Consider the following 63049-nt stretch of genomic DNA (forward strand, 5'->3'; position numbering starts at 1 on the left):
AGGACTTCTTTTTTTTTTTAAGATTTTACTTATTTATTTGACAGAGAGAGAAAGAGGACAAGCAGGGGGAGAGGGAAAAGCAGGCTCCCTGCGGAGCAGGGAGCTCAATGTTAGGCTCGATCCCAGGACCCTGGGATCATTACCTAAGCCGAAGGCAGATGCTTAACCGACTAAACTACCCAGGGACCCCCCCTTTTTTTTAAGTAGGCTCTATGCCCAGTGTGGAGCCCAATGTGGCACCTGAACTCATGACCCTGAGATCAAGACCTGAGCTGAGATCAGCAACCAACTCTTGATCTCAGGGTCGTGAGTTCAAGTTCTGAGCTGAGATCAAGAGTCAGTTGCTTAACCAACTGAGCCACCCAAGCGCCCCAGGAAGGACTTCTTAATCATAGCTCAAAGTGTCTGAAGATTTCACTATCACAGAGACTAAGACTTGGCCTCCAAAGGAGGAAGGTGCAATTTGTTTTTACTGCAGGCCCGTGCATTGGCAGGCAAAATGAACTGTTCTTCCTCCCATTCTTCTCCTTGTCCTCCTCTGCAGGGTCAGTCTTAACCCCAAACTCTTCGTTATTATCAGTTCCTCCACATTAAACAGATGTGTTTAGATGAAAGCTTTGAGTGTATGTGTGTGTATGGACAGACACACACACACACACACACACATAATTTTTTTACCAAGCAGAATTGACTATTTTTGAAGCTTTTCTACCTGTAGTGAGTTAAATATTACTGAATGTGTATCATGTGCAAAATACCATGTTAAATATGGTGGAAAGAGGGAAGAGTGGTTTACCAGGGTGAAAAACTAAAATATACTTCTTCTCCTTAAGATATTTTTATTTTTGTTCCTTTTACTTGAATTCAACCAGGCTTCAAATGTGCTTGGCATTGGAAGTTAAAGAGAAAATTAAGACACTCATCAAGTCCTCTGACTTTCAAGGATTCACACCTAACTTAATGTGTTTGTTGATCTGATGCAAGGGAATAGAATCTTAGCATATTGAAGTTGAGGACACATAGATAGGATAACATAGTGGTTTAAAGCTTTGGAATCAAATGCAGCCAGGTCCAATCCCAGATATGAACACTATGAATTTTAGTTTCCTCATTTATAAGCTAGGCAATGTTAAATATATCTCAATTATACGAGAAAATTTATTTCAAAGCATCTTGTATGGTTCCTAGCATATGGCAGATTTTTAAAAGACAGTGATTATTATTAAAATATATAGTCTAAATCTCTGATTTAATAGATAAAAACACCGAGACTACAAAAGACTATCTAAGGCTAGTAAGCAGATCTGCTATGTCTAAAACTAGTGACCAGACAAATTAGGACTAAACCCCAGAATGATTTAACTTTGAGAACCAGAATTTACTCTGAGAACTAAGCATTTCCAGAAACTGTGCTAAGTTTTCATTTTACAACAGTCTAAGCATTCAAAAATTTTAAGCAGATGATACTACTTTTACTAAATTAACAATAAGCCACAACTTTCTTTACTGCTTTTTCAAGAACTGCACAATTATAATTCTTTTCTTTGCTTTTCACTATAATATAGGTTTCGTATTTTTTGAAGCTAAACTTTATAGGAAAATACATCTGGTTCAATATGCTTTCAGTTGCATTTGATTTACTTCCTCTTTTGGCCTTTCTCTGCTTCTCTCTTCTGCTGTGCTTTACCACAATATAGGGACACAGTACGTTGCCCTGCTTTTGAGGACTTTCATTGCACTAACTTATATTCACCCTTCCCCTTGGCCCTTCTCTATTTCAGTATTGATGACTCACACTGGCAGTACTGTAACTCAACTATCGATTAAAGGGCCAGCCCCAGACTTTCATAGCACTCACAGGGGAACTACAGAGATTACTCAGAGGCCAGTCAGGCAGTGGAAGAGACACCTGAAGGGACAGCCACGTAGTCAAGATGTTGGGCCTCACTGGAGTGACTGATCCACCAGACTACTGTATTTCAGCCTGCAAATCTTAACTATGCTGCTCGCCATCCCTTCCTCACTGACCTCCAAAGCAGTGGGTGCTATGAAAGAAGCTTAAATTTTGGATTCTATTGAACTAAGTTCAAGTCTGGTTTCCACCACTTCCTAGCTTTGTGCCCTTGATTAAGGTCCTTAACCTTCCTAAATCTTAACACGCTCATCTATAAAAAGGGCCTTATCCCTATCATCGGGATTGTGGTAAGGGGTAGCTGATACAATGAACATAAAACTCAACTCACAGCAAAGCTCTTAGCAAGATTTTGATTTGACAGTTAGATGCTGATCTTTATTTTATCTGATCTGCTATTCTTTATTTTTTATTACATTAAAGACAGGTATTAAATTTATGATGAAGGTATATTGGAGAGAATATGATTGGGTTACTGATAAGTTATTTTTAGATAAGTGCCTTTCCATTAGGAAAAGAAATTATTTTAGATCCTACCACATAACATAAAATGTCAATTTGAAAAATAATGCATAACGTGTAATGGTATATACAGAGGTATTAGTAACTGAAGTGTTAAATAAAAAAATTTGCTTGGGTTAGTTCTAGAGACGTTTTCATTCTACATTATGGGTGTGTTGGGTTTTTGTTTTGTTTAGTAAATTTATATCCAGTGAAATACACAGATTTTACATGTAAAACTACATAGGTTTGACAAATATATACACCCATGTAATCCATGTAACCTACTACCAATTATGGTATCACCCCAGGAAGTTCCCTAGAGCACCTTTCCAGTCCAACCCTCACAAGCTCATATCACCAAAATAGATTTATTTTGCCTCTTTTAAAATTCCACATAAATGGGATCAAGCAGTATGTATTCCTTTGTGTCTGGCTTCTTTTGGTCAGTATGTTTCTGATATTCACCTATCTTGCTGTATGTACCAGCAGTTCATTTCTGAATTGCTTACAGTGTAGTATTCGATTGTATAACACAATTATAAAAATCCATTCTCCTTTTGACGGGCACTTGGGCTGTTTCCAGTGTGAGCTGTTATGAATAGAACTGCTACAACAATTCCTGTACAAGTCCTTTTGTGGGCATATGTATTCATTTCTCTTGGATAAATACTAGGAGCCGAATGGGTAGGTCATAGCATAACCACAAACAGGCCTCTAAAATCCCCGCACCACTTCACACTCTACTGGCAGCATAAGAGAATCCAGATGCTCCACATCATTGCCAACATTTGCTGATGTTAATCTTTTCACTTTTAGCCATTCTAATAGGTGTAAAGTGGAACCTCATTGTTAATATTAGTTTGCATTTCTCTAGTGACTAATGGCATTTATACCTTTTCCTGTGTTTACTAGTCATTAATAAATCTTGGGTGAAGTGTCATCCAAGGCATTTTTTTAAAATCGAGTTTTCTTATTTTTGAATAGTAGTGTGAAATAATAAGAAATATGTATATTGGTTACTGCCCCCAATTCCTGACACAGAGCTCCTAAAACCCTTGTAAAATAGGGATGCTAGGAGAATATTTTGTTCTAATATTTAGTCAAATTTGACTGGGCTTCCTGACACAGACCTCCTAAGACCTTTGTAGTTTCCTGAGTGACAGGGGCATCTAACACTGAGGTCCTAACTCCCTTGGAATTTCATGAGTGATGGGAACATCTTTTGTTCTAATGAGGTGACACTTGGTGGGCTCCTATGGGGGCTGGTCACTAGAAAGATAGCCATGATTAGAAGCTTGGAACATTCAGTCCTACCACCCTCATCTCTGGAGAGGAGGCAGGGGCTGGAAATGGAGTTAATAATCCATCATGTCTATGTGATGAAGCCTGCACAGAAATTCCAACAGGTCAGGGTTTGGAGAATTTTCAGGTTGGTGAACACATCTATGTGCCAGGAGAGTAGCACTCCCTCGTTCCACAGGGCAGAAGTTCTTGTGCTTGGGACCATTTCAGACCTAAACCTACGTATCTCATCATCTAGCTATTCATGTGTAACTTTTATCATGTCTTTCACTATACAACACACCAGTAAACATAAATGTTTCCCTGAATTCTGTGAGCTGTTCTAGCAGATGATTGAATCCAAGGAAGGAGTCATGGAAACCTTCAATTTGTAGCTAAACTGGACAGAAATTGTGAGTAACCTGGTATGATATTATGATTTATAACAAGAAATATATTTGGTCTTCATCCACTGCTCCTGGCACATAGCTCCTAAAACTTGTAATTTCCTATACAGTAGTTCACCCCTTATCCATGGTTTTACTTTCCATGGTTTCAGTTATCCATGGTCAACCTCTATCTGGAAGCAGATGATCCTTCTGACATACTGTCAGGTCAATAGTAGCCCAATGCTATAACACAGTGCCTATGTCATTCCTCACTTCATCTCATCCCCCAGGCATTTTATCATTTGATATCACAAGAAGGGTGAGCACAGTACAATAAGATATTTTGAGAGAGAGACCACATTCACATAACTTTTATTACAGTATATTGTTATAATTGTTCTATTATTGTTGTTGTTAGTCTCTTACTGTGCCTCATTTATAAATCAAACTTTACCATAGGTATGCATGTATAGGAAAAAACATACTACATATAAGGTTCAGTACTATCTGCAGTTTCAGGCATCCACTGGGGGTCTTGGAATGTAAGCCCTCCTGATAAGAGGGGGCGGGGAACTACTGTATAAGACCCACGGACATCTTTTGTTATACTATTTGCCCTTTAGTCATCAGTTCCTGAAATTCAAGCTCCAAAGCCATAAAGGTAAAAGGAGTGTCTTGTCATTCACAACAAGCCCCTTTCAATCACACCTGAGTTAATGTTTAGGAGCTAACTTTGTAAATCCAAAAGGATGAGGGCCACTTGCCAGGGGGACCAACCATGATTAGAGGGTTGGAACTTTCAATCCCATTCCCCAACCTCCAATCTCCAGAAAGGGGAGAGGGGCTGGAGGTTGAATCAGTCATAGCGGCCAGTGATTTTATCAATCATGCCTATGTAATGGAGCCTCCATAAAAACCCCAAAGTAGACACTTCAGAGAGTTCCCAGGTTGGTGAACACCTGGAGATGGTAAGAGGTAAGCCCAGACAACATGGAAGCTCTGTGTCTCTACCCTTGTATGTTGCCCTACGCATCACTTCCATCTGGCCATTCCTGAGCTATTACCTGTTATAATAAACCAATAATCTAGTAAGTGTAATGTTTTTCTGAGTTCTGTGAGCTGCTCTAGCAAAGCAATCTAACCCAAATACAGGGTGGTGGGAACTTATCTACGGTTACTTGGTCAGAAGCACAGGTAGTAACCTGGACTTGCAATTGACATGTGAAGTGGGGACAGTTTTCTGGGACTGAGCCCTTAATCTGGAGACCTGACACTATTTCCAGGTAGATAGTGTCAGAATGGAGTTAAATTGTAGGACACTCTGTCGATATCCACTGAGAACTGGAGAACTGCTTGATGTGGGGAAAAACATACATCATACCTGGGGACCTACTGCTTGTGATTGGCCTTTAAAGTGCTTGTGATTGGCCTACTGCTTGTGATTGGACTGAGCCCTTAACCTGTGGAATTTGTGCTAACTCTGATGTCAGAATTTAACTGAATTGTAGGACACGCAGCTGGTACTGGAGAACTGGTTGATGTGGGAAAATCCCACACATCTGATGATCAAGCCCCGCATTGGGCTCCCTGCTCTGCAGGAAGCCTGCTTCTCCCTCTCCCACTCCCCCTGCTTGTGTTCCCTCTCTCGCTGTGTCTCTGTCAAATAAATAAATAAAATCTTTAAAAAAAAAAGATACTCTTTGTGCCTTTTGTAAGAAATTATTTTCTTAAAACTGTTGATTCTTCAGTTTCAAAAAATTAACTGTTAACGAATAATATATTTCAACTTTAAAGATGGTAAAGGTCAGTAAAATATTGTCTTACAGTTTGCATTGTTTCATTGTTTTAAGATTTAAACACAAGTGGTCAGAACTGAAGGAATTTAAGTTCTATTTCTTTGCCTTTTTTATTTATTTTTAAATATTTATTCATTTAAGTAATCTCTACACCCAACGTGGGACTCAAACTCACAACCCTGAGATCAAGAGTCGCACACTCCTCCGAGTGAGCCAGCCAGGCGCCCTTTCTTTTGCCTTTAAATTACTGTCCTATCAATTATTTCAAATCCACTATTTTAACAAAAGACTATGCTGTCCCTCATGGGTTAGAGATACGAGCTACACCTGAACAAATCTCAAATGACTTCTAACCATTATGAATCCTGAACTTTTCTGTAAAGGGCCGGATAGTAAATACTTTGGAGGCCATGCATGGTCTCTACTGCAACTACTCAACTCACCTGTGCTACTGTGAAAACAACCACAGACACTACGTAAAGGAATAAGTGTGGCTGTATGCCAATAAAACTTCACTTTGGGACACTACAACTTGAATTTCACATATCATTTTCATGTCATGCAATATTGTTCTTCTCTTGACTTTTTTCAGCCATTTAAAAATGTAAAAACCATTCTTAGCTCACAGGCTGTACACAACAGGCAGCAGGCAGATTTAGGTATGTGGTTTACTGACCCCTAGTCAAGGGAATGTTTAATTTTTGTTAATATTCCTTGCTGTCCCCCTTTGTAGGACAGGTTTGCATGTAATTCACCCTTACATTGAAGGTATAACCCTTTGAGTAGAGCTCTCTTTACAACAGAGGTCTCTTACTAGGCTGGCCAACTTTGGTAGGCTGTAGATTGTCTCCCACCCTTGGTACCCTGTGTTGTGGAAACAGGGCTCAGGGTCTGAATGCTTTTGCACAAATCCCTGGGGCAAAAGGCAGCTTGAGTGCTACTTTAGCTCTCGGATTTCAGGATTCGCATTGCTTTTGGCCTTTGAATTTTTAAAATTTCTTGCCAGCTCAGTTAAACATTTTACCTATCATAGGTTGCAGTTTTGAGTAGGAGGGTTAGAGGATTTTGCTTCTGCAGAAAGAGATCCTCTAATCACAAATCATTTTTACTCACATTAGCTAAAAGCACTGTGTCATTTTACCCTCTTTCCTTACTTTATAATTTTTTTAAAGTTTTGGAAGCTGAAGTCTTAGGGAAACTTTTAGATTTCTTCCTAGGAGTTATACTTTACTCCAGGCTAACATCTCTTAATAAGAGTGTCAATATTGGTACAATAAATGTAATATTGTTTGACTAAGGTACCTGTAAATGTAGGCAGAAACTTTAACCAAAATTTAATTACTGTTTATAAACAAACCCTGAATCTATTATTAAGTGGCAAATAGAATTTTAAGTTAAATCGTTAAGGAATACCAAATGGAGAAAATATCATTTCTAAGTAATGTAGATTACCTTGTCTATTCAATCTAACTTAAAAGATATAGGACCCTAACGAAATTTTACAGGCCATCAGTTTTATAAGAGGGTTTATGCAAGTTTGATTGTTTATATGCTCTGAACTGTCCACATCAGTGCAATTGCTGAAATATATTCTCTAAATGAAGTTGGTGTAATCTAATTCAGAAGTATATCCTGATTCTGATAAAATTATTTTGTATGGATAGCCTCTAACAGACCTTGCCAAATGAAAATTTATGCTGTCAATTCAGTTTTTAAGTGTCATTCAATCTGTACATGAATTCCAAATTCCTTGCCCCTCTCCTTTTTTGGTGAGAACATTATAAAATTTATTGTCTTAGCAAATTTCTATTATACAATACAGTATTATTAACTATAGTCACCATGCTGTATATTAGATCCTTAGACTTTATCTTATACCTGAAAGTTTGTACCCTTCTATGTACTATTAGCCACCCCAATCCCCTGCCAACCCTGGGCAACCACTATTTTAGCATTTCTATGAGCTTGGCTTTTTTTTTTCTATTGAACACATGCAGTATTTGTCTTTCTGTTTAGCTTCTTTCACTTAGTACAACGGCCTCAAGCTCTATCCATGTCTTTGCAAATGGTAGATTTCCTTCCTTCTTGTGGCTGAACAACATTCCATCCCATATATATGTGTGTATATATATCACATCTTCTTTAACCATTTATCCATTGATGGACACTTGCGTTGTTTCCATATCTTGGCTTTTGGAAATAATGCTGCAATGGACATAGAAGTACAAGTACCTCTTCAATATCCTGTTTTCATTTCCTTTGGACCATGGCCCTTTCTTCATATGATTAAAACAAATTCTGGACTACCAACATAATTCACGTTTTGTACGCGCATCTGTTTTGGTATCCAGGCTTATTTTATTTTAGATGGCCTAAGGCTGTTGGATTAAGAATGTGGTTGGCCTTTGTCCCTGTCCTGTGAGGTAGCCTCTAAATCCTTGGAATTTCCCCAGTGATAGAAGTGTTGTTATCAGTTATGGTGGGCTCCAAGAGTTTCTGTTAGTGAGATCAATCAGGATAGGGGCTGGACAAGCCAGAAAGACCAGTCATGTGATTAGAAGGTTGGGACTTTTGAGCCACATAATATCAGCTCAACCACCAGGAAGGAGAGGTGGGGACAGAGACTGAATTGAACCTCATGGCCAATGATTCAATCATGCTTATGTAACGACATCCCAGTAAAAATTCTGGACACTGAGGCACAGATGAGCTCCCCTGGTTAGCGATATTCTATGCACTGGCATACATCAATGAGGGGTGAGGGGGAATGTTCTGACTACATGGGGAGAGGACATGGAAACTTCATATTTGGGGCCCTCCAGACTTCACTCTAAGTATCTCTTCTTTTGGCTGACATGAATCATTTTTTATATAATAAAACTATAATCTAAGTATAGTGCTTTCCTGAGTTCTGTGAGTTGTTCTAGTGAATGATCAAACCTGAGGGATCATGAAAACCTCCCAAATTTGTAACCAACTGATCAAAAGTGAGGGTAGCCCTAGGAATTCTCAAGTTTGCAGCTGGTATCTGAAACAAGGGTAGTCTTGTGAAGCACTGTATCCTTAACCTATGAAGTCTGGCCTAACTCCAGGTAGTTCGCATCAGAATTGCACTACAAAGGCTGGCTTTACTATATTTGCTGAGCTACTTTCTGTCTTTAAGTTCTTTGGTTCATATAGGAGTTGTGACCATTTTTAAAGAGTAAACCTATTTTGCATTATAATTTTTTTTAAAGCATTGTAATGGTAGATAGTAGTGAGTATTTCTGAAGTAATCAGAAATCAGACATATTTTTTATCCAGCAAATCTTTATTAAGTATATTCCATAGGTAAATTCTAGTTAGCAGGATTCAAAGATAAAATACATAATTTCTGCTGCCAGGGAGCTTACAGTCTAGGGAAGACTCAGACAAACCATTATAGTAGAAATAATCAGTGCTATAAAAGAAACATGAAATAACAAATATGGAATGCCAAATGAGTAGATGAAAAAGAGAAGCAAGAGGCTTGGAAGAAGTGACATCAAGGCTGAAGTATGAGAGCTGAGCAGGGAACAGCCAGGAGGAAGAAGCCAGAAGGGGAAAGACGGCAAGGAAGGTGGAGAGTGGAGTGCTCCCTGGGACTGAGACAAAGTTGAACTGCACATAGGAGGTGAGAGTTGTGGTTAGAGAGAAACACAGGGCCAGAACACAAGATGCCTATGCACACTGTGCTAAGAAGTTTGGCTTTTATCTTGAATTTGGTGGGGAAGCATTAAAGAATTTCGAGCAGGAGGGCACCTGGGTGGCTCAGTCGTTAAGCGTCTGCCTTCAGCTCAGGTCATGATCCCAGGGTCCTGGGATTGAGTCCCACATAGGGCTCCCTGCTCAGCAGGAAGCCTGCTTCTCCCTCTCCCACTCCCCCTGCTTGTATTCCTGTTCTCGCTGTCTCTCTCTGTCAAATAAAATCTTTAAAAAAAATAAAAAAAAGAATTTCGAGCAGGAGAATAAATTCATAAGAGATGTGTTTCAGAAAAAAAATTTTGGAGCATTGTTATGAATGGATTATATATCAGACGAGACTGGAATCAGTCTTAGGAAGTGATGAAGTAATTCTGAAGGAAAGCAGTAAGGCCTTGGAATTAGGACAGAAAAAAGGAATTAGAACCAAGAGACATAGGAAGATAAAATTGTACTCGATTCAACTGAATTTGTGGGGATAAACACTGGGGAGACATCAGGGTTTGGTTTCAATGGTGCTTCTCTTCACTAAAAGGAATTCCGGAAGAAAAGCATCTATGGTGGGAAAAAGCAGAGTTCAGTTCTGCACATTTTGAGATTCTGTGGAACAACTAAGTATAGCAGAAACGCAGCTGAAAGGAGAAGAAGGTAGCTCAGGAGGGAAACTGCAAATGAAAATACAGATAAGAGAGTCATAACTTTAAAAGTGATCTTGGAGCCATGGGAGCAAATAAGATCATTAAGTAGGAGTCTGTAAAGAAAGAGTAAGACCAAGAAAGGAATCCCGAGAACACCAGTATTTGAGGAATAGACAGAATTAGAATATATAGGAATTCAAGAGAAAATCATGTCGGCATCCAGTAGCCGACTGTCCCCTGGTTTAATAACATGCAGGTCATTAGAGACCACGGCAAGAATAGTTTCACTGAAATAGGGATGGAAGTCAGATAACATGGATTAAGAAAATAGAGGGGACGAGGAATCTGAGATGACCTCTGATAATATTTTCAATACGCTTGTGTGTGAAAGGAAGGAAAAGTATAGGGAAATAGCTAGATGGGGGCAACAATTAGAGGAAAGCTGTTCTGATTATTTTTAAGATGTATACATTCTCATAGGCTAAAGGGAAAAAGTCAGCAGGGAGAGAGAAGTTAAAATCATGAAAAAGGATAACAGACAAAGCAAGGTCTCTGTGAATGTGGGAGAAGAGATTCAAAGCAATTCAAACAAGGGGTAGAGTGATACATGTTTATCAAACAAGACGAGGAATACTTTATTCGGGGGGGGGGCGGTGAAGAAACAATGGTAGGGAAAGCACTACAAAGAGGAAACTTAAGTTACAACTCAAAGATAAACTATTTACAGCACAAGGAATTCAGGGACAATGGAATTCCAACGAAATAGCCTGCTAATCTTTGAAAATGATACACAAGTAACAATTTATGTACATTCTCTACAGAGGAGTACCATGCAAAGTATCAGGCCTAAAGAATAAGAAGTATTTCCATGCCATGTTTCCTTTTCCTGAGGATGCCAGGAATTAGCTATTGAAATGAATACCTAAGTGGAGATTCCTATTTCTGCTGAGTACACGCAAAGCATGGCCATACTGTGGAAGGGTATTTACAACATTTTAACTAGTAATTACTATTCATTTTTCTAGGAAAAGAGTTTCATAAAAACAGCCCACAAAAACTGAATTCATCCTCTAACCAAAATTTTACAATAGAACTTTGGCAGTTTGCATAAAGAAAAAAAAAAAGCCATACTGAAGTGATGATGTTAAGTAGCTGGCTAGAATCCTCACAAGGTGAGTGACTCATTCCTGCACACCAACCCCACTGGGCACCTGATTCACATTTATGCCTCTGCAAAGTACATATTACTTCATGTGATGGACCATTAAGATAGCTTGCAAATTAGAAAATCAAATCCAGAATATCAAGTATCTATTTCATTCATTTAATAAGGAAATCATTTTGTCCCGGTTGCAAAAATGAAGAGAACATGGCCTCCGCCTTCCAGGAGTACAAACTCTACTGAAGGACCTGAAAACAATGAATTACTGTAACAGGTTATATGCTACTAGGCGTAGGAATGAGAACACAAAAAAGGCAGTGCTTTAGATCTGAGAGTATAGGAAGGGTTTCCTGGAATACAGAATATATAAACTGACTCTTGACAATGAAGTGGAGTCTACCTGGAGGATGGCTGTAGGGGTTCTCCAGAGAGTGGGAATAGCAGCAAAATGGTGACGGCAAGAAAAACCTGACTTCTAGAAAGTGGGTTTAGCATGGCTGCAGTAAAGGATATATAAAACAGGAGAATGGAATAGGATTGGAAAAATAGGGAAAATCTAAATTAGAAAGTCTATATATTATTCTAAGGAATTTGGACTTTTCTATGTAGATATGGCAGAAGGATTGAGCAATTTTAAAGAGATTACTATGAAATTTCTTTTTAGAGAGCACACTATTGCAGTATAAAAGATGGGTTGGGGCAATACTTGAGATAGGGAGTCCAGTTAGGAGGCTACTCCATGTGCAGGTGAGAAATAACAAAAGCTAGCATTAAAGTTTGAGTAGTGGACATGGAGAGTACTGGAAAGATATATGAGTTACTTAGCAGCCAAAACTAACAAGACATGAAGAGCAATTAATTAGGGAGTAAGAGCATTCTTAGTGTTAGTCTATTGCTAAGAAACTGGCATTCTGGGTAACCTGGAAACTCCAGTCTGTAAGGCTGAAGTCCACCTGCAATGCTGTCCCATCTGCAATAAGCTGGGATTCCCTGGACGATACCCCATCAAAACAGTACCCCAAACTGTGACATAAATAAACTGTGGTTATCTGGTGAGCATTCAAACATCCAAAAAGAGCTTCAATGTATTACCTAAATATTGTAAAAAGAACAACATTAGACCAAGCTATTAGAGCAGTAACCAGTATAATTACTCTCCCCTGCCCCGTTCTCCCTCTGTACTACTTATACCTCTATTATAGTATGTATCACTGTATATTATCAACTTGTCCCTATGGAGCACAGCTATTTACGCTGTTTTCCCCACTTGAATATAATCTCTAGAGGGTACAGATAGTAACTTACACTTCTCTTTATCCTCGAGAGTACAGAACACATAGCCTTATGCATGAGAGGCATGTAAATATTTTTTGTATTAGAACAGGCACAATTACGGCCAATTAGGTATTACAGGGCTTCAAATTAGTTCTGGAAGTAATTAAGCTCAATCTTTGCATATGATCAACACTCATGCGTGCAGGAATCTGTCAAAAATATGATCCTCTAGAAATAAGTCTAACTCTCAGGAGGCTTTCTGGGAGGGGGTGTAAAAACATTGCCCAAAGATCTGCAGAAATGAGGAATAACCTCAGCTCCCTCCATGCCTATTCATTCCTGTGTCCAGCTGGTTACAAGAGGGGAGAAAAATCCCCGACTCATTCTAGTTCTGTTGAAATCTCACCATAAAACAGGGTTTTTGTTTGTAATAATCCAGTGTGACGAATCTACAGTCTAACTAGAAAAATAACCTAAGAAATTAAAAGAAATCAAAGGAAGAAGGAAAAAAATTGCAGATTAGGTGAGGTGGGAAGATACCATAGATGATGGGCTTCTAAACCACAATGCAAAGCGTAAGATTCCTATGGGATAAAGTAGGAAAGGAATATTCCAGGTGAAGACAACAACACTGAATAGTGGGCGGCCATTAAAGTTGAGACATGGTATCAAATAATTAAAGAAGACTATAAACACTGGGGTATGAATCTCAGCACATGTTGTCCAGTGAATACCATTCTTTAAAGTGCTATTTCAGCATGTAATGATATGGCATGTATCACTTAAAACAAAAAGTCAAGTAACATCAGATTCAGGGTATCTATCCAAGCAGAAACACGGCAGGTGAAAAAGTTTAAGAAATAGGCAATTGGTTACTGGGCCACCATGATCAGTTGAGCAGGCTGTATGGAGTCCATGTGAATGGCACTTCCTCAAGTTGCTAAGTGCCCAACCTGTTCAAAAGTACTCACTGACCCTGACAGTTTCAGACAGGTAAGTACTTAGGTTTTTGGAGGTCTTGCTTTGCAAAAGGAACTCATTTAAGGTGAGATGGAGCTGAGGGCAAGAAATCAAGTCTCTCTCAGAAGACTGAAATCAGTTATACAGTTTGACCTCCTGAAATAACAAGACAGAGATGCATGTAGTGATGAACTAATTACAAGATAAGGAACGCTATCACCGAGAAACACAGGGAGGCCAGACAGAAACACAGATGAACAGAAAGTGAATAAAACACGTTGAGCGATGCCAGTATCAAGATTAGTGTGAATCTGAGTGTACTTTCTATGGCCCCAGAGTATTAAAAAGCCATGCCCCCAAAACCACCAATCTACCAATGGAGTTTAACTGACCATACAACAGAAACTAAAAAATATCCTCACATCATTATTCAAGAAAAAAATGTTCAAAACTTAGTTTTAAGTTATTAATACCACTTTCTTCTTCCATTACAAATAACATTTCAGCTACATTATAATTTTTAAGGGCTTCAAGCATTATCCTGGAAATCTATGTTTTCTGAGTACCAAATATTCTAACTGCAAATTCACTTTTTTTTTATGGGGAGGGAGAATGGTTCTGAAGTGTAATTTTACCTGAACACATGGAAATTGTGTAAAACCAACTGACCAGAGAAAATCTTTGTTCGGTAGTAATATTAACCAATGTTAATTGGTTACTAAATTGCAGGCCTTTTGACATACACTTTACTCATATATTATATTAATTCCTCACAAAAACCTAAAGACAGGAATATTTATAATGGTAGCTAACCTTTACTGAGTGACTACTGAGTACAAGACACTGTTAAACATACTTTATATGGACTATTTCTTCATTTAATCCACATGACAGTCCTATGAGATAAGAACCTTTATTATCTACATTTTACATATAATGTAACTGAAAATTTGGGAACTTCCCTAAGGTCACTAGTGATAGTAAGAGAAGCCAGAATTCAAACCCTACAGTCTGTCTCCAAAGCCCAGGCCCTTGACCACAGCTTTTTACTGTTTCTGCAATTGGTATACTTGGAATAAACAATATTTTTGACACTACTGTTAGAATTCCATCAAATATTATTTAATGAATACCTCAAGGGGAACAATAGCCAGAAGAAAAGATATGATTAAAATTGATTCCATATGAGCCCAGGTCCCAATAAGCCATTATTTTCAGAAAATTTTTTTGAATTTTTTAAAAAGATTTTATTGATTTGAGAGAAAGAGAGAGAGAGAGAGAGAGGGAGGGAGGGAGAGGGAGCAGGAGCTGGGGGAAGGGCAGAGGGAGAAGCAGACTCCCCGCTGAGCAGGGAGCCTGATGTGAGGTTTGTTCCTAGGCAGGGGCCTGGGATCATGACCAGGAGCCAAAGGCAGCTGTTTAACCAACTGAGTCACCCAGGCGCCCCTATTTTCAGAAAATTTAATGAGCTCTGACAGTGAGTTAAAAAATGCTAAAAAGAAACAATGCTATTCAAATAAACAAGAGAAAATATTACTACAAAACAAACCAAAAACCAAATAAAATCAAGTAAAAATCCAAGGAAATAAGATTAGGGTAAATCATATCCTATGCCTGCCTAGGATTTAAAAAACACAAACGAAATCCACTCCAAGGAAATTAAGTTTGTGGAAATTCTGCAATTTCACATAGACAGTGGTTTAATTTTGGGTGAAAATGTTTCTAGATTTATTGTGGAAAAAAATCACTCTCTGTAAGTATGATGTGACCATACTGCTAAATTTGAATAACTCAAGGTCTACACAGTTTATTAATATACATATTTAATCACAATGTATATGGTTTAAAAAATTATATTCTGGTTATGTTAATTTCCAGGCTTAAGGAATTATTATATTGCTCCTTTTCATATCAAATCTTTTAAAAGAGGGACAGTAGGGAAGGAGGAGGAAGAGACTTACTGTTGGGGTACAGAACAAGTAAAGCAAAGGCCACAGAGTGCAAAGAGCCCAGGTTGATTCCTGATGTAGAATGCTTTCCATTCTAACCCACTTCTTCCACAGAAGGAAGTTTCTGAATCCCATAATGTGTTAGAAACCATTTAGCTTAAAGCATTCATTTTACCGATAGCAAAACTAGTTCAATTTACATAGTTACTGGTAACAGAGCCAGAAGAAGTGGGCATCCTGACCATGGGCATTCTCTTTGGCGATAACTATATTCTTTAAGCACATGGTCATTGTTGCACACATATTAAGGCCCGTTTAGAAAATGGGTTTAACTTACTTACAAGTACAGATTCAGCAGTTAAGTGACACTGTGGTGCAGGAAATAAATACTTCTCCTTTTAAAAAACAAATTTACTTAGAAATGTTTTCAATTAATACTACCTTTTTTCATCAGAACTGCAAATTAAAACCATGAGCTATCACTACATCCCCACTAAAATTCAAAAAACTCACAATACCAAGTGTTGGCAAGGACATGGGAGAAACTAGAACCACCAGCAGTTGGAAGAAATGTAAATTGTACAAGTACTTTGGAAAATTGTCTGGCATTATCTACTAAAGTAAAAACATGTATCTTATAACCTAGCAATTCCAATTCCTGCATAATGTTCCAACAGAAATGAGTGTTTGTGTCCAACAGATAAAATATTCATGGATTTATTTATATTGGCCCCAAACTAAAACAACTTAAATGTCCAACAACAATAAAAAAAGAGTGATACGTTCATAAATGGAATACTATTCAGCAAAGAAAAAGAATGAACTATGCAACACCAAACGACATGGATGAGTCTCACAGAAATAAAGGTGAGCCAAAGAAGCCAGACATGAAAGAGGACGTAATACATGATTCTATTCTAAGAACAAACTGATTTATGGGACTAGAAGTCAACTAATGGTTACCTTGGCAGGGGGAAGACATTTCCTGGGAAGGGACAAAGGGAACCTTCTGGGATGCTGGAAATGTTCCCTATTCTGAGCTGGGTAATGTGTACATGGTTGTACACAAATGTAAGAATTTATCCAAGTGTACACTTACGATTTTGAGGACTTTGCTGTATGTAAGGTATACCCCATCTCCACAGCACTCTTTTGCTCAACTTTCTGTGAGATTCATCTGTTGTTCTGTGTTAACAGTAGTACATTCTTTCTCTTTACTGCATAGTATTGTATGAATGTACCACAACTATCCTTTTTATTGTTGTTGGGCATCTAAAAGTTTTTATAAAAAGACTAATTTTTAGATACCAAATGAATATCTTCTCTGCTCACTACATTTCATTTACTAAAACATTATTTGCATATTAGCCATCTTATACTTTAAGTATCAACAAATTGCCAGGCAACACTTACTTGCTGCTGACCAAGTCTACAATGCTGAACTCTGTGACAGAATGATAAAACCAAAGACAGGTTTTCTCAGAAAGAGCACCTGAGAGTGTAACAATGTTTGCTTAAGACGACCTTTTGTGAATCAATAAAATATGGTATCTAATGGACTGGTCTTAAAAGTAATGAACTCATGTAATTATTTCATCGAACTATTGTGAAAAGGGAAAAAGAATAAGAACCAATCTAAGTGGGATGGAGAAGCTAATTCTCATAATCTGATGGACTCTGTAGATAATGATAAAATTAATTCCAAACTCTATTATTGGTCAACATTTATTGAATCTTTACCAATTACCGGGCACTATGCTAAGCCCTTTATATGTATTCTTTCATTTATCCTCACAACAATCCTATGAGAGGTGGTACTATTATCTCTATTTCATAGATGAAGCAGCTTGAGATTTAGAAAGGCATTAAGGAAACTACTGAGTGGAAATTCCTGGACTTAAGCCAAGGTCTCAATGACATGGAAATCTTAATTCTTTTTTTTTTTTTAAGAAGGAGGGAGGAGGGAGGGGCAGAGGGAAAGGGAGAGAATCTCAAGCACACTCACCTTGAGCGTGGTGCCCGATGTGGGGCTCAATCACAACCCTGAGATGACCTGAGCCGAAATCAAGAGTTGGATACTTAACTAAACCACCCAGGCACCCCTAAAAACCTTAATTTCTAACCATTAAGCAAACTTCCCTCTGCAGAGTCATTCCCTTATAGTTTATTTGTAATTTATTTACATTATGTAATTAATTTACATATGTAGATGTTCATTCATTCATTCAACATATATCTACTGAGCATATGCCAAAACACTTCACATTAGTAAACCAAACGGGCCAAAAAAAAAAATTCCTGCCTTTATGGTGTTTATATTCTAGTAGAAGGACACTGACAATAAAAATGGACCCAATAAATAAGCAAATCACACAGTTATGTTTGAAGGTGAACAGTGCTATGGGGGAAAAGAGCTGATGAAAAATGGGAAGTGTATAGTTCTTTGTTTCTTTATTTTTACCCCCCACCCTAGCTAAACTCAGCTCTGGATGTGTACAGTCTTATAGTTTTTGTAGGAGGTGAGTTCAGAGAAGCAAGGCAGTGGTACAGTGAGTGGGAGCATGTGGCTAATATAGAGCCTGGTAGGACCTTTTTAAAAATTTTGCCTGAGTGAAGGGGAAACCACCCTCCTTCTCCAACTAAATCTTGGCTAATTGTCATATGCTTCCCTGAATAGATCTTAAAAGGGCACTGTGTAGTTGTTTAAACATAAGAAGAGTGCAACTATGTACCTCCAATTCTATCTTTTTATCAATAGACTTTGGAGGAAGGAATCAACAAATATAACTTCTCCCAAAGCAATGCTATCTTTAATTTTCACTATTTGTGAATTGATATAAAATAATGACAATCAATTTGCGGTCCCTAAGCTCTAAGAATATTAATCAAGATTTCCTCTAACAATGAGGCAATCTCTGGGAACATGTAGGTTAAAAGGCCAGCTTCAGAGTAAAATAATATTCTCTATTCACAGTGAGGTCAGATGGAGTTTACCCAGTAGCCCTGATGTCTTCTTTTCAATAGACAAACAATGAACTCAAATAGGAAAATTGAAGGATGACTTCTTTTAGATGTAAGTTAATTACAATTTGTTCATAATGTAATGCAGTGTCTCAACTGTTTTCACTTTAAAATATAACTACTATATGATGTGTTTATGACAATGGAATGGAAAAGCCATCACTATTAATTTCTTATGACTATCTACATCTTTCACATTTTATGACTACTGCCTGAAGGTCACAGATTAGATATAAGGAAGAATTTCTGACAGTGTGGGTACTAAAAATGAGTTACTGACAAAGGTTATGAAAACAGCTTAAAGATCTTTCAGGAAAAGCATAAATGTTCACCCTCAGGGATAATTTGGTACTCTCCTACCTGCAAGCAGGAATATAAAGAAGAAAACTCTTTAGGCCTCATTTATCCTTATTATTCTTTAAAATAAAAAGGCTTTCACTTCATCTTTTTTTTTTTTTTGGCTCTAGAATCGCATTTCTTTATAACCATCCCCCTCTTTTCTGTTAGATGTGAGATTCAAATTTGCTATGACATTATAAATATGTATTCTGACTAAATGCTTTCATTATCATCAAAATAATGCTACCATATTGATTAAACACTGAAATTGTTTTAAAGAGAAATTCTCCAAGCTCTGCCTAAATTAGGTGAAGAAATGATATCATTTAATCAGCTATATGCTTAGCTATGTTTTGTTAACCTGTTACCTAGATGAGGGGTTTATCTTTCGTGCAAAATGCACTCAATATGTCTACTTATGTCTGCAACTCCCTTGGAAATGCATCAAAAAATAAGATGGGTTGATGGCTGGGTGAATGGATAAACATGTGATAAAGCAAATACAGCACAATGTTAACAACTATAGAACTTAAGAGGTGACTATATGGATGTTTACTGTAAAACTGTTTCAACTTTTCTAGGTGTTTGAAATTTTTAATAATAAATGATTGGGGAAAATGCAATCATTTGAAACTGTATTAAATGGGATGGGAGAAATGTCCAAATCACAAAGAATAATTCCACAAAAAAAGACTACGCAAGACTTTGCTGATTATATTTATTGAGTTGCGGGAGAAAAAGATTTCCACAAAACCTTTACCTATCTCCAGAAAAGTCCCCCAAACTTACACTTTTATTGAGAAATGAAGGCAGGTAGAAAGATTTAAGAACTCTACAGGGAAAGTAGTTCCTTTGACTGAATTCTGAAGAGTAAAAACTGAAATTGCTTCTGTATCTAAAAAGAATGTTACCTTACCTACCCAGAATAACTTCATTTTCAATACAGACTTCCTGAAAGAAGATAAATTACACCTCCTTTTCAATTAATTACTCCTTTGGCACTGTCCTTTCACTGTAAATCTACCTGGAATTACTTAAAACAAATCTGACAAAAACACATAAAAAATGACCAGTATGTTGGAAAATTTACCTACTCAACAGGGTGTACATGAGGTATATGTGAACTGTGTCTTAAATCTTTTAACACAAATAACTTTCTGAAGTGGCATGAACAAGGCATCTTTTTGTTTGACATTCCATCAATGACTTTTGGCAGTCATCTAAAACACACCACACCCTGCATTTCATAAAGATAAAAAAATACATCATAACTCAAAGAAATTGCTGAGCTACCAGTATATACATAATGATTTATTTAACAAACATTTACTGAATACTATGTGCCAACACTGTGCTAAACCTTAGAGATGAGAATATAAGATATAGGACCTAACTGTATGAAACTGATGGTTTGGTAAGGAAGATACATAAACAGACAAATACAAAACACTTAAGTTGACTGATAAGTATATGCACAGAGTAGTACTATAATTTTTTTTTTTTTTTTTTTTTTAAGATTTTCTTTATTTATTCATGAGAGAGAGAGGGAGAGAGAGAGAGAAGCAGGCTCCCAAGGAGCAGGAGGCCCGATGCGGGACTCGATCCCAGGACCCTGGGATCATGACCTGAGCCGAAGGCAGATGCTTAACCATCTGAGCCACCCAGGCGCCCAGAGTAGTACTATAATTAAAAGGAGATACCTAACCTAGCATATGGATCTCTGGAAAGGCTTCCTAAACTTAGTCTTTTTTTTAAGATTTTATTTATTTGAGAGAGAGGGTGCCTGCATGCATGAAAGGGGTGGGGGCAGGGGTAGCGGCAGAGGGAGAGGGAAAGGGAGAAGCAGCCTCCCCACTAAGCGCAGAGCCCAACATGGGGCTCAATCTCAGGACCCCAAGATCATGACCTGAGCCAAAATCAGATGCTTAACTCACCAAGCCACCCAGGTGCCCCCTAAACTTAAGTCTTAAAGAATACGTAACAGTGATCTAAATAGGAGATAATGGGAGAGAGTATTCTATGCTGAGATGGCAGCCTGACTAAAGTCATAGAGACACAAAGGAGAATGTCGTGGGCACAGAAGAGTACTGCTAAAGAAGCTCACGGTATGGAGTGGAGAGACATGAGGCTAGAGAGAGGTAGGCAGTGGTCACTCCAGGGATGATCCTGTGGGATATGTTAAAGAGCCTGGACTTTCCCTGGGCCTCAAAAGGATTTTTAGAAGGGAATGACATCAAAGAAATGGAACAAATAATCCTAAAATTTGTATGGAACCAGAAAAGACCCCGAAGAGCCAGAGGAATATTGAAAAAGCAAAGCAAAGCTGGTGGCATCACAATTCCAGACTTCAAGCTCTATTAGAAAGCTGTAATCATCGAGACACTATGGTACTGGCATAAAAACGGACACATAGATCAATGGAACAGAATCAAGAGCCCAGAAATGGACCCTCAACTCTATGGTCAACTTATCTTCGACAAAGCAGGAAAGAATGTCCAATGGAAAAAAGACAGCCTTTTCAACAAATGGTGTTGGGAAAATTGGACAGCCACATGCAAAAGAATGAAACTGGACCATTTCCTTACACCACACACAAAAATAGACTCCAAATGGTTGAAAGACCTAAATGTGAGACAGGAGTCCATCAAAATCCTAAAGGAGAACACAGGCAGCAACCTCTTTGACCTCTGCCGCATCAACTTCTTCCTAGAAACATCGCCAAAGGCAAGGGGAGCAAGGGCAAAAATGAACTATTGGGACTTCATCAAGATAAAAAGCTTTTGCACAGCAAAAGAAACAGTCAACAAAACCAAAAGACAACCGACAGAACAGGAGAAGATATTTGCAAATGACATATCAGATAAAAGGCTAGTATCCAAAATCTATAAAGAACTTATCAAACTCAACACCCAAAGAACAAATGATCCAAAAGAAATGCGCAGAAGACATAAACAGACATTTTTCCAAAGACATCCAAATGGCCAACAGACACATGAACAAGTGCTCAACATCGCTAGGCATCAGGGAAGTCCAAATCAAAACCTCAATGAGATACCATCTCATACCAGTCAGAATGGCTAAAATCATCAAGTCAGGAAACGACAGATGTTGGTGGGGATGCGGAGAAAGGGGAACCCTCCTACACTGTTGGTGGGAATGCAAGCTGGTGCAGCCACTCTGGAAAACAGTGTGGAGGTTCCTCAAAAAGTTGAAAATAGAGCTGCCCTACGACCCAGCAATTGCACTCCTGGGTATTTACCCCAAAGATACAAATGTAGGGATCTGAAGGGGTACGTGCACCCCAATGTTTATAGCAGCAATGTCCGCAATAGCCAAACTATGGAAAGAGCCAAGATGTCCATCGACAGATGAATGGATAAAGAAGATGTGGTATACACACACACACACACACACACACACACACACACACACACACACAAATGGAGTATTATGCAGCCATCAAAAGGAATGAAATCTTGCCATTTGCAATGACATAGATGGAACTGGAGGGTGTTATGCTAAGCAAAATAAGTCAATCAGAGAACGACATGTATCATATGATCTCACTGATATGAGGAATTCTTAATCTCAGGAAACAAACTGAGGGTTGCTGGAGTGGTGGGGGGTGGGAGGGATGGAGTGGCTGGGTGATAGACATTGGGGAGCCTATGTGCTATGGTGAGTGCTTGAATTGTGTAAGACTGTTGAATCACAGATCTGTACCTCTGAAACAAATAATACATTATATGTTAAAAAAAAAAAAGAAGATAGCAGGTAGGGAAAAATGAAGGGGGGGAAATCGGAGGGGGAGATGACCCATGAGAGACTATGGACTCTGAGAAACAAACTGAGGGTTCTAGAGGGGAGGAGGGGGATGGGTTAGCCCAGCAATGGGTATTTAAAGAGGGCACATACTGCATGGAGCACTGGATGTTATATGAAAACAGTAACTCATGGATCACTACATCAAAAACTAATGATGTAATGTATGATGATTAACATAATATAATAAAAAAAAAAAAGGGAATGACATTTTCAGACTGCATCTTAGCGACGTCTCTCCAGCCCCTGAAAGAAGTATAAATGTGAGGGAGACATGGTGACCAGCTGTGGGAGTGACATGAGGACCTAAAGAAAGACTGTGATAGTAGGTATGGTTTCTATTAAGAAAGGCAGATATGTCAGATTGGATGCGGGGTAACTTCCAAGTGTCTGGCTAAAGATGATAATGCCTTCCATCCAAAGTAGGTAATATAGAAGAAAAAGCCAAGTTGAAAGGGAAGATGATGGATTCAGCTTTCGATGTGAATGTGATATGCCTCTGGGTTATCTAGGTGATTTCCAGCAAAAAGTTAAATATAGAAGGCTGAGGGGAGGTCTGAATGGGAGCCTAAAATTTGAATCAGCAAAATAGTAGAGATAGACAAAATTATGAGTGAATATTCAGGGTACTATTTTGTTATTGCTTTCAATTTCAGCCATTCTAACAGGTAAGTACTAGTAACTCATTGTGGTTTTAATCTTTATTTCCCTAATGACTAACGATGTTTAGCATCTTTTCAAAGCTTCTTTGATATTAGTGTATCTTCTTTGGGGATTTATTTATCTTTTTTTTTTAAGATTTTATTTACCTGTCAGAGAGAGAGAGAGAGCACAAGCAGGGGGAGTGGCAGGCAGAGGGAGAGGGAGAAGCAGGCTCCCTGCTGAACAGGGAGCCCGACGCGGGGCTCGATCCCAGGACCCCAGGATCATGACCCGAGCCGAAGGCAGTCGCTTAACTGACTGAGCCACCCAGGTGCCCGGGGATTTATTTATCTTATTCTCTGTGAGATTTTTATTCAAATTCTTTGCCTATTTAAAAAATTAAGTTGTTTTGGGGATGCCTGGGTGCCTCAGTTGGTTAAGCGACTGCCTTCGGCTCAGGTCATGATCGTGGAGTCCCCGGATCGAGTCCCACATCGGGCTCCCGGCTCAGCGGGGAGTCTCCTTCTCCCTCTGACCCTCCCCCCTCTCATGTACTCTCTCTCATTCTCGTTCTCTCAAATAAATAAATCTTTAAAAAAATTAAGTTGTTTTCTTATTTTTGCCTTTTGAGAGTTATTTATGTATTCTTGATACAAGTCCTTTATCAAATATATGCTTTGCAAATATTTTCTCCCCGTGTGGCTTCAACAATGTCTTCTGAAGAGCATGTTTTTTCTCGTTGAACTTCAATTTCTCAATTTTTTTCTTTCCTACATCATGCTTTTGATGTTGCACCTGAGAAATGTTTACTTAAGTAAAATCACATGTCTTGTCTTTCTAGGAAGTTTTATAGTTTTTTGTTTTCCATTTACATCTATGATCAATTTTGAGTTAATTTTGTTTATGGTAGGAAGAATGGATGGATGTAATGATACTAGATAGAATCAGTCATGAAGAGTGTACTGAATGAGAAGTGCAAAGGGTAGATGGAACCTAAGAAAAAACATAAAATTAAGGCTTAAGAAACAGGTGTTGGGGGCGCCTGGGTGGCTCAGTTGGTTAAGCGACTGCCTTCGGCTCAGGTCATGATCCTGGAGTCCGGGCATCGAGTCCCGCATCGGGCTCCCTGCTCGGCGGGGAGTCTGCTTCTCCCTCTGACCCTCTTCCCTCTCGTGCTCTCTATCTCTCAGTCTCTCTCAAATAAATAAATAAAAAAATCTAAAAAAAAAAAAAAGAAACAGGTGTTGGGCAAAAAAGACTCAAGGCATTGTCTTAAAAGCAGCAGTAAAATTCTAAATAATCAACACTGCCTACTAAGATAAACAATGGAAATTGTCTTTTTAATTTGGGTGAGGTCACTAGTGACCTTACCAAGAGCATTTACAGTCAAAACAAACCATTCCGATATCGGAACTATATCTAACCAACCACTTTATAGGAATTCCCCCTGTGGAAGCAATTGAAGTTTGAAATTCCTGAGCACTCTTAAAGGTCACTTTTCTAGGCACAGGATCATGGGGCGGGGGGGAGGGCTGTCTGGGCTTCCCGACATTGAGGATGACTGAGGCACATCCCAGTCACACCCCTTGGGGCACTCCCAAATGAGGTCTTGGGTGTGGGAACAAACCCCAAGCAGCATCGCCCCGCTGGGAAATCAGAATCACAATGATGGCCAGATTTGCTAAACTGACACCTCACCAGGGAGGCAGCTGGTTAAACTACAGCAGAATGCAAAAGCGAGGTTGGAAATACCTGCACTCGGGCAATCCCGGGCAAATTAGGAAATCCCTCCCACCCTCCACCCATTCGTGTGACTGGAGGAAAGGTGCAAGGCGCCGGGCTGCGCGGCCCCACCTCGGGTCCAGCCCCTACCGGGCGAAGAGCTCCTGCACTTACCCTGTCCTAGGATGGGGATATGTAAAGCCACGGGCTAAGGGGATCGCGGGTACTCCTCATCCTTTCCCAGAAGGCATGTTGGGGGGCTCTGGATGGACTCCCCTGGCCAACTGACCTTTCCCCTCCCCGCACCAGCAGTCGACGGGTCACTTCTTTTCCGGTTCTCCCGAACCCCACCCCAGTGCTCTCCCACCGCCCCCAGCTAGTCGTAAAGTGCAGTAAAGGCGCCAGCGTTTTGCGGCACCGTAGGTGAGGGCGGTGGCGTGCGTATTCACTCCGCGCGAATCCGCCTTTCCGGTACCTGCTTTTTCGGAAAGGCTTCAATTAGCAATTTGGGGACCCAACTACAATTTTCAGAGGGTAATTGACTGATCTTAGTTTGGTGTAATGAGAAAAAGCGGGGTAGGGTTGTTTAAGAACACTCATTCCAGTCCTTATTTAAGAAGCGTGAAGTAAGGTTCTCAGGCCTCGTTTGTGACTTGCCGTCCCTGCTTGTGCTGTCTTGGTTTTCATTTTCATGTTCATCGCTAGATTTTACGTATCTTCGGTGTAGCTGACACTTGTTTTTCTTGTTCACTTCGTCCTGCAGTCTCCCTCCCCCTGGACTTTGAAATGCTTTACCTGATCGGCTTGGGCCTGGGCGATGCCAAGGACATCACAGTCAAGGGCCTGGAAGTTGTAAGACGCTGCAGTCGAGTGTATCTAGAAGCCTATACCTCAATCCTGACTGTAGGGAAGGAAGTCCTGGTAGGTACTTAAGGTTCTTCAGTCCCTGGGAAGAAAGCTGTCTTAACAGCTGATTTTCATTACACTAAGCTGAACCCAATTTTCAGGTCTGCTTGTTTAAACACATCCCCTGCTCCTTTTGGATCACAAGAATGGGAATAATACAACCAAGTGACTTGGAAAATGAAAGGGTGCTTTGTCTTACTTACAAGTCTAATTTTGTGGTTTTCTCCAGTAAATAGGAAAGTTATTCTACACTCCTGGGGATAGTTATCAAAATCCCTTATTTCATGAGATACTCAAATTTTTTCTGAGTTGAGTGCTAATGAGGTACCGACATAGCCTTAATGAGTTGGTTATATATTCAGAAACCAAGCTGAAAGCTTCTCCCTTTGAAATATTTCCATAGGAAATGGTAATCGCCTTTCTGTCAGTATCCTATCCAGAGAGGTCGTAACTTTAAAAAGATTGCCAGTAAGGCTAATACACATACTCTTGTGTATATTGAGTGAACCTGGAACTTAATAACCTTAGGATTTGTTACTGTATCATACATTTAGCTTGCTCTTGTTGTAGGGCTTGTAGGGCTCTACATTTTGGAGGAGGGATTAAGTAGTTCAGGTTCATTGTCAAACTCCAATTAGAACATAAATTAAGATGTAGAGAGTGATGGACATGTTACAGGAGAAGGGAGAGGATTTTGGAATTGTCTGGTCTACCAAGGCTTCTGAACAAAAAGGTGACCTAGAGAATTTCAGGTCTTCTATTCTCTCCTATTCACAGCCCAGAGAATTCTTGTCTCAGAGTTACCTTAAAATCTTAAGGAATTAAAGACTGCTACTTGAATTAGCCATGCACTAATGTGGAAGTTGTGGCTAATGCCCAGCTTTGATTTGTTGACTCTGATTTGTTGGGTTGGAACCAAAGTATTTCAGCTCAAGATAATAAATATTCCTCCTCAAGGAAAACTAGAATGAATTTAAATTCGTCTAAGAGAGTAGAGACAAATAACAAATCAGTGTTTTTATAGGATAAGATGTCAGGGCATGGCATAGAGGAAAGTTGGACCTGTCTTTATGCCTTCTCTGTTACATGTTACCATGTCACCCTGGACAAGTCCTTTAACTTTACTTTTTTACTTTGTGAAATGGGGATAATAATGCCTACCTCATATGTTCTTAACGTAGTGCCTGTAGCGAAAATGTTGAGAAATGGTAGTTGTTAATGGACACATTTCCAAATTTCTTTAAACCTCAGTAGCTTCATTTGTGAAAAAGGAGATAATAACCAATTGGAGGGTTATGTAGGATTTTATTAAGATGATGTATTGGTTGCTATAATTTTTACAAGTATTTTTTTTCCAAAAACTTATTGTTGGGGCTGGGCCTAGCCTCACCTACAGGTAAATTCTGTGTACTTTGTTAAGGTGCTGGAATATCTGTTCCTCCACAATAATAAGTGCTAATATTTATAGAATACTTACTATGCACTGTGCTAAGTGTTTTACATGTAGAACAGGACTATTACTCTATAATTACTATTCACATTTTACCGGCACAGAGAAACTTGCCCAAGGTCATACAGATAGTGATACGAACCAAGACAGAGTTGAGTTGAGAAGCACCAGTCTTAACATTTATACCATACAGTGTCTGTCTTAATACTCAGGGATAGATATAGCTTTACAAAATAATGATTTCAGAGAATGTCCACAGAGAAGGTAGGATTCAAGCAAAATGCTTTGTGTATCACAGGTTCCATTGGTCTGCTCTTCATGACCTACTCCAGGTCCTTAGTTCATGTTTTTCCCTGAGCAAATTGGTGTGCAACATCAGCCACCTTTAATGATTCTTTTCTGGAATAAAGTAAGGTATAAATAAATAAATTCATGCCTTATATTGCCTAGTAAAATCTCAGAGCCACTTTCTTCAGTGACATCCTTTCTATTTCCTTTTATTTCTACCTTTTCTTTTTTTATAAACAAATTGATTTTTAAAAATTGTTGACATGTGCTCACACCTATATATTACAATCTGGTCTTAATAACTAGATAATTGTATAGCGAGAAAAAAGATTGGAAAAATCTATTTTCCTCAGTGAATATGTGCTTGCTTTTATCAATAATCACACAAAATAGTATTTTATAAATGGCACACATGGATGTTGCTAAAGAAATCTGGAATTTGGGGCACCTGGGTGGCTCAGTCAGTTAAGCATCAGACTCTTGGTTTTAGCTCAGGTCGTGATCTCATAGGTCCTGAGATGGAGCCCCAGTCATTCTTCGCGCTCCATGGGGAGTCTGCTTTAAGATTCTCTCTCTCTGCCTCCCCACCCACCCGTGCTATCTGTCTCTCTAATAAATAAATCTTTTTTATTTTTTTAAGATTTTATTTATCTGAGAGAGCGAGCGAGAGAGAGCACAGCCAGGGGAGGGGCAGAGAGGAGGAGGAGCAGACTCCCCGCTGAGCAGGGAGCCTGATGATGTACGACTTAATCTCAGGACCCTGGGATCATGACCCAAGCCCAAAGCAGACGCTTAACTGACAGAGCCACCCAGGCACCCTCAAATAAATAAATCTTCAAAAAAAAAATATGGAATTGATCTTTGCTTACATTGAAAACTAATATTATTTATATGTTCTGTATTATTCAGAAGTTAATTAAAATAGAGACAGTGAAACCAGCAAAGAGTTTTAGTACTACACTTTGAATTTTTTTAGACACTTTCTGTGAATAAATTATGATTTTATATGCTGTTTTGGTGTAATACGCCTGTACTGCCTTATACAAAGAGGTATAAGCTATGATCTTTGTTCTCAAGTGGTTCATGATTCATCTGTGTTATACTCAGGAAAACTTAATAATGGAAGATTTAAATAACAATTCATGGCAACAGTGGCAGGAAGAAACTATAAAATTATATTGCTGGGAAGAACTTAGATGATCTTATTTAAGCCAATGTTGTTTTCATGAATTAAATAGTAGAAGCTGTCTCAAATAGTAAATAATTACTAGTTTTTAATTCCAGTTGAAATACATATAAGAAGATCACTTCAGGTCGTGGTGGCCAGAGAATACTATGGAATAGATGGAATTTGAGCTATCTCTTAAAATAATGCATCCCAATCTTTTTGTTTTGCTTCTTTTGTTTTCATGGTCTAAATAGAAAATGGTAATATTTATACAGCTCTGGAGGGTAAATAGAGGAAGCTGCTTTGGCCAAATGGGGCTGACTTTGGGGCTCTAGTTATCCTGTAGAAAGCAGAGGAGATCACTAAGCTCTGCTTGTCTGTGCCTCATTTGTTTTTTTGGTCTTCTTGGTTTTTTTAAGTACGCTCCATGCCCAACGTGGGGCTTGAACTCACAAGCCCTGCAACCCTGAGATCAAGAATCGCATGCTCTACCAATTGAGCCAGCCAGGCACCCCTCTGCCTCATCTCTAGTACATGTAAAGTTTTGCAGTCAGCCAATCACTTGTTGGTTGTGACTTTGGGCAATCACTTAACTTTGTGTTCTTTTTCTTATTTCTTAAACAGGGATAAAAATAGGGAGTATCTCATAGATTGTGATGAAGATTAAGTGAATTCATACGCATAAGTTCTTAGAACTATGCCTGACCCCAGAGTGGTCTAATGTAAATGAATTATAAATATTGTTATTATAGATAAGACTTGGTAAAGGGAAGAGAAAGAGATAGTTACTATAGATAAGATTTGGTAAAGGGAAGAGAAAGAGTATTCCTTACTGAAGAAAAAGATAATTGTGAGCAAAACCATGGAGGAGATAAGCACAATAATTTGCTGTACTTGTTCTTGGGCATCATGAAAATAACTTTCATTTTCTCCCAGTGTATCCGTTTCCCTCTTTTCTTCCTAATCTGCTTCATCTGGATACCAGCTCACTCTACTTGTCTTCCTATCCAGCTGCGGCTTGCTAGTGGAGAGACAGACTTACCACTGAGAAAGATGAGGCAATCATCTGTGGCGTTTATTAACTTACCATGTCTTTCCCTTAAATCTGAATCTGTCTTCCCCAAAGTCTTAGAAAATGACTTGTTAGATGAGGTTCTCAGCCTGTTGAAGACAACTCTACTAGGTGTGTTTTCTCCAAACCTCTTCCTCTCCCTTCCTCTGAAACCTTATTCCCATCGTTTATTCTTTCTTCGTTATGTTTGATGTATATTAACTTCCTTCTTCCCTCAACCTGAAACCATATTCAGATTTTGTCCATTCTGAAATCTCTCCCCTTTTAAACCTCTTTTCTCCATAGTTATTATTGTTTCTGTCTCTTCTTTATCCAAAGCTTTTTGAAAAAGCAGTGTACATTTATTATCCCCACTTCACTCATAGCTCAGACTCCTGCAAGCTGACTTCCGTTCCTCTGAAATATTTGTTTGTTAAACAATTATTTAGCAGCTGAGAATGCCACAGGATAGTTTTCAATTCTTACTTCTTTTACTTCTTCTGACATAGTTGATCACTCCTTGAAACTGGCTTTCATGACATTACTTTCTCTTGGTTTTACTTGTACTTTTCCATTTTTTTCAGTCCCTTTCGTAAGCCCTTATTTCTCTGTTCCTTCTTTCAATGTTAATGTGTTTGGGGTTTTCTTTAGGTTTTCTTTTCTTGTTTATGTATCCTACTCTACTTTTTTTTTTTTTTAACTAGGTAATACATTAAATGGTATAAAATTCAAAAGATACTAAATGGTATATACATTGAAAGATTTCTATTGTGGTTCCCCTTCCTGGAGGCAGTTATTGCTAATTTCTTATGCATCCTTCCAGAAATACCCAAAAGTAATTTTAATTTTAATTTTTTTACCCTGTCCCCCTTACAAAACCTGCCAACCTAAAGCAGGAATGAATTTTGAGTTTTGCCTTCATTTTCATGAGTGGAGAAGATTAGGGCTGATACTGTACAAAAACTGGCTAATCAGTCATTGAATAATACATAATATAAATGTAAAATTATTTGTTAAATAACACTGCCTTTTTATAACCCCTCTTCCCTGACTCTTACTAGGTTCCATGCTCTTGTAGCACTTAATGATATGGTAGATAATTCCCCACTAAACATTATAAGCCACAGGACAGGGACCACATATGTCTCATTCACCATTGTTTCCCAACATCAAGCATAGAAATTGTGGGGAAGTTGTGCACAAGAAATATTCTTCAAGGGGCTCCTGGGTGGCTCAGTCGTTAACTGTCTGCCTTTGGCTCAGGTCGTGATCCTAGGGTCCTGGGATTGAGCCCCATGTTGGGCTCCCTGCTCCACAGGAAGCCTGCTTCCCCCTCTCCTGCTCCCCCTGCTTGTGTTCCCTCTCTCGTTGTGTCTCTCTCTGTCAAATAAATAAATAAAATCTTAAAAAAAAAAAAAATTCTTCAAGTGACTGAATGAATAAATAACCAAGTGGGTAAATTAAAAAGAATGTAATACCAGTTTCTTACTGCTTTTGCTCTTTCTTCCCCTTTTTAAACCCCCCCCCCCCCCCCCCCCCCCCCCCCCCCCGCCCAAGACCATCAGCCATTTAGTTATACTGGACTGTTTGGCTATGTGTGCACAGGTCTGCATATGTGGATAAGTTTTTTTTTTTTTTTTTAATAAATGTGTGTTTCAATTAAATAATGAAATGTTTCTTAGGATAAAAAATATAGAATGATACATGATCGAAGTCTTGAGGAGGGTGGGGTTTTCTTTTGTTAAATCATTTATAAAATATTGGATAGGATTTAGGATTACTGCTAGCATTAAGCTAGTAACATGACTTTGATCTTAAGAAATGTTAGTTCAGGAAAAAATATCATTTCCTTCAGTTTTCTATAATCATGCGTGTATCTTCTTAGATATATGTGAATATAAATGTTCTACCACTAGTAAGTTTTCTGGACTCATAAAATTAAAGTAAGTTATATACAAATTAATGATTAAGAAAAAATATATGGTAAAGGTGAAAATAAAGAGAACATTTTTCATCTGTAAAAACATTGTTGTCATTGGGAACTTCTGGAGCATTATCTCTGAGAAGATATGCAGAAAAAGGGAAGAGATCTTTTTTCACATTTCAAGGACAGATTCTAGTTAAGTATTAGGCAATAATTATCAGAGTTGGAACTATGGCCTTTATCTCCAAGTGCTTAATCATTTGTTTATTTACTCTTTTGCTTGACAGTTAAATTATTGAATACAGCGGTCCTTGCAATGTTTGACATCTGATATAATCCTTAAAGCTCAAACTTCTCAGCATGTAAGAAATAGTATTTGTTTATGCATTCACTTTTACTATATTTGAATTACATATTACTCCACAGGAAATCAGTTAATAAGATTCATGACCTTTCATAATAGTTTGTAACCACCACCACATGACCATTAGCCCACTAGTTCACTATCTGTACTTACATGCTGCCACCCCGGTTAAGGTCAGCCTTCTGGGTTTATTTTCTAGAGTTGAACTTCAGGGGATTGGTTCACAAAGCACTTTATATGGAGACTTCCTATATGATTAGAATTTTTTTCTTTCCTCTGCAACTCTGCCTTTTTAGCAGGAACTAGGAAATACAGTTTAAATTAATCTTTCCTGCAATTATGTAGGAATGTTTGCTGGCTCTACGGATAACTAAATTGTAATTTTCTATTATTTCTCATTGAAATTACCTTTTATTTTAGCCAGGGTCCTGTAGGTTTTCCTATGGAAAATTTAATAAAACCCAAATTACCGTGTATGTTTATAATTATTATTTAACATATTCTGTATTATTGTGTTTCTGAAATAAAGCTCATGCATACATGTTCTCTGTTCATTCTACAGTGTTCTGCCTGATCTATTAGACTCAAATTTAGAGGTAAATTTAAAATGCAGAAAGCCTCAGATGTTAGGAAGTCTACCTCCTCTTGGGATATTAAGATAGCCCCAAAGACAGAGTTTAATTGCAACATGATATAGAGTGCTGGCTCACTGAGGAGTCGTATTCAATGATCTGTGTTTGGATGGTTGCCAAGATTTGCACCAGCCCCAGACAAAAATTGGTGTGTGTGTGTGTGTGTGTGTGTGTGTGTGTGTGTACATGTGTTGAAATGGTCACCTGCTGTTTCATTTTGATATTGGACTTAAATCTATAGGAAGAGTTTTATGGAAGAAAATTGATTCTTGCTGATAGAGAAGAAGTGGAACAAGAAGCTGATAATATTTTAAAGGATGCCGATATCAGTGATGTTGCATTCCTTGTGGTTGGTGATCCATTTGGGTAAGTCAAAGCAGGTATTTTGAGTTTTAATTTATTTGCTTTTAAAAAAAAAAATAAGAATTATTCTGTTATATCTAAAACCTTTTACTTGCCAGGTCCTAATAAAGGACTGTGTTACCTAGGTTCTAAAATTTCATTAACTTTCATTATCTTTGAGATTAATGAAGAAAATCTGTTTGATAAGGATATCATCATATATATCACTTACATTGGTTATTGTCAGTTCTAAAGTTTGTATCATTGCTCCTGCTATTCTTTTAGAAGGTAACTTAATGTGTTAATGTGTTTGGGGTTTTCTTTAGGTTTTCTTTTAAAACCCATTTAGGGCATCAAATGACTTAACTAGTATGTCATTATTAAGTGTATTACATTATCAAGAGTCATACCTACCATTTATTTTGCAGGCAAATTGCAAGCATCTTCTACTTCCTTTGTCCTAGGCTTTTTTTTTCCTTTTTTAATCACCTCATATTTAGCAATATTGTCACTTTACTTGCCTTGAATTTAAAATCTGTCCAGCCTCAAATTTCAATTCCTTATATCCATTGGGAGCTGTGTTCTTCCCCATTACTAAAAAGATGGGTTTCTACTTGTCTAGTTAAGCATCATCAATCTCTAATGTCAAGCCATACAGAGGAGTTCTTTGTTTCCAGCTGGTGACCCAAGATTTATGTCACAGATTTAAGGAACATAAGGACAATTAAATCACTATGAACTCACCACCGAGGACTTTTTTCCAAAAGAATGGAGTTACATGTGCATGTGTCTGTCAAAAAAAAAAAAAAGAAAAGAAAGAAAGTAATTTACATCAGTGTGGTGTTCCAAAGATTGTGTTTCATTATACTTGGTTGCAAATGACATTGTGCAATCACATATTTTAAAATATCCAAATTGTTTTAGCCTCTGACATTGTTTTCTGTAAAAGTAAGTCTTCCTCCAAATTAGCAGTGCCTATTTTCCTTTTTTTTTTTTTTTTTAAGGTTTTCTTTATTTATTTGACAGAGAGAGGAGAGAGAGAGCACAAGCAGGGGGAGCGACAAGCAGAGGGAGAGGGAGAAGCAGGCTCCCCACTGAGCAGAAAGCCCAATGTGGGGCTCCATCCCAGAAACCTGGGATCATGACCTGAGCCGAAGTCAGATGCTTAACCAACTGAGCCACCCAGGGGCCCCTCCCCCCCCTTTTTTTTTAAGCCACAAAATAGTAAAGTAAAGGTAATGAAAAATCCTATATATAAAATGTCTTGGAACTCTTGTAGGATTTTCTCATTGCACTGGATTCTGGCCAAGTCCCATATTTTCTATAGTGACATCTTCTGAACCGTCCAAACTTCCTTACTTGATGGTATCACAATTCTTAGAGTTACCTTAGAGTAATCTCAGAGTCGCTTTTGACTTCCATGGCATCCAGTCACTGACAAAGTCCAATAAACCAGTGCTACTCAGTGTGGGGTTTACAGACTGGTGCCAGCTCACAAACTTACTAGTCCATGATGAGAACTACAGAAATTGAAAGTAAGCATTTAGAAATTTTATAGGAGTTTTTAAAAGTAATTTTGTCTCTGCTGTATCTCATAATAAAAATTTGGAGCTTATATTTTCTATTACTTTATATTTTATTTTTCTAATCACTAATTTTGATTGCATTTTACAAAACTATTGTTCCATGCCAATTTAGAACTTAAGTTACTAGCTTTTCACTAGTTTGAGAAGCACTGCTTTTGACTTTTTTTTTACTTATAATTATTGGTTTATTATATAATAAAGGATATGATAAAGGATACAGAGGAACAGCCAGATGAAGAGGTGCATGAAGAGAGATCCAGAAGAGTGCCAAGCGTGGGAGCTTCTGTCCTGGAGTTGAAGTAGGCCACTCTCCCAGCACATAGATGTGTTCACCAACCCAGATGCTCTCTAAATGCTATAGTTCAAGGACTTTTATGGAGGCTTCATCATGTAGGCATGATTGATTATTAACTCAATTTCCAGCCCCAATTTTTATATTGTTTTATTCCCTAGTTTAATATAGTAGCCTTTTGCCTGGTCCCGATGCAGACTCTTATTTCATTACCTACGTTGTGGTCAAATTTATATTTGTGAAACCACAATTTGAAAATCTTTTTTTTTTTTTTTAAGATTTTATTTATTTATTTGACAGATAGAGACGCAGTGAGAGAGGGAACACAAGCAGGGGGAGTGGGAGAGGGAGAAGCAGGCTTCCCACTGAGCGGGGAGCCCAATGTGGGACTCGATCCCAGGACTCTGGGATCATGATCTGAGCTGAAGGCAGACGCTTAACGACTGAGCCACCCAGGCGCCCCACAATTTGAAAATCTTATTTGAGCTCAGAATGAGAGTTACTAGCTCCATCCATTGGCCAGATATGAAAAATACTGTCCAACCTTCCCTTCTGCCTGTCCTTCTTGTCCTAAAGCCCACACTCATGGCGGCCAGTTTACCCTTCCCTGGTCATCTTGCTTTCTCATTCTGTACATCTGTTCAATCTCTTTCCTTCCTCTATAATGCCCTTTGCTATATATCTGATTGTCAGAAGTCCAGCCATCTTTTGAAGCCTAACTCAAATACCACATTCTCGGTGATGCAGTCCTTTCTTACCCTGATCTGGGTAATAACGTCATTCATACGTTCTCATACGTTGCCTCACGATGTTTTTTTTTTATATAAATGTATATATCTACTGTCTAGGTTTGTAGGCTGTCCTTCACACTTGTCTCCCTAGCTTCCTTCACAGTGCAGTAGATATCAATTAAATATTAAGGGAAAGAGTTGTTTAATATTTTGCCTGGAGTCACAAGGGAAGACCAGGCATATCTTGGACTGACGTTTATCCGTTCAACAAATATCTTTGGAACACCTGTCCCATGACAGGCACTGCTACGTGCTGGGCATATGTTAGATGATGAAACACGGGGTTTAGGGTTTAGTAGAGGAGGCCAACATCAGTCAAAGAGAAAACAACAGATTTAAAATTTTGGTAGGCCTGTAAGGGGAAAAAAGAAAAAAAGGACTAACAGGAATACGCTGATGTGTGTAGGGTTGTACGGGAAATCCTTTTTGCTGAGGTGAGATTTAAGTAGGTATCTGAAAAATAAAAGGAATAGCAGAGGGGAAGAGCACTGTAAGCAGAGGGAACTGCAAGAATGTATTCGGGGACCTGGAAGAGCATGGTGAGTGGGTGGGGGGAGGGAGAGAGAAGGAGTTCACGAGGTAGGCAGGACCCAGGTCATGTAAGACCTAGGAGGGGGTAGGGATTTTGTTTGAAGTACTCTGATAGGGGCGCCTGGGTGGCTCAGTCAGTTAAGCGTCTGCCTTCAGCTCAGGTCATGATCTGGGGTCCTGGGATCGAGTCCCGCGTCTGGCTCCCTGCTTAGCAGGGAGCCGGCTTCTCCCTCTGCCTGCAGCTCCCTCTGCTTGTGCGCACATTCTCTCTCTCTCTGACAAATAAATAAATAAAATCTTAAAAAAAAAGATGAAGTACTCTGGTAAATCTTTGAAGGATTTTAAGCAGGAAAGAATCACAATCTGATTGACATTCTTAAATGATCACTCTGAATGCTCCCCTGAGTGGATTTTAGGGAGGCAAGGTGGCTTTGGTAGAGGAGAGAAAAAGGCTAAGTGGGAAAAGTCAAGAAGGAAGAATGCCAATATGTATGTAGGTGAAGAAAAGGAAAGAAGTTTTCCAGAATTCCAGCTTTAGGAACTGAGTAGTTGATGGTGCCAGTTCTTGAAAAGATGAAAACTTGTAGGGAAAATAATTGGGGAAGACAGGAATTGGTTCTGGAAATGTTTTAAATTTGAGATGTCACGTAGGCAATTTGATATCTGCTGCTGGAGCTCAAGGGAGAGTTACCCTGGATATATGGTTTTTGAAGTTAACGGGTATTTATCGGGGGAGAGGGGGAGAGAGGATGTTTAAAGCCAGAGAAATGGATGAAATCACTAGGAAAGAACAAGGGGAAGAGAAGATAAAGCCTTAGGAAACTTGAATTTCGTGATCTGTCAAGAGCCAGAGGAGGAAGAAAACCAAGATAATGTGTTGTCACAGAAGCCCAGAAAAAAGAAGACTTTAGAGAGGAAAGAGTGGTTAACTCTGATACACTGCTGAAAGGTTGGGCCGAGGGTGAGGATAGAACTAAGTGTAAATTCAAAGGCATAGAGTTTGGAGTTTTTCATTGGTGGCTTTATGGAGGAGTTGCTGCTTGAGCTGGGTCAAATTTGTTATTTTCTCTTTGATTGATGTCGACCTCCTCTACTAAACTCTAAACCCCGTGTTTTATCATCTAACATAGGTGGAAATTGTAGAGGAGGTCAGCAGGGGGTGGGAGGGGGAAGGGGAGAATTCCACATAAATGAAGAATTGAGGCCTAAAAAAGTGCTTCGATGATATTACTACCCTGCTCAAAAACCTTAAGTGACTTTTTCATGGCCTAAATCTTTTAACAAAATCTATCTGCTTTCTCCTTTGGCTACTCTTCTTTTTGACTATGCTAGAGCCCAATTGTACTACTTTGCCATTTCATAAGTGTTTTGTTTTTTTTTATTTAAGATTTTATTTATTTATTTGACAGAGAGAGAGACACAGCGAGACAGGGAACACAACAAGCAGGGGGAGTGGGAGAGGGAGAAGCAGGCTTCCCGCCGAGCAGGGAGCCCGATGCGGGGCTCGATCCCAGGACCCTGGGATCATGACCTGAGCCGAAGGCAGACACTTAACGACTGAGCCACCCAGGCACCCCTCATAAGTGTTTTTGCAATATTCATCTTCCGTGTCTTTGATCATACTTTTTTCTTAAAATAGACTTTTCTTACCAGCTAACTTACATATATTGTGAAGTGATTACCTCAGTAAGTTTAGTTAACATCCATCATACAAGAAAAGAGAAAGAAAAAAGCTATTTTTTTTCTTGTCATGAGCAATCTTAGGATCTACTCTCATTAATGACTCAAATATATCATACAGGAATGTTAAGTCTAATCCTCCCCAGTTTCTATTTAGTAAAATAGTTGATTCTTTAAGACCCTGTTCAGATGCTACCTCTTCCATGAATCCTCCGCTATTTTATTCAGGAGTGGGTGCCTTTTCTTTTTTCTTTTCTCTTCTCTTCTTTTCATTTCTTTTTTTTTTTTTTTAACTCCTACGCAATTAATTTGCTGTATGTCATTGACTGAATCATGTGTAATCTTATATTCAGATTTGTGTAATAATTATTGTACTATAGTTATTCTTCATTTACTCACTGGATTGCTGTTGAGATACAGTCGTTGGGGATATAGTAATTGGAGACGGGATGGTAGGGAACATGTACATTTTAATTGGGCTGGGAATTATGATTTCTATGCATTAAATGGATAAACCAGGAGGAGAATACAGAATGCAGCAAAGCACTAAAATTCTTCCTTACATAAACAACAACAAAAAGTTACTTGTTTAATTTTAAGCCCCTTTCCACTTACTTGAATAAAAACTTTAAAAAGAAAATTACTTAAATTCTTTATTCTCATGTTTTTTAAATTATAGTATATGTAACGTAATATTTACCACATTAGCCATTTTTAAGTGTGCAGTTCAGTGGCATTAAGTAGTGTAACCATCACCATCATCCACTCTTAAATTCCTGAAGAAGGTAATTGAAAGTCAGTGAAGTCAGTTGATGTAGTTCTCATCTTTTCCCTCTTGTCCAGGTTATTGATAGGAATGTGGATGTTAATCAAATAAAGAATGTAAATGACTTTTAAAAAAATACTACATTAATAGATCTGACCCAGTCATGTGAGAGATGACAGTCTTAAGCTTTCTGTCCCCATAAAGAATAGTTGGACAGAGTCATCACTAAAGAAATTTTAATGATGGTTCCATTTTGTTACTCCATTCCTTATTTTAATATGCTCTGTAACTATATATATTTTATAATCATTGAACACATAATTTTTTATCCTTAATGTTGTGTGCCTTTTCCTTCATGGCATACACATACATAAAAATATATCTTTATTCACTTGTCTTCTTTGTGCTTTTATGTAGGTCATTTGATTGTTTCCATTCCAAGAACTGCATTTGAACAGTACTTGGCACCTAGTAATTACCCAGTAAATGTCAGCATTATTATCATTTGTCCATTTATTTCTCCAATATAAGTAAAGCTGCCATGTTTGGATTAATGTATATGATCCTTTTTCCCCTCCTTCCATTCTCCCTTCCCCACGTTTTGGATTTTTTTCCCTCCAAAATCAGTTTATAATACCCAAAAAATCTTTGAATATGGGTATTTTCAAGCATATATTGTCAAATTACTTTCCAGAAGGACTGTACCAAGGTGCCTGGGTGACTCAATTGGTTAAGCATCTGACTTCAGCTCAGGTCATGATCTCAGGGTCCTGGGATTGAGCCCCGCATCGCATCAGTCTCCATGCTCAGCAGGGACTCTGCTTGTCCCCCGCCCTCTCCCTCTGCTCCCCCACCCCACTTGTGCTCTCTGTCTTTCTCTCTCAAATAAATAAAATGTTTAAAAAAAAAGACTGTACCAATATATAGTGCTTCCTATCACTTTTACCATATCATTCCAAATATTAGTGAATTTTCAGATCATAAGCCATACACTGTCAAATATGGCAGTACTATATCTGTAAACTAATGTTATTATAAAATAAAGTTTATTTTTAAGTGGGCTCCACTCTGGGCCTGTCGATTTTGGATAGAGCCACGCCACATGCCCAAAAATAGTAATAAATTTGTCTTACACACACACACACACACACACACACACACACACACACACACACACACACACACACCATAACTGACGCGTTTTCTGGGCCTGTCGAGTTTGGATAGAGCCACGCCACATGCCCAAAAATAGTAATAAATTTGTCTTACACACACACACACACACACACACACACACACACACACACACCATAACTGACGCGTTTTCTGGGCCTGTCGAGTTTGGATAGAGCCACGCCACATGCCCAAAAATAGTAATAAATTTGTCTTACACACACACACACACACACACACACACACACACACACACACACACCATAACTGACGCGTTTTCTGGGCCTGTCGATTTTGGATAGAGCCACGCCACATGCCCAAAAATAGTAATAAATTTGTCTTACACACACACACACACACACACACACACACACACACACACCATAACTGACGCGTTTTCATGACCCTGGACTAGAAGGAATGCCCAGTATAATGGTGTAAGCCTGTGTTTCAAACCAATTTTTTCTTTTTCATGAAGCAATATACTTTGGGTAATCGTGATGATAAAATACCAGTTTTTCATAGCAGAAATCTGAGGGGCTTATTTAATCACATTTATGGCAGCATCACAAAATCAAATCACTTTGCCAGGTCATTAAATCTCCATAGTATACCAACCACATCTGGTCATTTTAAATGAAGTTGCGATAAAGAGATAATTTTAAACCACGTTTTCTTCCTGCTTATCTATTCAAATAACTTAGCAAGTAACTAATTCAGTTTTCCTTAATCTTAGTGTTAAGTAGTAAAAGTCTGTTGAAGACGATATTAAAAACATTCTTTATAACTGGCATTTATATTATTTTTTTTTAAAGCTTACTCTAAATCAAATTAATGATTGTTTTTCATACTAGTTTTTATTTTATGTGTGATTAAAAACAGCCTTCCCTGGTGGGCATTTGTTAATCTGTTTCTGACTGCCTCATGGGGTGAAAGCCCTTGATCTTCCTACTTGGTATGCATTGACCAGTTGACAGGTTCTGCTGGTTTGTATGTAGTTTCTCAAACATGCTAATGTTGTTTTCCCCAACAGGGCCTGGAGTTTTCATCAAGGGGAATTAATAATGCAGTTCTAAATTGATGTGGGGTTACATTTCACAGTATCCGTATTTATATTTACATATATTCTCTCTCCTCACAGTCTATCTAATTATAATCATTAGATTTATCTCAAAAAAGGAAAGGCAACAGGCAGGATATGCATGCACATACACATGCACACATACTAATTATATATACAGTAACCAGACTGAAAACAGTTATAAATAAAATCACTGCTAGACAGATGTAAAATCCAACTACGATTGTATCAGATAGAACCCTAATATAAAGGCAAAGAATGACAGGCTACAGAAATGTTCTGTACCATCTGCCTTGTATTTCAAAACACAAAAAAGAAACCTTCAAAATAGAGCTGAAATCAAAGAGTAGGTCTATCTGTGCTGTAATTTAGAACTCAGAGCAGTCATTTTAAAAGTTTAAAGGGCCTGTAAGGCCAAAAAGTTTAAGAATTGCTGCTACAGGAGTTCACTTGCTGAGCTTACATTCCACAGATGTCTTTGCAGGTATTATCAGGACAAAAGAGCAAGTAAAACTTCCCTTTCTCTGTAGCTGCCAAGGCTGCTTTAAGAGTGTGACACACTTGTTCAGCATTATGAAGGGCATGTGGAGACTTAACACTTTTCTTGTCAGAAAGCCCGGAACTTGAGGAAAAGCAGCCCCCATAACCCTTTGATTGACTAGAACTCATGAAATACTATACCTTTACTGTCTTAAAAAGTCAGTGTTGGGGTGCCTGGGTGGCTCAGTCGGTTAAGCGTCTGCCTTCGGCTCAGGCCATGATCCCAGGGTCCTGGGATGGAGCCCCACATCGGGCTCCCTGCTCGGCGGGAAGCCTGCTTCTCCCTCTCCCACTCCCCCCTGCTTTGTGTTCCCTCTCTCGCTGTGTCTCTCTCTGTCAAATAAATAAAATCTTAAAAAAAAAAAAAAAAGTCCACGTTGGTTACTTTAATCTAACTTGACCTTTTCTCATTACAGGGCTACCACACACAGCGATCTTATTCTGAGAGCAACAAAACTGGGAATCTCTTACCGAGTTATTCACAATGCTTCCATAATGAATGCTGTAGGCTGCTGTGGTTTACAGGTAATACTACAAAGAAGGTGTTTTTTTTAATGGTAGTTAGCAAAATTGTTTTGGAAAACTACAAACTGCAATCTACAATGTAGATTTTGTTCCATATCATGAATTTTAAGATGTTACTATTTTATATACATTAGTGGGCATGAAATTTTTTAATACTGAATTTTTTATACTCTTTTCCTATAACTTAGATCTTTTTTCTCATTGGAATGGACCACTGAAATTTAGCTACAGAAAGATTTTAATCTTATATCCAACTTTGGCATACAAAAACAAGGAAATTTAATATAATTAAATTGGCTAAGTTTTCCTAAAGCCTTTTCACATTTCTTCCAAATAACTTATTCTGCATTGCTGAAGCATATTTTTCTACACAGTTGTTATTTGCTGTGCTATCAACAGCATTGTGATGCAGCATTTCTTAAAAGAATCTGTAAAAAGAACCAAAAGCCAGTCATATTCAGCTTTTAAGCCACCTTTGTAATTATTGCTCTGTAAAGTTGGTTAATTTTAACCCAACAGTCTTGATTCTGAGGGGTTAAAAGAGTGCACTGTAACTGTTTCCAGGGTTTTCTTCCAAGCTTGATATTTGTGTTCAGATGTTCGTATGTATATGATCTATGACAACTATGATTGCTCATGGCCAACACCGGTTTAAGACTTAATTGCTTGTTAGGACACGTTCCTGTTTTAGATACATCATAACAAAAAAATGTGCATCCTAGAATCTATGAAATGAGGTGTTTCCCACTATGTCTTCCTGGAATGCAGAATTTAAAATTGATATTTACAACACTAAGATACATTAGCATCGGACACCAGTGCTGTGTCTGTAGCTTTAGAGGTTTCTGTATTTTCTGCATTACCCAGGAAGAGCATCTCAATTTAATTGACATCCTGGCCAGTCATCTCAGAAATACTGCCTTTGGTTCTGAAGAATCAGAGAAAAGGTATAAATGATTCACCTTTTAGTATTTGTTACTTGCTCTTAGTTATTAATTTAAATTGGCAAAAAATTTTGCTATCTCTTTTGTCTTCTAATAAAATGCATACTTTAAAAAACCTTGCCAATTCAAGTCTGCTTTATACTTTAAAGCCCGTCTGATTTCTGTGTTGGAGTAAGTGAATGGAGTTTCTTGATTCTCAGTCCAGTATTCTTTTTTTGTAGACAATGTACTTTTTAAGAACTGATGGTTGCCATGAAAAAGGAAAAGAGAGGAATAAATTAATCTTGTGCTACCCAAAGATGTGTAATAAACCTTAAGCTAATGGGATATATATTTCTCGTGTTGGTTTTATTTTTATTTCTGGTAGGGAAAGTTAACCTAGCCCCTTTCCATCATATTTTGGTCTAAATTATCATAACTTATCATTTAGAGGTTTTCGCTTCTTTTTAAGCATAATGTTTTTTAAAAGATCCTTGTCTTCATCACATGTATATCTATCATTCATACTGGCAAGAACTAAACTAGGGTGACCCTGTCCTCCTGATCCTCTAGACTGGTAGAGGGGTACAGTGTTCTTGTTCTCATGTTTAAAATAGATGAAGGTATTTGAGAGGAAATTTACTGTGAGAATTGGCAGTCTCCATATAGGCCCTTAAGATCATATCCACATGGTACATAGATTTTTTTTTTTTTTTTTTTAATTTAGCTTTCTCTCAGTCTTATATAGGATTTTTCTAGGCAACCACAAAGCATTGTTTCCCCATCTGGGTTCTTTTCTCTAATCTGGGTATGAAAATGACTTACTACTTGTGTGAAAAACAGGAAGTGCCTTTTTAGGTTCTGTCTTACGTATTTGATGAAGTCTCGGTGAAAGTATACTTTTTGTACCACCCAAGTTATTTATATTCCAGGAGAAAGAGGTAATTATTGATACCTTTTATACACTTTCTAAGATAAAAGGCATTAAAAATACAGTCATTATATTTTTGGCACTTTTAAATTTTAAAACAAATGTTTTGACATTTGACATTTGTTCATGACATCCTGCATAATACATAAACTTTGGCAAAGTTCCCTTCCTTATAATGGCTGCTCTTTTTCTCTTGAGTATTTGGATCAGCGTTTATGGGAAAAACAATAATCTACACCAGTGGTTCTCAGACTTTAGTATTCATCAGAATTACTTAGAGGGCTTATAAAAGAAATGACTGGCCTTGCCCTCAGATTTTCAGATACAGTAGGTCTGGGGTGGTGGCCTAAGAATTTGCATTGCTAGCAAATTCTCAGGTGATGCTGAAGCTGCTCATATAGGTACCCATTTTGAGAACCACCAACCTAGACAGATAAAAAATTTCTTAGAAAGTTATAGAACTGTACTTTCTTTTAGCATGGCAGAATTGGAAAAGTAGATTTTAGTTCCCAGAAATAGGCTTGCTAAATGTAGAATGTATTACCTTGCCATGTTCTCTTTCTCAATTTTTTAAAAGGGAAGTGGGCACCACTTTCAAAAGACATTCTGTCATCTCTGTGAACACTTTCCCCTGAGTTATTAGGAAAACAGCCATCAAGTTATTGAACAGAAGTGCTATTTTGGGTACTGTGACAGACCTGAACAGTACATGCTTTGCAACATTTTTAAGATTTTTATTTATTTATTTGAGAGAGGGAGAGAGAGAGAGAGCATGAGCAAGGGTGGGGGGAGCAGAGGGAGAAGCAGACTTCCCACTGAGCCCAATGCAGGGCTTGATCCCAGGACCCTGAGATCATGACTTGAGCTGAAGGCAGATGCTTAACAAACTGAGCCACCCAAGCGCCCCTGCAACATTTTTACATTAGGTTAAAGAGTAGTAGTTTGAAATTCCTAACCTGGAAATGGGCACAGCTTTTTTTTTTTAAGTTATCAATTTGTTAGCCCTTCTGAATTTTCTTATTGTTGTTTTCTAAAGCAGCATAGAGAGCTCAGAATTGACTCTTGAGTATTTTTCATTCACTTTGTAGTTTATTAACTAGCAAAAGACTCCTTATTATCAGTATTAATGAAGATAACTGGTTGCATAGACTAACGCGTCTAAACCAGTTGATATGCATTCTATTATAGGTGTGCCATAAAATAGAACTTTTTTATTGCAAAGACCATATTCCTGTTAAAATTTTCCTTGTTAAATGGAATGTATATTAGTGATTGCCAAGTTAGACATCATTAAGAGGAATAGTGATCCATTTATTCAACAAATATTGTTTGCCTTATTGTTTGCCTACTAAGTATCTTTGGATACACTGATAAACCTGTCCAAGAAGGTCCATGCTCTCAAAGAGCTTACATTCTAGTAGGAAGGAGAGGCAGTAACAGCAATAACAGATAAATGTCAGGTAGTGGGAAGTATAAGAAATTCAAGTACACTGATAAATGTTAGAGAGTTGGCTTCACTGTTGTAGTTGGGTGGTCAAGGAAGGTCTCACTAAGGTGGTGTTATTTAAGATTAGATATGAACCAAGAAGAAACTAGCATATTCTAGTCACAGGGAATGGTTTATGCAAAGACTCTAAAATGGAAATGACCTTGGTTCCTCGAAGGAACCAAAGAAGGGCTTATTGGAGAGTAGTAGGCAGGGAAAAAGCAATCTGAGGTCAGATAAGTAGATAGGATTGGATCACTAGGCTCTCTAATCCAATGTGAGGCATTTGAATTTTATTCTTAGTGACTTGATCATGTAGAAGAGTATGATTAGGTTTAATTTACTTCCGGACTCTGAAGTCTCTCCTTTTGTCTTGTGAAGAATTAGTAGTCCTGGCATAGATACCAAGTATATGTATGTAAGTGAAAGAAGCATGACACAGAAGACCATATATTGTAGGATTTCGTTGATATGAAATGTCCAGAGAAAGCAAATTTCTGAAGACAGTAATTAGTGGTTGGCTGGGAGTGAGAACAGATATTACTTACTAAATGTACATGTGGGATCTGATTGGAGCAATAAAAATTTTCTAAAACTACATATGGTAGTGGTTGCACAATTTGGTAAATTTACTAAAAATCATTGAGTATACACTTAAAATGGGTGAATGTTGTGGTATGTAAATTTTATCTCAGTAAAGTGGTTTAAAAAATGAATTACAAGAGGTTTGCTAGATGAATAATAAGGTTAAATACATTCCCAATAGAGAGAAATGTTCAGTTAAAGAAGAGAGTCATGGAAGCGCTTCGGAGCATCTGCATGGTATTACACACACACACACACACGCACACACGCACGCACGCGCGCGCACACACACACACACACACACACACACACACCAGTGAATATATGTACCACAGAACCTTGGCTTCCTAGAGATTAGTTAACACAAGATTGTGAATATATGTGTTGGATAAAAACTGACTATATATTGGGTAGAACTGCCAAAGGAAAAGTAATAATGGGAAAGGTTTAAAGTTGAACTGCAATTTAAAAGGTCTTGGTTTTACTTTTGCTCAGGCAGTTAACTAAGGAGTCCTCTAACTTTACTGGATCTGGATAGTCAGGTTTCCTAACTGTTAAGGGGATGAGATGGGGACAGGGAGGAATGCTGGACAAGACCAGTGGTTTTCATAGTGTATCGGGATCTATGAAGATGTTTCAGCAGTTCTGCAGAAAATGAAGTACTTGAGACCCAATAGCAAAGAATAAATCCCCAAGGAGTCCAGTCTTTATCTTTACCCCCATTGATGTTCTGTTTGAGAATTTATTTGGGAAAAAAGATTTGGCAGTAAGAAGTACGAAGAATACTAAACTAGATAAACTTTAATATCCTCTAGAATTAGAAACCAAAAAGCTGGCCTGTTTTCTGTCTTTAGGCAAAGGTTACCTTGACCAAGATACATTAAATACTCAAATTTTCATTAAGTATATCTTTGGATTTTTTACAATTTAAATATTTAGTTATAAACATGTATACTTTAAAATCATGTTCTTTGAAATTCCTAAGTAACAGATATTTCTAACACTTGTGTAATTTGTATTTTGAGGATTTCTCTAGTCAAAGAAAAATCCATCTATTTGTGAAGAGCCCAGGCAAGTTGGTTGTATTTAGGCATTCCCAATAATGAAAAATCAGGGTTTTTTGTCAGCACACAAAAGGCAAGAAGAAGAAAGTCCTTTTCTGGAATTCTTCAAGTTCAGCATTTAGCACCTTAGTCGTGCAGAATCAGAATTGCTTTCATTTACCATTGTTTCTGCTTTAGAAGAATTGTTTTAAAAAACAACTTTATTTTCCTTGATAATAAGTGACATATATACTTATAGCAAATTGGGAAAATACAGTAAGTGTAAAGAAGGACATGCAAGCATCTGTAGTCGCACTACCTAGAAGTAACCAAAGTTAGTTACTAGTTTGGTTTATTTTTTTTCGGTCTTCAGCTCTTATCTGTATACATTGACCTGAAGGTGACAAGCCCAATAAAGAAGAAATTACAAATTCTAGCATATTTTCTTTGTGCGGTATTTATCATTTCTTGTTATCATTTGTGTAATAGAACAGATTCTTTTTTTAAACTATGGTGACTAAAATGTGACTAAAATTGTGTTTGAGACATTTTAAAGGACAGATAAATGAGACAGTTCAGTGAACCCAGGTAGCAATGATTTCTGCATAAAAACGGCATCATCAGTTGTGGCTGACTTCAGGGAAAAGGTTGTATAATTTTCTCATCATTATGAAATGCTTCCACTTTCTCTGTTGCGTGAGTGACCTTAATTATTGCCATATGTTCCTCTGTTTATATAATACATTTCTACTTTGGAAAAAATGTATATTACTTTTAAAAAGTAACAACTCATTTCCTTCCTTTTTTTCATAATACAGCACTCACTGTGATAAACAGCATTGTTTTGGCCTTGTAGTAGTTCTTACTGGTAGTTTTCAAAAGCATTGAATTGATTTCATTGTTGTCCAGGAACTAATGTAGAAATGATAAAACCTAACCTAGTACAGAGAACACTAAACTAGGTAATAAAGAGATCTGTGCTCTACACTGCTACGTAACTTTAGAAGAACTCATCTAAGTAAGCTCCCTGTTCTTTTAGTAACTTCAGAATTATTTTGACCACCTGCTGATCATGGGCGTATTAAGAATGTTTTTCTTTCTATTTCCACTGTAACTGTCTTTGTTTTGTTTTGTTTTTTTGTCTTTTAGATTTTATTTATTAGAGAGAGAGTGCATGTGCAGGGGGAGGGGCAGAGGGAGAGGGACAAGCAGACTCCCTGCTGAGCGGGGGCTGCCCCCACGGGGCTCAATCCCAGGACCCTGAGATCATGACCTGAGCCAAGGTCAGACGCTTAACCTACTAAGCCACGCAGGAGCCTCTCAACTGTAACTGTTTTTAGTCAGTATTTTAATAGCCACTTTACTGTCATTCTCTTCCACCTAATAGTTCTCTTTTTATCCCACAGTCCTGGCAAATCCTCATCCTGTACACAATATTCAGTTACTTTATGTGTTGGGCATATTATAAACTTCTTGGTTTACTCATCTTCACATCTTCCATTGCACTTTATCACAGTGCCATGCAAAAAATCAGTATGTGACAAATATTTGCTGAGTTGACTTGCTTATTTATGTACTTATCTTTTCCACCCCACCCCAAGTTGATTTATCTTTAGAATTATGTGCTTTAAATTAAAATTCTTTCACTTAATTCATATGTGGATTCTCTCATACGTGATAATATAAATTTTGTGGCTCTTTTGTCTTCAGCTTTATCTATGTACCTAGTATGTGGCCATGTGCATAATCTTTTTTAGTGTCAGCCATATCAGTGTTATATCAGTGTTAAGAAAAATGCATGTGGGAATTCATTTTTATTTTTTATTTTTTTTAAAGATTATTTGAGAGAGAGAGAATGAGAGATAGAGAGCATGAGAGGGAAGACGGTCAGAGGGAGAAGCAGACTCCCCGCCGAGCAGGGAGCCCGATGCGGGACTCGATCCCGGGACTCCAGGATCATGACCTGAGCCGAAGGCAGTCGCTTAACCAACTGAGCCACCCAGGCGCCCTGCATGTGGGAATTTAAAAAACAAACAAAAAACAAAAAACTCTAAGACCAATATTTTGTATAGAAAACTAGTAACTCTTGAACATGTGGTTTTGTGGTACATTTTTTGACAACTCTACCGGGTCAGCTTTCTTTTACTTAACAGATTTAACTGATCTGATTTAGGATTTATGTTTATATATAAAAGGTACATGTAGGGCTTCACAAAGTTCTTATAAGCAAGTTAAATTTTCTAATTTTTCTATATGTGATGTTTTTTTTTAAGATTTATTTTATATTAGAGTGCACAAGTGGTGGGGAGAGGGAGAGGGAGAGAATCCTCAAGCAGACTCCCTGCTGAGCGCAGCGTGTGATGCAGGGCTCAATCCCAGGACCCTGAGATCATGACCTGAGTCAAAACCAAGACTCAGACACTTAACCAACTGAGCCACCCAGGCCCCCCCAAGATGTTTTTAACTTAAAAATCACAAACTATTTTTTATTTGAATATAAATGACAAAAGCATTAAATCCTAATTATAGGGGCACCTGGGTGGCTCAGTCGTTAAGTGTCTGCCTTGGGCTCAGGTCATGATCCCAGGGTCCTGGGATCGAGCCCCACGTCGGGCTCCCTGCTCCACGGGAAGCCTGCTTCTCCCTCTCCCACTCCCCCTGCTTGTGTTCCCTCTCTCACTGTGTCTCTCTCTGTCAAATAAATAAATAAAATCTTTAAAACCTAATTATTAAATGGATTTTACAAAACATCTATGCTTCTTAAAGGACGTAGTGGTGGCAGTGAGATGAATTAGAGGTTATTAATATTCAGGCAAGTGGCAATGAGGACTCAAAGTAGTGGTAAAAGAAATGAAGTCAGTTCTAGATAAATTACAGAGCTGGCATTGACAGGAATTGTCACATGGTAAGCTTTCAGGAATTAGATACTTGTTAAAAGCAAGTCAGGCAATGGCTATTTCTAGATAATTGCTTAATGCCATGCTAAATATTGCCCAAGGGTTCTCAACCTCCAGTAGGTTCATACCCTCTTGCTCTTTCCCCATGATTAACTTCCCCCATCTTATCGACCCTTTAAGATTGAGATTGCGCTTATATCCTATCTTCAGAAGTCCTCTTCAGGTGCTTTCCAAGTGGGAGTAATGCTCAACTCTTTCAATACAGTCTTTATCTCATTTTTTATAATTATTATTTACTACCTAATATTTGTCTTTCTTGTGCATCTTTTTTAGGTATTGCCTTATCTGTAATTAAATGGGTCATTTTGAGTTTTTATCTTCAATAGATGAAGACATAATCCAATATCAAGTTAGATAAACTGCTTTCTTTATAACTTCAGGTTAAAACCAAAAAAGACCCTGTATTTATCTACGTTCTTAGAAAACAGCTCTTTTTGTGGTCTCTAAATTTAGATTTGCATCAATAATGTTTTTGGGGGAAAATGATCACAGCACAAAGGCTAACATTTATAAGACCGTGCTTAGACTTCTGCAGCCACATTCTCATCACTGTATGATTTTACTTCAGTTTCTTTATGGTTTACTGGTATGTCCTTGGATTGTGAAACACAAAGGACTGATCTTTCTGTTCTTTGAGAGACTGACATCTTAAATGGTGAAACTGTTTGCATAATGTTCCAGAATTCATTGAAGTTTGCAGCACAGCCATGAGAATGGTTACACTCTATAAATCAGGGTCCTAGAAAGCAGTGCTTATGTGAGGCTTTCTTTAATCCCCCAAATTATACCATTCCAAGAAGCTTTTCCACAGCATGCTGCAGCTAGTGTTTATATGTGACTAGCATCTCAATTCGCTCTTAAATAGAATTTACCTTCATGAGTATATTTCCATGACTCTTAATATATTGAAGACCTATTTAAAGGGTTTATTTATGGTTGCATATGTAATTTTCTTTGAGTAGTTTTCCTTTTTCCAGAGTAATACTAATGTTTCAAAATCTGATCAGAGATGCCAAAAATCCTTTTTAGAATGTAAACAGTTAAACTTGTCAGAATCAAATCATACAACAATAAACATCAACAACAACTACGTCGCTTCAAATATTTGGTAATATTTTTGAGCTCAGTCCAGTAAGGGAAGCGGTTGGATAATAGCAAGACACAGCATTTTAGAAAATTTTCATATCATTATTATAAACATCATTGTTATTATATCATCAAATCCCTAACATTTATTGTTTTTACTATGTGCAGTGTACTAGGCACTCTACACACTTTATGTCATTTAGTTCTTTTTAAAAAAGCACATTATTAGGTTTATAGTTATCCACATTTTACAGGGGAGTATCTCTCGAAAGTCGGGAAGGTTACTTGTCCATGATCACCAAGCTAGTAAGAACCAGAGCCATGACTCCAGAGCTTTTGCGTGCTCTGTGAGACTACGTTCTACATGAAGGCCAGAGCTCTGGTTTGCTTCTCACTTTCACACCTGTGCATAGCATGATGCCTGGCACCTAGTGGATGATGTATAATAAGTATTTTTTAGATAAATTTGCTTCTCATAGAATAATAACAATGGCAGAACCCTCCAGCAAGGCTAGGCCTCGTCCTTGTAGTTTGGGTGAATATATTCCAGGAATCCCATATTAGAACACATTGGAACTCATCAGTTGGATGCATTTTCACAGAGAACCATTGTATGTGGCAAGAAGATTCAAGACTGAATTCTTGCAGTTACATGGGTCCTTCTACACTGATCTGACAATTCGACTGCCACTGGATGGCGTGGCTTCCATAGACTTTTTAGACAGTTTTCAAGTGGACTTTGGGAATAAAGCTCGGTAGGTAAGCTGGAAGTTGTGGCCATGAAAGGGACATGATGAGCTTTCCCTTGGGAACTCAAGAGTCACCATTAAGAGTATTGGCTAGAGTTTTTAGGACCTCAGTGTACAAAAAATGAGAAAAGTTGAGCTTTTCTAGGGATGGAAGGATGGAGGACCCTGAATGGCCCAGCTTTTCTGTTTCCTTTCTTTCTGCCTTCCCCTTACCTCTTACAGCAGCTTCTTAAAAGTGATTTGAGAAGCCTTAGGATGATAATCCCTTCCACAGGCTTAGAAAAGTTCAGTGACGTCCTGCAGTCGCACAGCTATTCCAATCACAGTTTGTGGCAGGGGACTAGATTTGACTCCCCATGTCTAGAGCTTTACAGCTTTCCAGCTCTATTATACATTCTTTCAAGCACTGTTTAAATCGGATAATTAAATCTTTATGTAACAACTTTATTGTTGTTTTATCTGAATAACTTTACATGTTCACAACCTTATGAGTAGGAAGGACAGTATCTTTTTACTCTTCCTGTCTTAGAGATCAAGACTTAGAGCCATGGCACACAGCTAACAAGTTGCAGAACCAGGATGTAAAACTGGATTTTCTTAGCATGAGATCCGGAGTTGGGCTCACTTTAAGTGAACTGTGCAGCCAGACTAGAAGCCAGCTGGAGCCAAGCAAGCCTCTTGGTTGTGTGATGGTCAAGTGGGATGGGTGGGCCACTTGGGAAAGGAGGAGGTTTAAGCTCTCAATGGAGGGAACACATAGTGGGTAAAGTAAGGGGGTAGGTTTTGTGAACTAGCTGCAATGAGTGTACAACATGTGAATTTTACTGAGCTGACAAGGTGGAAAGGAGCACTTCCTTGGACCTGGGTTTGAGTCTTTCTCATTACTCACTAGATGTGTAACCCTAGGCAATTCAGCTGGATCTTTCTGAGCCTTCGTAGTCTTATCTGTAAAGCGAGGATAATAATATTAATCTACGGAACCCTGCTCTGACTGCCCAAAAGCTTTCTTTGCTTGTTTCCTTCTGGGTTCTTCTGTGTCAGTATTTTTAGCGGCTACATAGCTGAATCATGACCTGGTTACATATGTTGCAATACTGAATGCTGAAACCCTGGAAGCACTACTGGAAGGGCAACAGAGAAAGAGACACCAGCTGCCAGGGACTGAAGAGAACATTTATTACTCTCATGACAGATTTGATCCCCAACCAAACTCCAGTCTGGTTCTCACTTTCTGTTTTGGTGGTTATCTTTGAAATAGTAAGTAGTGAATTGTTCCATTGTTAATTAATGCTTTTATTTTTTCTAGTTGTATAAATTTGGAGAGACAGTTTCTATTGTGTTTTGGACAGACACTTGGAGACCAGAAAGCTTCTTTGACAAAGTGAAGAAGAACAGAGAAAATGGCATGCACACATTATGCTTACTAGGTAAGGGTTTGGGAATTGCCTTGAAGTCACAATATGGAGTTGTCATATTCTCATTTTGTTCTGCAGATAACTAGCTAGAGGTAAGAAAGGACCCAGTCCAGCCACTCTGCATGCTACACGGTTTCCCATACTCTCTGGGAGATATACATTTTCTGCTCCAAACACCACATGGGTATTCATGCATACCATAGTGCATGCTCCCCCCCTCTTATGTCCTAATGGATCCTCTCCAGCATTCTGTATCTTACCCATTTATCCATCAGGACACTGTTGTCAGTTTACTGCAGTTCAATAGACCTGTAGTAAGCATTTATTTTTACCAAGCACCATCCTATATCTTCCTAGAGATGTTCTTTGAATACTACAGTATTGATGCTATCAGAATTACAGATCTGAAAGAGACTCTGGAGATCATCTTATTGAAGCCCATTTTATAGATGAAGTTGAGGCCCAGAGATATTAAATCATTTGCCCACTGTGTTACCCAGTTTTATCAGTGGCAGAATTGGTAGAATCAAGATAACCTGTCATTCAGCTTTTTATTGTATCTTGCTGTACCTTATGTCCTTTGTAGAGTTAGGTTTTTTTTGGAATACTAAGGAAATACTAGACATGAGTCCTGCCCTCAGGGTTTTGAAATGTAGTTGCTACGTACACTAAAGTTTAAAGAACAATTAAATTCTGTTATATGGAGAGGCAGGAAGGACAAACCAGAACTTCGGCTCTTGAATTCTCTAAGAGCTGCCCCTTTTCTTGGCTTTCCTGGGAAAAGGCAAACAAGGTTAAACAATATATCTTCCTTGCTCCATGAACAAAAGCAGGAACAATGTGTGAAGTATAAGATACCATGATTCCAGATCCTCAAACCATAGATCTCGTCATTTAATCATCTGGAATTCTCATCATTTAAATTAGTATATATTTATTGGATGCCTGTTACGGTCCAGACCCTGTAGGGATTAATGAGAATATACCATGTTAGGAAACTACAGAGAATTTAAAATGTACTTGGAAAGACAAGATATATATGATACAATTAGAGATTAACAAAATATAATAATAACTATGTACGTATTTCAAAGAACAAGGAGCTTTTGAGGGGAAGTTAACATAGGTTTTATGAAGGAGTTGGGACATATGCTACTGAAGGGGTACTTTAAGATGGGCTGGTGGGTGGGTGGTAGTAGAGCCACATGAATAAATTTATTCAGTAGACATTTATGGAGTATCTACTGGGTATTTTGCATTATTCTAGATGCTCCTAAGGTGAATAGGAGATGCTTATCTTCTAGCAAGTAGAAGTAGAAAGGGATACTTGTGGCCTGTGTGAAGACAAGGGAAAAATGTTAAGACTGGTCTGGCTTGATTTTTAAATGCAGTTCATTAAAAAAGCATTTATCTGTAAAAATTCTCCCCAACACTCTTCATTTTTAAAACCAGGTTCTGTAGAACATATCATTTAAAAAGTTAAAATATTGAACTAAAAACTTTATTACCACAACGTTTCAGAAGCTCAAGGTGACTAAACTAATAAATGTGTTGAATTTTAAAAAATCTTAATAGATACCATGTAAAGGAAGTCTTAAGTTGACATATACTTAATTGTACTACAGACCATTTTCAATAACCAATATGAATTTTTTCTTCTATGTACTAGACAAGTAGAAATATTAAATTAATGATATTTTGAACCTGAAAAGTACATTCACCGCTGGTTCCAAGAACATTTACAAATACTTGTAAGGGATTAACCTCTGCTACATTTTTCTAGGAAACTCTTTTAGTCTCCTTTATAAGAACAACTTTGATAATCACTTAGGAAAGCTGTAGAAGTCTTTCAGAAAGACCCTACAGTTGCACTGTATTTATTTTTGCAAAAGCAAACTTTGGCTGAACCGTTTGTTTTTAGCATGTAGAACAGGAAGCAGCTGTTGCTCTTGCTGTTGTATACTGAGTTCCTGTGAGGATGTAGAGCGCCTGTGCTTTTTTACCTTTTACCAGATTGTTCGGCTGAGCATCAGTGATTAACAAGTGTAAAGAATCAAATATTTGTTACGCTTGCATTCCAAGCTTCCGGGGAGCAGAGATTATGTGCGTTCTGGCCCCCGTGGTAGCCCCGTCCCTGGCAGTCAGTGCTTGGGAAAGCCCTTTCATTGAAAGTATGAATGATATTAAAGTGCTTATTTGTAAGTTATTAGTCCTGTCTTACCCATTTGCAAAAAAGCAAAGGTTTCTTTTCAAAATGTGGTGAGAATTTTCTTATTACGTTACATGCATTAAAGCTTACATCCTTGTGCCTGAAAAATAGGTAAAGAATAGGAACATAACAAGACTTCTCAGTTGAGTCTATGTGGTTACCAGCTAGTAGAAATGAACACAATGATTTTGATGACCTGTTAGGTAGTGTATATGCCAATATTTATCAAACTCTTTCCTGTGTCTTCTTTTCCAAGAGGAAATTGGATCCTTTCAGGATGGTCTCAGGGCCAACCTCATGTTTGTTTTCTAATGATCTTTACACAACACAAGCTTCCATTCTTCTCTCTATTTCCATAAAAAAGTGGCTAGATACAAGTATGAGGGAAGATTGTTATAAGCTCTCAAATGAACATTTGGGAGACTTGAGAAGAATGTTTCCCAAAAATTTAGGTGACTCAACTGAAGTTTACACACAGGGTTTTGGATAGTTAATTAAAAGAGAACTATTTTTTGCTTCCTACAGACATCAAAGTAAAGGAGCAATCTTTGGAAAATCTAATCAAGTAAGTTCTTATTCTGAGAATGTTTACATCTATTTTTAATTCTTTGAACAATAAATTCTACTTAAACAACATGCGTTCTAAAGATTGTTGAAAATCAGCTTTCAGGGACGCCTGGGTGTCTCAGTCTGTTAGGTGTCTGCCTTAGGCTCAGGTCATGACCCCAGAGTCCTGGAATCGAGTCCCGCATTGGTCACCTTGCTCAGTGAGGATCCTGCTTCTCCCTCTGCCTGCCGCTCCCCCTGCTTGTGCTCTGTCTCTCTCGCTCTCTGACAAATAAATAAAATCTTTTAAAAAAAAATCAGCTTTCATTAACAGTTAAAAATTTAAACAATCTTATGAAATGAGAAAACACTGTGATAGGGCAGAGATAGCAGATATCACAGATTCAGTACTGAGACTGGTGGTTGGCACCTAATAGGCACTCTGTAATTTTTCTGGAATGAATTAATGAATTGGAAGTCAGAAGACATGGATTTGAGTCCTGAGTCTGTTCCTGGTTATGTGCCCTTAGACAAGTTACTTCGGTTTCTGAGTCATATTTTTCTCATATGTATAATGAGAATTATAATCCTTTTTTGGCCTATAGGGGCAATGTGCAATAGTACAGTAGCTACTACCCACATTTGACTAATGAGCACTTGAAATATGGCTAATGTAACTGAGGAACTGAATTTATAATTTAATTTTTTAAAGATTTTATTTGTCAGAGAGAGAGCACAAGCAGGGGGAGCGGCAGGCAGAGGGAGAAGCACGTTCCCCGCTGAGTGAGGAGCCTGATGCAGGACTCAATCCCAGGACCTGAGCCGAAGGCAGATGCTTAACTGACTGAGCCACCCAGGCGTCCCTATAATTTGAGTATTATTAATACTCAACTTAGTTATTGGAAAAGTATATTTAGGATAACTTTAATATGTAAATCTACTTTTATAACCATGAATTTTATGGAATTTAAATGCAGATTAGGTATTCTAATGAAAATTTAATACTTGAATTAATATGTGCTGCAAGTATGAAATAGCAGATGTCAGAAACTTAGTACAAAAACAATCTCTTTAATAATTTTTATAGGAGTAAATGTTGAAATATATTTTGGATCTATTGGGTAAACTAATATTAAAGTTAATTTTGCCTTTTTTTTTTTTTTACCTTTTTTAATATGGCTACTAGAAAATTTAAAATTATGTTTGTGGTTTGCATTACATTTCTCTTGGACAGTGCTGACTTTAGAGAATTGTTTTGAGAGTCAGTAAAATATATGAACTGTTTTGTAAGCTACAAAAGCAGTATTTTTATTATGCTCATTGGGCAGACATGGTAGGCTTCGAGCCATCAGAAGTAAACACATACAACCGTCCAAGATTTTCAGATATTTATCGCTTTAGTTTACTTTTCTTAGAGGAAGAAGTGAAAAGAGGAATATGTGGCTTAAACATGGTAATAAAAGTGAACACTATAGAACCTGATTAAGCAAGGACCTAGAACAAATTGCCACTTAACTTGAACTATTTTCGCCTAGGGTATCACTTAAATAACAGTAACTTTGACTTGAACATTTATCATTAAGTTGTTGGGCTTTTATTTCTGCCAGCATTTTAGTGAGATGAGAGGATAGTTGAAGTAGAAAAATGAAAAAAGCTTAAACTTAAAAAATTATGGTATTCATGCTTTAGTATGCTTAAAGTGGGTAATGTGCAAATGCTTCAAACAGAATATGGACTGTGGTACTTGACCATACCTGGGGGAATAATTGCACTAAAAATGTATTAATGTAATTTCATGGCTGAGAACAGTGCCGTCTAGTTTTATACTTACAGAGGAAGGAAGATCTATGAACCTCCTCGGTATATGAGCGTAAACCAAGCAGCCCAGCAACTTCTGGAGATTGTTCAGAATCAACGAATACGAGGAGAAGAACCAGGTACTCAAGGCCCTAAAAGGGTTCTCATATTCCCTACTGCTGCATTAAGATATGTACATGATACAACTTCACACACACCACCACCACCACCACCACCACCACCACCAAGGAAGCAAGGGTCAGTGTGTTTGCACTGTACTTTTTCTTGTCATTTTTTAAATCAATTTTAACTTAAATTTCATAGGCTGAAAGTTGTACTGAAGGAAAAATAATGGAGTTCCTCCTAGGAAAATTAATACCATTCCAGAAAGTGAGGATTTTTCACAAATTAACTGTAAATCAGATTTTATGTAAATATGTTAATATGTAAGTATTTAGGTAAAATGCAGAACTTCCTTTTTAGCCTTAATCTGTATATGGTGAGATCTATCCTGCAAAAAATACACTTATTCTGCTTTTCCTCTTTCACAACACTGAGACCAAGGATAGTCTTCTTCAGGATAAAAAGAAGAGAATTTATCCTTATAGTCTTAACACTGCCGCACATGTGTACTGTGGACTTGGTTGGACCATTACACACCTTAATTATCACAGGAGACAGCATGCATCTACTGGAGATGGAGATAACTAAGTCTGTTTTCCGTACCAGACTGTATGTGGTATATAATGAAGTGTTGGTCATCAGTAAATCTTTATTGAGAAGTTCTTTAATGAAACTGTCATATTCTGTTATAAGGTGCTGACTGCCTTTGAGTACCTATCTCTTGATGGAAAAAGATACATGAAGAGATTCTGGAATGACTGTTGCTGATTTTTTCTCATTAGTAGGCCTTGTTAAAGTCATGAAACAAATAATTTGCAAGGGTGTTCCATATTCATAATTTTGTACACTTAAGCCTAAACTTGCATGCCTGCTTGTTCTTGTAATATCATTTGCCCCATTTTGATCATGTTCCATTGGGACAGCTTTCCCAAGTAAACAAAACCATCAGAAGGTTGGTACTTAAAAGCATAAGTAATGTCATAGCCTGTTATTTGTTCGGGGCTCTGTAGTTTACTAAATTCTTTCATGTCTGTTATCTTATCCCTTACAACCACCATTTAAGAAAGATAGTATTCTTGTTTTAAAAATGAAAAAACTAAAGTTTGACATAGCTGATTAGATGGCCAAGCAAAAAATCAAATCTGTGTATTTATCTCATAATCCCCTTGTTTTTCTAATATATCTTGGTCAGTGTGAACATATCTCAAGCAACTTATTGAAAATACAGGCAGGTAATAAACACTGTTCACTCAGAAGCTGTTTAAAGACAAATGCTATGCAATCGTAAAGAGTATGGATATACGTAATTGTTTATCAAGTCCTGAAAACTTAAATGAGGGCAAGCCTTTAGAATTCTGAAAGAGTAAAGTTAGGAAGTACCACTTTACACGTCAGGTAGTTCATATAATTTAGAAAAGCATTAGATAAATCAATAGGTAATTGGTCTGTAATGATTTAAGGAGATTTAAGATATTTGGGGCTTCTTTAAATGTACTTTTTGTACTAATGTTTAAATGTTGGACAGGATAATGCATTTGCTGAATTGAACGGCACTGTTTTTTTCTTCTCTTAATAGCAGTCACTGAGAAGACACTCTGTGTTGGCTTAGCCAGGGTTGGAGCCGAAGACCAGAAAGTTGCAGCAGGCACTTTGCAGCAGATGTGTGCTGTGGACTTGGGAGGACCATTACACTCCTTAATTATCACAGGAGATAGCATGCATCCACTGGAGATGGAGATGCTAAGTCTGTTTTCCATACCAGAAAATAGCTCAGAATCCTGTTGATGAACTTCATGAACACAGACATTTTCTATTGTTAGATACTAATTTCAGTCATATATGCATGTACACATACTGTAAAATGAACAGTTCTTTTGGTTTACCTAATAATTATAAAGCAAGTGACCAAGAAGAGAGATGTTGATTCAACAATACTTGGTTTCCTGTGGCAGTGAGTTTTTTTTTTTTCCTCCTAGAACATCATCAGTTGTTGCTGTATTAGTAGTTTTTCAGGATAAACACACATGGAGCAGACCAAGCCTGAAAACTTGCAGAGACATTCATAAACAGAGTTGTTTAAAAGCAGTTTTTACTTATGAAATGAATTTATACAACGTGGAACTTTCTTAAAAAGTCAGCTGTCCTGGGCACCTGGGTGGCTCAGTTGGTCAAGCGACTGCCTTCGGCTCAGGTCGTGATCCTGGAGTCCCGGGATCAAGTCCCACATCAGGCTCCCTGCTCGGCGGGGAGTCTGCTTCTCCCTCTGACCCTCTTCCCTCTCATGCTCTCTATCTCTCATTCTCTCTCTAATAAATAAATAAAATCTTTAAAAAAAAAAAAAGTCAGCTGTCCTGACCATAAGATGAGTTGTCCTGATAGCAGTTGGTATTACTGCATATAAGCAGAGGTGGGAAGGATAAGTCCCACCCAACAATCCTACTTACTTGAAGATCAGCTGAGCACATGCCACAAAATGACATCCTTCTGAATTGCCTTGTTTTGTTTAGCTGACATCCTAATTATGTGGTTCATATTCTGCTGTATTTTGTAGGTTATATAATTGTTGAATTATAAATGTTCAGCCAGCCGTGTACAGTTGCTGTTTGGTTTTAAATAGCATCTTTCACATCCATCTTGACAAATGGAAAACTTACTACAAAATACAGTTTTAAAAAATTTAAATTTGGAGGCAGTGGGTTAGTCAAGATTTGTCATATCACTTAGCTCAGTTGATATGCCACTGTATGTATGCATGTAGTCACATTCTTTCTCCCAGTTGTAAATGGCACTCCATGTATTATATTTCATGACTGTAGAGTCTTGTACTTTTTGGTAGTTCCATAACAGAAATAGCTTTGCTATATGCCAGTTTAGTTGGTCTAACTTTAACTATTTCCATGGCTTAATCAACCATAGCTTAAATTTTGTTAAATTCATTGGAAGTTGAATGTACACTTTCCTACTTCCGGGGAGTAATGATTAACAAGAAATCATTTTGACATTTTTCTTTTCTTTTTTAAGTAGTCTCCATGCCCAGCGTGAATCAGCCCAACACAGGGCTTGAACTAACGACCCTGAGATCAAGAGTTGAGCTGGAATTAAGAGTCGGAGGCTCAACCAGGCGCCCTTGACTTACTTCATTTGAGATAAAAGATACTTCATATATATATGAAATACTCCATTTTTAGTCTGTTACACAAAAGGGGAGAGAGCCAAGGACATTTAAGTGCTAATTCTGTGTTTTCTTCTGAAGCTTTAAAGCAAGCATTGAATAATTATTATAAAAGGAAAGACTTCTACCTTTGTAATGTACAAGCCCTCCGAAAAAATGTACAAGCTTGTAATGTACAAGCCCTCCCAAAAAATGCTGGACAAATATAACTGCCTAAAGACACTGGGGGGAATGACCAAAAGCAGGCTGAGACTTAGGCTTATATATATAGCTTTTTCCTTCAGGACATTTCCCAAGTCTGTCCGGTAAGGGATGGCTAGAACTCAAGAGAAGGTTGCAGTCTTACTGGTTTGAGGGCTCAGAGAAGTTGGGGGCTGCTAGAGGACCTGTATATTGAGGAGGAAATTCTAGAAATGAAGGTGGCACTGAAGGAGAAGCCAACCTTCCAATCTACATACAAATCTCTTAACTCTTTGGCTAACTGCTGAACTGTGTTTGTACAGGGAAGTCTCCCTGAACCTGGTGGAAAGCCAGAGCTGGAAGGCTGAAAAATCTGAGCAGAGCTTGTTGCTCTGTATTGCAAGAGAAAACAGAATTTCGAGTTTGAATCCTGACAAGTTAGAAGGCTTGGTAAGCATCTTAGGCTTTCTGTCAAATCCGTAGAATGGGGCGCCTGGGTGGCTCAGATGGTTAAGCGTCTGCCTTCGGCTCAGGTCATGATCCCAGAGTCCTGGGATCGAGTCCCGCATCAGGCTCCCTGCTCCTTGGGAGCCTGCTTCTCCCTCTGCCTCTCTTTCTCGCTCTCTCATGAATAAATAAATAAAATCTTAAAAAAAAAAAAAATCCGTAGAATGGCCATGTATTGGAATGAATGGCATATATTGCCCAGGACTAAGGATTTGCATTGAAACTAAAGACAAAACCTTTAATATAAAATCAATCCTCCATAAAATTAAGGTGAGTAGTCAATAATTTAACTGCCTATTGGAACATATCATAACACTTCCAGGGTGTGATAACAAAATGAGTCTCTTTAGCATATCAACAATGACTAGAATATAACACATTCAAAGAAACAGGAAAATGTGATTTATAGTCAAAAGCAGGGGAAAAAAACACAGTAGAAAGAGATCCTAACATAATCCAGATCTTGGAATTAAATGGGGATTTTAAAGCAGTTAGTAGAACTAGACTCAAAGATGAAAAGGAAAAATGGTTGTAATGAATGTATATGGATGGGTGCTGTCAGAGAAATGGAGACAAAAACCCAAATGGTTGGACTTAACAGCAGAGTGCAGACAGATAGAAATTACCCTATCTGAAGAATAAAGAATAAAAAAAGGTTGGAGGGAAGAAAAAAAGCACAGAGCCTCAAAGCCACGTGGGGTGATATGCAGCAGTTCAGTGCATATGTAACTGGATTTCCAGAAGGAGAAGAGAGAGAAAATAGGGCAGAAAAAAGATGAGTTAAGTAAAGGTCAAAATTTTTCCCAAGTTTGATGAAACTATAAATACGTAGATCCAGTAAGCTCAGTGAACTCCAAGTAGAATAAATACAGAGAAAACACCTAAGACATTGTAGTTAAAACTGATGAGAACCAAAGATAGGAGAAAATCTTAAAAGCCACCATGAGTGGTAGTAGGGAACCCACTACATGCAGGGGAGCAATAAATGTTGGCTGGTTCACCTTAGAAACAATGGAGGTCATGAGACAACAGGAAGAGATCTATAAAGTACTGAAATTAAAAAGCAAAGCCAACCAAACCCTACCAATCTATATCCAGTAAAAACGTCCTTTAAAAAT

At 38.0% G+C, this 63049-nt stretch overlaps 1 protein-coding gene across 2 annotated transcripts; it reads left to right on the forward strand.

Moving 5' to 3' along the window:
• The first annotated feature begins 25556 nt into the window (after positions 1-25556).
• DPH5 (diphthamide biosynthesis 5) lies at positions 25557-60663 on the forward strand. 2 transcript variants are annotated; one of them, XM_028102000.2, is made up of 8 exons: positions 25557-25666; positions 25896-26053; positions 33157-33281; positions 42114-42222; positions 53289-53409; positions 56132-56171; positions 57986-58089; positions 59649-60663. In XM_028102000.2, the coding sequence occupies exons 2-8, from the start codon at positions 25919-25921 to the stop codon at positions 59855-59857; spliced, it is 843 nt and encodes a 280-aa protein (XP_027957801.1). In that variant the 5' UTR covers positions 25557-25666; positions 25896-25918; the 3' UTR covers positions 59858-60663. The 2 variants fall into 2 exon arrangements, with proteins under 2 accessions (XP_027957801.1, XP_027957802.1); XM_028102001.2 differs by lacking the exons at positions 25557-25666; positions 25896-26053 and adding an exon at positions 35045-35142 and having other exon boundaries at positions 33195-33281.
• Positions 60664-63049: the final 2386 nt, after the last annotated feature.

Source organism: Eumetopias jubatus, unplaced genomic scaffold (genome assembly GCF_037043125.1).
Source record: "Eumetopias jubatus isolate StellerSeaLion01/CBP00866 unplaced genomic scaffold, mEumJub1_p1.0 scaffold_4, whole genome shotgun sequence".
Lineage (NCBI taxonomy): Eukaryota > Metazoa > Chordata > Mammalia > Carnivora > Otariidae > Eumetopias > Eumetopias jubatus.

Coding starts and splice junctions, on each gene's coding strand:
- DPH5 (XM_028102000.2), top strand. CDS start 25,919: ATGCTTTACCTGATCGGCTTGGGCCTGGGCGATGCCAAGGACATCACA. Junction 53,410..56,131: donor GCACACATTATGCTTACTAG/GTAAGGGTTTGG, acceptor TGCTTCCTACAG/ACATCAAAGTAAAGGAGCAA. Junction 58,090..59,648: donor AATACGAGGAGAAGAACCAG/GTACTCAAGGCC, acceptor TTCTCTTAATAG/CAGTCACTGAGAAGACACTC.